The sequence below is a fragment of the Talpa occidentalis genome, unplaced genomic scaffold (assembly GCF_014898055.3).
Source record: "Talpa occidentalis isolate TD23 unplaced genomic scaffold, MPIMG_talOcc4v2.1 talOcc4.3, whole genome shotgun sequence".
In the NCBI taxonomy this organism is placed as follows: Eukaryota; Metazoa; Chordata; class Mammalia; order Eulipotyphla; family Talpidae; genus Talpa; species Talpa occidentalis.
The window spans coordinates 135,870,419-135,942,507 of NW_023603184.1; positions in this window are offsets into that span (position 1 = coordinate 135,870,419).

The following is a 72,089-nucleotide window of genomic DNA, read 5'->3' on the forward strand; positions in this document are numbered from 1 at the left end:
TAGTTTCCATTAAAGCAAGCAAGGGAGAAAGCAAAGAGTGCCAGATAGAAGCCACAGTCTTTTTGTCATCTAATCTCAGAAATGATGTCTTGTTCTATTTTCACATTCAAGTGGAGAGAATCCACTGGGCCCTAGAACTGTCTTGGCAATAGAACTATGGAGGCTGATGTCTTGGGCCTTGCCTCCTGAATATTTCTTATCCTTCTTTTCTGACTTCAACGGAGAACTATGAGGCCCTGGGAGTTCTCATCTATCTCTTCCCAAGAAATTTCAGAAATTGTCAGCATTCCTTCCCTTTTTATTCAATTCACTTCAAAATATATTTTTTAAAAATCAGAGAAGCAAATGAATTTTAGAATTGAAATTGTGGTAGGTTGGTAGAGAGAAATAGGAAGGATCATGTTGAGGAAGTATGCTGGATTCTGAGTCAATTAATCTGGAAAGCTTTGCTGTCTGGTGTCACAATCAGATGCAGTAGGTCCTGCAGTGACTGAGCACCTGAGAAATGGAAGACATGATGCTGTTAGAGTGGGTTTTCTGCCATTAGAGTGGGTTTTTTATTATCTCTCAGGAATTAGTCACTCAAATGGGCAACATGAAGTAAAGCTGGGATCAGACCCCCAAACAGATTCTTCACTGGTGTAATTTAATTTAATAGATGTAAATAGGAAATAAAGTCAAGAATCAGCACTGGAAAATGTAAATTTATGAATCCGAGGTTATTCTAAAAGATAAGGGGGTAGCAACACACTTTGCTTGGTAGACACCAATACTGAGATCCAGAGAATCTTTTCAAGCAGGAACGATACTTTGATTACTGGAGGTCAAGGAACAGTCATAAGTGAGAGCAGGCAGAAAGCCGACTCCAGGGGTGACCAGGAAGGGACTGAACGAGGTCAGCAGCTGGGCATCCCAGCTGCAAAGGAGACTGGGCTCCAAGGAAGATTCCCTGGGGAGATTGGGAAACAAGCCTGGATCCCAATCTCTGACAATGGATACCCAAAACAGAGAAGCAACTAAGTAGAAAACAAGGGCTGAAGACAGAGGTTTGGTCAGGAAAAAGCCAAGAACCTGGTTATTGGGGAGCGAGAGATCTGCTGTCAAGCTGGACCAGTAGCAAGACAGAAAGAGCAGACAAAATGTTGACCACTGCCAGAAACCAAGATTGGTCTCAGAGTTTGGCATGGGACCGAGACTACCGGTTGAGATCAGGCAGTCCCTCTTGCCAGGGGAGGAGTAATGCAGGCACCCAAAGCCAGGACAGACATTAAACCCTGGCGACCCTGTGACCAATTGCACTCAATACCCTCTGATACCTCATGGGAAAATCAGGCAAGTGCTGTTCGGAGAGGCAATTAGGTTTCATGATTTCCTTCCCAACAGGACATCAGCATGAAATTGGAGGTTTGGCTTCCAAGCTTTCCGCTGCCTCTGTTCCCTTCCCTCTTGTGAGGGCTCGGGTGAGAAAAAGGACACTACAGGAATGTTCTGCTTCCAGACCACCAAGGGAACATGAAGGCGCAGGGGGTTAGTGAGAGTTGTGGGTGTGATGCTTGTACTTTCCTTACCTTTGCACTAGCTGCCCTCCCAGCCCAGGGATATTCTCTCCCCTTTCCGCCAAGACACATTCTCCACAGGACCCTCTACTCTCAGCTTTCCCAGGAATCTTCCCAAATCTCTTCCCTCATCTCCCCCTCACCACCTCCATACCACCCACAGTAACCCGACCCCCCCAAATTTCTGCTTTTATCCACAATATTTCTAATTATGTAAGCTAATTTGTTTCCTTTCAAGTTTTCCCAACTTGCCAGTGTTTTCCTACCCTGTCCCCCACTACCATGGAATGAAATACACCCCCTGGATAGAGTCAAGGATTTTCCTTCATAAGTCAACCCTCCAGTGTCTAAACCATGCTCAGCCTTCAGCGACTTCTCCAATAATAAAACTTAGTGTATTCCCTGGTTGAAGGCAGATGGGGGGGGGGAATCAAAGTGCCTTTCTAGGTCTCTTTGATCTACTTGATTTGCATTAAATTTCTGGGCACAAGAGTTTCTGCAAATTTGCAGCCTTTACTGTTCCTTCCCATCCCTACACTAGTTGTTTATCGCAGCAACCACTTTAGAAATGGCTTTAGAGTTGGGGTCAGAACACCACCTTTTTTCTGGACTGCTCATAGAAAATAACCCAGTAGGGATACCCCATAATTGCAAAAAAAGTCCTTGCTGAATGTAATGGAATTTTCCTGATGTGAATGCCTGTGCCTATCTTTAGAACTGGACTTTCATGATAAAACAATCAGGAGATTTGGCCGAATTTTCCATTATTTAACTCACTATGTTGGGTCATGTAGAAACAACTTTTAAAAACAATAATGACCTTTAAAAAATCCATCCCTGAAGTCAGGGGTAGTCACTAGTCCACGGGCAAACCACAGCTTGCACTGTGCACTCTCTACTGTTCTTCCCCGGGCCAGGGGACAGTCTGACTTTGGTTATCTACAAAGTTGAGTTATGAAATCAGCCCTTTTGTACTCTACCTCTTGAAAATTGACTGATTTTTCCTATAATGAGTTGAAATGACTGAGGAATTTCAAAGCAACTAGGAAAATTTTCCCACATAGTCCTGGGGATGCCTGAAGAACACCATAGTGCCAGTTCTCAAAATATTTCCTGAGATCCACCAAGGGTCTGTGGCCTGATCTGACCATGGGGAGAGTGGCATGGGGTGGTCTTGCTATCGCTGAATGTACTTGGCTCCCGCAAAAAGCTCATATGCCAACTTCATAGATTGAATGGATTAAGTGCGTTGGGGCAGAGGGACTGCTGAGAGTCACCAGAAATACCACCTCTGGCTTCCGTCCCACCCAAGGGCCTTACACTTTCATCTGAACAAGACATTAAGTCCTGCTGTTTGAGTTGGCTTTGCCCTGCTCCATGATTTCAGTTCCTTGTCTCCATTCTCCAATGTGTGGTCTTATTTCAGTTCTCTAAGCACTATTGTTTTTTCTGACTTTAAAGAGTCATCCAAAAAACCTCAGTAATAGGGCCTTTGTATCATTATTTACTTTTCTAATTATATATGTCTTTCCCTTCCCCAATGCTTGAAGACTTCAAATTGCAGTTGAAGTAACTGCACAGGGAAAAGCAAGAGCAACAACAACAAACCACTTCACTCCTCTGGGTGGAAACATGCACTGGATCAAGAGGGATAAGGAAAAAAGGGCTCATATTTGGAGAATGAAGTTGGAATAAGAGAGTGAGAGCAGATGGACTACTCTGGCATCTGATGCCGGGGTTATGAGAGAGTGGCCCAGTGTGTTAGTTGGAAAAGTAAGGCCATGAAAGGTCTTTAATCTGAAGTCCCAAATGCCTGGACTGACTGGGGTCCTCTTTTTGAACTTTGGCCTCCTTGAGGTGTTGTTCCCTGAACTTGCCCTACCCTGACATTCTAGAGTGTCTTTAGGTAACTGACTTGGTTGATGAATGTAGGTTCCATCCCTTCTTAATGTGACTGCAACTTAAGGATTGGTATATATTTTCCAGTTACAATGGCATTAGGTGAGATGATGCAGAGATAGTCCAAATGGGTGATTCAGTGGATGCTTTACCCATAATAATGGGGGAGACCCCAAGAGATATGGGGCAAATGGCCCTATTCAGAACTCCAGGACTTGCCATCACAAAAATGTTCTGTGACATTCCATAATGGAAATCCATTGCTCTTATCTCCCAGCAATAATATCCCTACTTTCATTGGAAGATCACCTTACTTTCCTTTGAGAAATAATACCACTTTTATTCCCAAGGTATGGAAAGTCCAGGCCAGGTCACGTGTTTCATATCCAGTCAATCAGGACATGCCATGCTGTGGACAACATTAATTGGCTCGGGTAGGTAAAGTACACACATTTGTCTATTGTAAATTTAGCCTTAAAACTTTAATGTCAAGGAAAAGATTCCCAGTGATAACATTTGAGCACTTAGGTGAAGCTTTTCAGTGGATGTCCTTATTTATTTAAGTCTGTTTGAGTTTCTGCCTCTTGTAACTAAAAGTGACATGTTGTCATAGTAATTGCTAGCCATTAATATAGTGTATTCCCTCTTCCAGGCTACTTTTGCTTCTCTCCCTATATATAAAGCTGAGCAGAAAATAAGTGTGCTATACCTGTAAGATGCATAAAAGAGCAAATGAACAAGAAGAAGAAGACCTGGAGGTTAATGGCTGAACTATAATTTTCTTGGTTCCACTGGCTTTATTCTGGCAGTGGCCTAGGAAGTAGAATCCAGGTCTTTCTAAACCCCAATTTAATTGTGGCTCCTGAGGGAGGGTTCCAGATCTTAAATAATCTCTAGTGGGTTTAAGGGAGGGTGGGTGGTCCCTGTAAGCTCTCTGTGGGAAATTTTTTGAGTATCATTTTCAGAATGTACTGCCAAACAGGCAATTGGATTAGGGAGGCCAAAGGTTTTCTCTGAATGCTACTGAAGACACTGGATGGAAGCAACTCATGCCAAAACATTTTTTACTATCATCTTTCAAAGGCTAAGTTGGCACCACAACCGATGATGCCCACGCTGAGGAAAGGGTGGCCTTGGCTATGACTTTTGTATATACAGCACATTTCAATATGACAGAGATGTCCAAATTAACCTGTGGAATGCACCTTTTCTAGGGGACATTACCTTGAATTCCAGGTAAAAACAGTACAGGAGGTACCCAACTTAAGGACTGGTTATTTCAGAGGACACACCTCTGTCTGGATGGTTCCACAAGATAATGAGGTCAAATATATTCTACTGTTGAATACTGAAAACGGTTATTGGTGCTCTGAGATAATGCATCATTTCACAATGAAGTCATTGTGAATAGCTTAATCAAGAACATTTTTCCCTTTATATGTCACACAAATATTACAGTTATTTTCATTTATTACTTCATTAAAAAAAACTTATATTCAAGTAATTGCATTATCTGAGAAGCTTATTTCTCTCATCAGATGTCAACAAATTGAAACAGAGTTCACAAATTGAATATTGCTCTACTGCTCAACATTATTTACAGTATGTCCCACCTAATAACTGGTATTCAGCCAGTGTCTATTCAATGAACACCCAGTTAATCAGTGTCTATTCATTGAACCCCACCATTTATATCCAACCTCTTCCCCACCCCCATGAAAACATGGTTCCTGGGTTCCAATTTGTGGTTTGAAAATGACTAGCTTCTCTTTAACCAGTTGATAGAAAACATTTATTCAATAAATAATCACTGGATATTTTCCCAAGAGCCATGTACTGTTTTAGGATCTGGGGATGCAAAAGCAAGCAAAAGAGATGTGGTCCTTGGCTTCACAGAGGTTATGGTTTTAAATCACAGAATAGTGGACAACAGGTCAGGTCAGTTCAGTTATTTCTCCTCCAATCAAACTGGACCTCATAGTAAAAGAATGAATTTAAGGCCCCATAGTGAGTGAAGGGAAGTCTCCTGATACCCTCAGCGAGTCTTGTCTTATAATGTCATTGTCTACTCTCAATGAAGCTTCTCCCTTCCTTCAAAGTTTTTCCAACATTCCTCAGTAGCCCCTTTAGACCCTAACCAAGCTACTCCTTTTCCTTATTTACTTATTTTCTCATTCATTTTGGGAATACTTGTTGCTAAATTTTCTCAATAGAAAACGTACCTAAATAGAATTCTATATCCTGGGTGAACATGGGATGTTTCCCTAAAGGAACCTCTCTGAGCCAAGCCAAAGCTGACCTTCTAGGCAGCTTCAGCATCCTCTAGAATCATGAACACCATCATAGCTAAATGACCTCATTCACATTTTCTTGAGTCTCTCTCCTTATTTTTACTGCAAATGTTGAACTCATCTCACCAGGTATATTTCCTAAGCCTACTTAGCAACCCTATTGCATTGGAGTGTGTTCCTCCAAATTCACATTTATCCAGAATCTGTGAATGTGACTTTATTTGGAAGTAGGGCCAAATAAATAGAGAGAAAGAGAGAGAGATTATAAGGAACTGGCTCATGGAGGCTCGGAAGCTCCAAGATCTGCAGTAGGCAGGGAATCTGGAGACCCAGAAGAGTCTTACAAATTCTATTCCAAGTCTGAAGATTTGAGAAAGAACTAGGAGAACTGATTATATAAACTCCAGTCTGAAAACTAGCAGTCTCAAGTCTCCAAAAAAGCCAATGTTTCAGTTGAAGCCCAAAGTCTGGAAAAGACCAATGTCCCAGCTCAAGCTGGCACACAGGAGCACTTCCTCTTACTCAGCCTGTCTGTGCTATTCTTTCTCAATTTGTGGGATGAGGCCCAACTACATTAGCAAGGATTATCTGATTTATTCGGTTTACCATTCCAAATATTAATATCATCTAGAACCATCCTCATAGACACACCCAGAATAATGTTTGGCCAGATATTTTGGCACCCACCAAGTTAACACATATATTTAGCAACACTAACACACAGGGTCAGATTCATGTTGATTCTGGGTGACCATCTTTAAGAACAAATTATTATCCCAATCAGGTACATGTTGGCTGCAAGAATAAAAAACATAACTTTGTCATTGGAACGACGGCAAAGACTTGAGTACAGGTAGTTTATTTGTGTGTGTGATTAATGGAGCAAGAAAACAGAATAAGAAGAACGAAACCTGAAAGGATGGAAAGCAATTCAAGGGTGCCTTAAAGAGTTGGCTCCCATGACAAGAGACTAGAACTTGGTGCTGCTGGGACACTTGGGAGAATCTTGTGCAACATGTTTCAAAAGGAAAAAAATGGAAAAGAATTTATCCATCACATCGTAGTCCCCTTTGGTCAAAGGTGACCCCTCATGCGTTAATTTTCCCCACACTTACAGTATGCATATGCTCCAGGATGATGAAGTTTTTGCCATTGTCCCATTCCACAGAGTCAGGATAGGATGTAAGTGGTCTGAAGCAAAAGCAATTGTGCTTCTACAAAGGCATGCAAAACTTTTATGTTGTCTGTTGGTATAACAAGGGCTGGAGAAAGAGGTAAATCCTTCTCATGAACTTGGAATAGTTCATGAGAAGTATCCAATATATTGAAGCACTGTTACTGACATGTGCCATTTGGTGAGACCTCCTTTCTATTTTTGGTAAGAATACCATCTTATAAAGCAAAGCCCATTTTTGTTATAAAAATTGAAAAACTAACACCCTAGAAGCTACGTAGACTAGGAAAGCAAGTAAGAACATATGGGCTACTCCCCATCTCTTATCTATCAAATTTGGGCCTAGATGGGAAGCCAGACGTGGTGATGAAGAAATGCCAAGATACCATTCAGGTATCAGAAATACAGCCAGGTCTCAGGTAGAACAGGGATAAAGTCACTTCTCTCCCCTGGGGGTCTCATTTACCTCATCTACTATTGTCTCCTAACAGGCTTTTTCTGCTAATTCATCTCTTAGAAGATCCTCTGCCCACATCTGCCCACCTTGCCTAGGTCTAGAGTGCAGTCCTGCTGTCCTCCTATAGCTCTTAGTACTAATTCTTGATACAAAGATTCTGACTGGTTGATCTGTTACTTTGAGTCAGGTCACATGCCTCTCTCCATGGCTGAGTTGCCCTTGGATGACCAGTCCTTTCTGGTCTGATCAGTTATATTTGGCAATGGGCGTCAGAAGACATAGGCATAGGCACTTAGAGAATAAAGGCTAAGAGGAGAGATTATCCAGAAGAGAGGGTGGAGAGACAAAATGGAACATTTGAGAAAAGTGTTTGCGATTGGATGCTGTAGTCTGGATAGGGAATGGAGAGACCTGAGTTCGAGGTCTATTTTTGTCACATAGCCTCGGTGATCCTGGTAAATCAGATAACTTTACAAATCCTCAAATCCTTCACATAATAAAACTAAGGGACATGGGTCAGCAGATCTATAAAACCCCTTCCAACTCTAGCACTTGTAGGACTCATTCAAACTGAACTCATTTCCACAGTGGAGGCAGAACCACATTGTCACAATTTTGGCCTCTTTTAGGGAAGAGGTGTTATCAGAAATCTGGACTGGTGCCCGACGCATCATCTTTCCTGAGAAAGTTCTCAAGTAAAAATCCATCAGTAGTTCTTTATCCACTTCCCTGCAACTCAGGAGGAGTCACATTTGTTTCCTTTCTTCCTCTTTCTTCCCTTTACCCCCCTTTCTGTTTATCTGCATCAACAGACAATTCTGTTATCTGTAGGAAGTCTTCAGAATATTCCAGCCTAAATGTAGATGTCCTCAGTTTTTAAAATCAATCTGAAAACTTCCGAGAGTTTCTCTCATTTTGGTCACCAAAATAAGTAAGTTCCTGGAAGGGAGGCCTCTCAGAAGTAGGGGCCATGCCATTGGTGGAAAAAATGCCATTGGTTTGGGCCTCCCAGGTGGTGCAGCGGCTGAGCGCTGGGTTGCGAAGCTGCCCGCGGCCTCTGCGGTGCCGGTTCAATTCCCGGCTGCTCCCCGGCCACTGGAGGAGGGTCCCACATGGCGCGCAGACCTCTCCTGCCGCCCGCTGCTCCCCTCAGCAGTGTACTTCGGTCCTTCTGCCTGCTCTGCTCCCCGCTCTGGCTCTGGTGAATTCTCTCACCCTCCCGCGCTTCTGACTATACCCAGTGCTTGTATAAACAAACAAACAAACAAAACAATAAATAAATAAAACATGCCTCTATAAAAAAAAAAAAAAGCCATTGGTTCTTTCCATGTGAGTGGCTTTGATGTCTGTAGTTTAAGATGGCTCTTAAAAAAAAAAAAAGGTTTATTTATTTATGCATACAAGAACTGGGGTATGGGCCAGAGGTGTGGGGGTTGAGAGGATTCACTAGAGAAAGTGGGGAGCAGAACAGGCAGATCTACTGAAATAAACTGCTAAGGGGAGCAGCAGGTGAGTTGGGAGAGGTCTGCTGCACCACGTGGGTTAGCTCCCTGGCTGGCCAGGGATAGAACTCTGCTGTGGTGGCCGCCAGTAGCTTGCTAGCACTGTTTTTAACCCCTGTGCCACCAGGAAGGCCCAAGATGGTGCTTTTTCACTTGCTTCTTCTCTCTGAAAATGCTATTGGTTGTATTGAAGAGATTATCATTATCTTTGAATTGTCAATATATTACCCCTCAATTATTTCAACTTGGAATGGGTCCTTCTCCCATTCTTTTCTTGCTGAGGAAAGTCTTGATGCCTTTCAAGACTCAACAAAACATTTTTCATGAGAAAGTCTCTCTGTAGGTAACAGAAGTATAGAAGTCAACTTGCCCCACTGTCTGACCCCAGTGAGAACTGCACACCACCCGACTCCTAAAAGTGGGAGTTGACTCTTCTCCTGGGAAAAGATATTCCCTTAGTCACTTGAATCTAGCGTCTAAGTCATACAATCCCCTCAGCAGGACAGCATAACCTTGCTTTCTGTTGGTTCAGCTCAGCTCTTCTTTTGATTGTTTCTAAGGTGGAGGAGCCATTTATTATGTTCTTTACAAGAATGGTCAAGCTGGAATCACGGTAATCACAATGTACTCTGGTTTCTATGTCTGAGTGTACACTCATATATATGGAAATGGATCAACTTATTCCTCAATTTACCCATCATAATACTGTTCTACAAGTTTCTTAGACATTTCATGACAAGGAAATGAGTGATCAAAAAATTTCTCTTCTAGAAAACTCAAACCTTTAGGGAGAGAATTTAGTTTCGTGTAGCTGCTGTGTAATACAGGTAGGCCCACCCCTTCACCAAAACTCCCTCAAGATCAGCTGGACACACAATCGTCTATGTGGACAAAGGCCACTTTCTTTAAGATTTGCCTGCTTGCTGAATTTCTGACTCTAGGGACTTTCTGGGAAAGGCGGTCATAAGTCACAGAGGTTTCTATGAACAGTACTGCTCACAGAAGGGCTCAGGTTGTCCCTGAATTTTCCACCCTCAGTTCTAAAATGAGAGGAAAACCTGCCAGGAACTAGGTGTAAGGGGCTGTCTGAGTGAGCAGAGGGGCAGGGGCAGGTGGCAAGGTGATAGAGAAATGACAGTATTGTTTCTGTCCCATCCGCAGCTCTGGCTGAAGACACAATATTGTCTCCGGCAAAGCAAAATATTAGGCTAGTTCATTTTATCATTTTACCATAGGCCTCTGAGACTCAGAGAAGGAAAAGGACTTTCCCTCAACTTGAATTTGTGGCTGATTCTGTCTTAGTTTATGATCAAATCAAATATGAAGTTCTTTTAAACAGCACTGCTCTCAGTATCTTGATGTTTGCTTCCAAAGGAGGGGGTGGGGATCACAGAGACACAAAGCAACACCAGGAAGACTCTTTCCAGCTGTTGCATTTTAGTTGACAATCACTAATCTGAAACTTCCCCCCCAAAAGCACTGTTTAGAAGCTTTCATCTAAACACAATGTTAAGACCCAGTCTGGAAGTTATTACTTTGGCTCTGTCTACCATCCTGCTTGCCTCCATCTTGGTCATTCTTTCCCAGGTGTTGGTCTTTTCCAGTGTGGAAAAAAATGAATCTCTGTGGTAAAAGTTAGGAGTTGTGTGGATGGGGCTCTAGGCCAGTTTCGCCTATTTCCCAATTCTGCTAAGCACAAAACACAATTTTCTTTCTAATTTCTATCCCTCACTTCCTCCAGTCCTCATCGTTGTTAGAGTCTATGGAACTGACAAGATGACACCTCATTTCTTTTTGTTTTGTCCCTTGTAACATGGACTCGACCCCCAAGGAAGTTCTAACATGGCTTTTCTTTTTCCAAAACATGGTAAAGAGCAGTAAAGGAGAGAAGAAAAAGTGTAAGAGGGAACTTTTAATGAAAACAGGCTAAAACTGGAGGTAACCTTAGATAATGTCTAGTCCGACTCCACATTCTGTAGGTGAGGAAACTAAGACCCTGATGCCATCCAAATTCCCATATAATTGGATTTTAATAGATCACTTCGACCATGAAATGACACAGTCTACAGATAAAAGAAGCTATTTGTTTCTATCACAAACTGAGGAGAGTTACTATTCTGATAAATTTTAGATTTAGAACATCTCTCATTCTCTCTGACATTACATTTTACAAACATTCTTTATGGTCATATGGTCATGTTACCATGGAAACCACAGGTCAACAGATGATACCAAAAAATGAGAAGTCATAATAATTAATGTTCTTTAGTCTGAAAGCATTAGGCATTGTGTGTGTATGCCCAATGTAGGCTAACCAGAGTTGCATGTGACCCTGCTGCTCCCAGCAAATGAGTTACTGAGATAAGGCCATCCTTTTTTTCTTCTTTTTTTTTTTTGCGTGTCCAAGTCATTCTGAGAGAAGGGTACATGACCATGGGCTGGCACTGCTTTCACAAAGAAAGTCCTGGCTACACCAGCTTGGCTTGGTTAGGATTTCCCCAGCATGTGGGCATCTTAGCTCTGGGTCATGCAATCATCTGTATTTAACACTGAATTTAGCCTCATGTCTGAGATGAATAATGCCTGATTTGAAGCTGAAAGTCAATTTATTCTTTTACCTGATGAAATGTAACTTCAAACAAGCCAATATTTCTGTCCTGGCATAAGCAGGAACTATTAAGTAATAGTTTATGATGTGGCCTGCTAGTTTTCTAGGCATTATGAGGCATGAAAAGAATTACGGGGCATGGTGGCAAAGGACTAGACACCCAGCATAGAAGATGAAGAGATTAAAAGCATAGGAGTGAAATAGTGATTAGAGTGGCATAATCATTTGAAGGAAATAGAAAATAAGGGGGAGACATTGCAGGGAGCTTTAGGGTGCTAGATGACTCACTGGAGAAGGGAGGTTTTGCTTGGGTTTTGAGAATAATAGACCATTGATGACCATAGTTGTAGGGGTAAGAAGGGCAAAATGTGGAGGGAAGGTAATTGCTGTGTCATGTAAAACTGGACTGGATGAAAACAATGGTATGATTCTTGTTAAGGATCTTAACATCTTCCATTCCTATAGAGCTGGGTCTTATCTGAGCTGAGAAGAGACCATATCCCTTACAGGGCCAATCACCGGCCACCGGGAAGTTAAAATAAAAAGCCTTGTTCTAAGCAGCCAAAGCTCTGATAGAAAGCAGAATCAACATTCTGGTCTCCTATCTTTCTAAACCATTCCACTTCTTCCCAGCAATTTGGGAACCTTACCCAAAGCTTGGAGGCCTGTGCCTGGCACCTTGTCTGCATAGATAGGTATGGAAGGGCCCTACCTGGGGAGCAGGGTGGAGTGGGCTGGTCCATCAGAGGCACTGGGTGCTTCTCAATAGACAATCACCTGCAAAGGCCCCGGAGTCCTTTGTAGGGATGGATGGGGGAAGAAACGTTGACACTGAGTGTCACTAATCCTTTATCCTTTCCTCCAAGGCCAGGGTCAGCAGCCCAAATAAACATGGTATCCCACTGAGATGGTCCCGCAGCCAACTGACTCCTGGTGTCTTGACTCAAAGTCACCTGGACAGGCCTGATGGAAATGAAGGATGGCCCAGCCCTTCCCTAATGGGTTTTCCAGAGTCAATACATCATTCCACCCAGAGCAGAGGAGAATGAAAAATAGATCGAGTGCCACAGGGCCGTGATCCATGCTTCCTTGGATATGGAAGCAGGTGAAAGGAAGAATGACACAGCTGGGGGCAGTAGGGGGTGCTGGCAGGCAACATGTTTTCAGGTTCAAATGAGAAGGGTGAGAGGCTGGCCTGGAGGAAAGCCGGAGCTATCTCTGGACAGGGTGCTTTCTGGGCACTGGGCAAACCCTATGGCTTCGGGAGCTGCCCCAAGCTAGTGTTGGTGCCAGCGCTCCATTCACCCTGTGAAATGTATTAATTAGTGAGGGGTTTTGGCCCAGAGAGGGTTGCCGTGGCTTCAGATGAATATAGCAGAAAAGAGACAAGTTCATTTACAAGCACCTCTGAGAAATCTCAGCTCTTGTGCATTAAGAAGAGCTGCCACTAAGAAGAAAGAGAGATCTGGCAAAATCCGATGGAAAATACAAATTAGTCCAAGTCTACAGAGTTCCAGCAGTGAAAACATGGATTCCAGCCAAACAGATTATGTCCTGCAGGTAAGATAATTGGGGACAAAACAAAAATGAAAGCAATCAAAACCCTGCAAACAGTGCTTCTCTAGGTTTCTACAGCTCCCTGCTCTTACTCTGCAGAAATATGTCTACAGAAAGGATCTTGGTCTGGTTTAGTCACGGCATGTCCAAACTAGAAGCCACCTTCAAGACTTACTAGCCTGACCTTCATGGTCAGAGGGCAAGCTGAGGTCCAGAGAGGTGAATGCCCTTTTCCTAGGCCCTGTGGCAGAGCTGGGAGGAGTGGGAGCAAGTCCCTTCATTCCTGATCCAGACCCAGAATTATTTCTTCTACTTAACAACTGGTGCTATAAACATTTCAATTTACCTACCCAGTAGGTGCCGGTGCCCAACTACCTCCCTAACACAGTGGTCTCTAGAATCAACAGGGTGGGGTCTGAGGGAGAGCTGGTCTGAACACACACCTGAGCATCACAGCAGGGCAGACCCTGCCCCTCCAGGCCCTCTCTCTGGATTCCTCTAGGGTCTTGCTGCTCACAGTCCCCGGCCTGTTCTCCCTTAAACCGTTAGGCCCCTCAGAAGAGGCAACTGCCCTGGTATTCATGTTTACCTAACTCAGTCTAATGTAAGTACATAAATCCTGATCAGTCTGGCAGACTCTTGTATGAGTAAAGAGTACAGGTTGAGAAAAGGACAGGGATTGGAGGAAAAAGAGGAGAGAAGAGAAACAAATAGAACACAAGGCAAAAAATCTTAACCTCATGCTTAATAGATGTAGGTACAGTCATAGAGTTATTTCACGTAATCCTCAAAATCATCCTATTGTCATCACCACTGCAGTTACGTAATTTACAGAAAATCTCAAAGTCAGAAAGTGACAGAGAGGCCAAGATGTGGAAACAACTCAAGTGCTTGACAACAGATGAACTGGTAAAGAAGATGTGGGGGGTGGGCCTCCCCAGTGGTGCAGCGGTTGAGCGCTGGGTTGCGAAGCTTCCCGCAGCCTCTGCAGCGCCGGTTTGATCCTTGGCTGCTCCCCGGCCACCAGAGGAGGGTCCCACATGGCGCGCAGACCTCTCCTGCCGCCCGCTGCTCCCCTCAGCAGTGTCCTTCGGTCCTTCTGCCTGCTCTGCTCCCCGCTCTGGCTCTGGTGAATTCTCTCACCCTCCCGCGCTTCTGACTGTACCCAGTGCTTGCATAAACAAAACAAACAAATACATAAATAAATAAAACATGCCTCTATAAAAAAAAAGAAAAAAAATAATTTATTAAAAAAAAAAAGAAAATGTGGGGGGTGTGTGTGGAGGATACCACAATGAAATAGTACTCAGAAATAAAAAAGATAAAACCTTGCCATTTGCAACAATAGGACTGGACCTGGAGGGGATCACACTAAGTGAAATAAGTCAAAAGGAGAGAGACAACCATATGGTTTCACTCATTTGTGGGCTATAAAAAAAAACCCCACAAAGGAACAAACAAAACTAAAATACAAACAAACCCATAGACTCTGACAGTAGAATTGTGGTCACCAAAGCTGGAGGAAGGGAAGGGACAGCTCCAGATAGAGGAGTTAACTGGTGGGTGGTGAAGAATGGCTGGACATTGGTGGGGAGCGTGCTGTGAAACGTGCAGTTGTTAATGAACGTTAGTTCAATTAAAAAAAAAGAAGAATGTCCATCTCTTCACAAGAAGAAATGTTCTTTTTCTTTTTTCCCTTTTTTTCATTTCTTTATATCTACTTGAGAAGATGGATATTAGCTGAAAGCCTGGTGGTTGTCATTTCACGATTTACAAACCACTTCGCAGGATGCTTAAACTTATGCATGACATTTACCAGTTAGTTCTCAATAAGAGAAAAAAGAAAGTGGCAGAGCAGAAATTATCTCCAGGAGTGATGACTTTAAGGGCCCAGTGTTTTCTATTCTAACAAAGAGGAGGTAAAGAAAAGAAAAAAGACCCCTTTGGGGCTTGGGCTAAAGCAAGGAGAGGGCCGGGAAGAGGCTGGGGCTTTGGGGAGTCTGGGGTTCAGAGGCCGACCTCGGTGTCTGCTTCCATGGAGTCTGTGAACATTACTGCGAGACTGTTCTGAACCGATTCTGCGGTAGGCATGGGTTAGGGTGGAGGTGGACAGAGCTGGTGGTGGAAGGAGTTGAATGAGATGGCCTGGGTTCAAGAAATAAGAGCTTCAAGGCGAGCATCATGAAGAACAGAAATCTGGGCAGGGGGCCACGGAGAGAGCCTGGGAAAGGGAATGGGGTCACCGCAGGGAAAGTTGCGGGGAGGGGCCCTCTGGGGAGGTGACATTTAACCTGAGACCTGAGTCATCGGCACAACTGAACGTGGGATATTGCACACGGAGACTTTGCTGGGAAATGGAACATCCGAGTAGTCTGACCCTATTGTTGGGCTGCTTGACCCGTCCCAGCTGATGGAGCTGGACAGGCACACAGAACAATGGGAGCGGAGTTAGGGCTTCCAGGGGGGTGGGCACTAGGGGCGATGGGCTGCAGAGAATTGAAAATCAATAATTAATTTTAACAATGTCAATGAAAAATCCTCCTCCCCAGGGTGGGGTAGAAGCTGCTGGCCTCCAGGGGCAATCCAGAGACAGGAGCTGGTAGCTGGGGCTGTTCTGAAACCCTTGACGGGGCAAATCATCTAGCACTCTCTATTCCTTTTTATTCTGGAAGGGAACATTCACACAAGGTTGGTGAGCTCTAAGGACCTTTGGGAATTCTCCTCAAACTCTGACCAGTCCCTAGAGCAAGACCACCCACAGAACAGGTCCCATTCCCCGGTCCCTTGTCCCGGTCCCTTGGGCCTGTGGCCTAGGCCACCTGCCTCTCCTTCCTCCCTGGAGTGATTTCTGTGAGAAGAATTTCCCATTCCTGAAAGGAAGTCTATTTTCTCTTTTCGGAAGTCAGGGAAACCAACGTGTGTTAAAGGTCAGCTGCATCAGTTCTCCTAAATGGCAATTAAGCAATTGTCTGTGCGAGCCAGAGGCATCCGGAGCACAGGCTCTGCTCAAACCTTGGGACCTGGGAGAGGCTGGGAAAAGAACAAGGAGGGGATGCCCGGGAGGGGCTGTGGCTTCAGGAAATCAAGCAGAACACCCTGAACCGTAAAGGCACAACTGCGTCAGCAGGCACAGGCCGTCATTCCACCAAAGCCTCAGTGAAGATGGGGAAATAGCAGACTTCACCATCACCTAAGGTCAGGCTCGCCTCCCTCCGTTGGCATCTCCTCCACATTCTCTCTCTGTCTCTGTCTCTCTCTCTCACACTCTATCAGTCTTGCTTCCTCTCATTCTCCCTTTCTCTTTCTAGTTCTTTCTTCCTCTATTGTATCTTTGTCATGTCCTCAAACTCCCCTCCCCTGCCATTCTACAACATTCTCTCTCTCTGTCTCTCCCTCTTGCTCGCTCTCTCTCTCTCTCTCTGTCTCTCTCTCTCTCTCTCTCTCTGTCTCTCAACATGTGTCACCGATTAGAATGGGCCCTGACTGTCCCCCTGCCATGGCCACTGCCTTGCATGTCTGCTGAGTATCCAGCTGGGAAAGCGGCTCCGCAGACTCTTCCCTCTAGGAGAGACTTTGGTGCAACAAACAGATGCCAATAGGCAGAAACTATGGACTTTTTTTTCTGTTCCACATCATGCCCACAGAGCTCAGCATAGTACCTGCCAGCGCCCTACTCATTACATGTTTAACAGGACAGAATTTGAAAAACCTACGTAAATATTTCTTAATACTTAAATACCAATAAATGTGCTTAAAACCCAAGCTCTCAAATTGAAGACATTGTTCTTTCCTTACAGCCTTCTCGTTGTCTATTCTTCTACCTGCCTCACCAGCACTCCGTGTGTCCCTCTTCCCTCCTGTCCATCCTTCCTTCCTTCTCTCACATTATCATTTGAAGGGGCTCTGGCCTGGGGGGTTCTGACCCACTGGATTTAAATTTCAGCTCCACCACTTTCCTAGTTCTGGATCTCAGGACTTTAGCTTTTCTCATCTGAAAATGAAAACCACACCTAGCTCAAGGCATCGAGCTTCTTGAGAGGAATCAAACAGATAACACTCATAGATCTTGGGCCTCCCCGGTGGTGCAGCGGGTTGAGCGCAGCACTATGAAGCTGTCCGCAGCCTTTGTGGTGCGAGTTCGATCCCTGGCTGGCCAGGGAGATACCTACATGGCACAGCAGACCTCTCCTGCCGCCCGCTGCTCCCCTCAGCAGTGTGTTTTGGTCCATCTGCCTGTTCGGCTCCTTGCTCTCTCTGGTGAATCTTCTCACCCCCTGCACCTCTGACCTGTACCCCAGTTCTTAAAAAGAAAAAAAATATCAAAACAGGTAACACTTATAGATCTTGAACTTGCTGGTAATTGATACTTGATTGATGAATTTCCTTTCCTAGCAAAGCAGAGGGAAGTGTTAGCACTGTGCTTGGCTCCCCACATTTCAATCTATTCAACACAACTTCACAAAAATCCCATGAGGGTGCTTTGTCTCCATTTTATGGATGAGGAAACCTAGACTAGAAAAAGTTAAGTACCTTGGACAGGTACTTTTTCAAAGTATTTTTTTTTTTTTTTAAAGATTTACTTATACAAGAACTGGGGCACAGTCAGAGGCGTAGTAGGAAGGTGAGAGAATTCACCAGAGACAGAGTGGGGAACAGGACAGGCAGAGGGCCGGAAGACACTGCTGAGGGGAGCAGCGGGCGAGGCAGGAGAGGTCTGCTGTGCCATGTGAGTTTCTCCCTGGCTGGCCGGGAATCAAAACTGCGCTGCAGAGGCTGCAGACAGCTTCACAGTGCGGCGCTCAACCTGCTGCGCCACCGGGGAGGCCCCGAAGTATTTTTTAAATAAATGAAGACCACCTATGGTATCACCATAGGTGATAGGCTTTGCTGAGGTTTCTGAGGTTTCTGAACAATAGTCCCTATTCTGTACCCCCTGGATATCTTCTCCTAAGTCCCATTTGCCAAATCTCCAACATGAAATGGTTTACATCACGACTCCAAGACATGATAACCTAAAACTGCTCACTAGCAACTGCTTGGAGAAGATGACCCTTCAGTTTCTCATTCATTGTGGGGAAAACCCAGAACTCGTGCCAGCTTCCTATACCCTCCACCTCCCTGCTTCCTCTTCTCCAGGCAGGATTAACTCATTTCCTTCATTCTCAGAGATTCCCTCAGACAATCCTTTCATCCTCCTCCTGGTTTTCTCCCCACCCACTCTGTTTTCTCGGCTGGTGAGGATCAACATACCCTTCCTTGTCTTTGCGGGTGAGACCTTCACTAGCGTCATGTGTCAACACACAGAAAGAGCAAGGAGCTTGCACTGGGTATTTTTACTTCTAAAAATCTAAAAGTCTTGATTAAATTTTGCAATGTTTATATGATTGCACAAGAAATGGAAGGCTTCGCTACAATTTATGTGGCTGATTTTATGTAACCGAATTCTATGGTGTTTATAACAGTTTAGTACCTTCTCCCAGAAACTGGAGAGCGGCGCGGCTCACTGTGACACACTCACCCTCCGCCCTGCGCTCTTCCTGAGAAGCCCAAACCACAGTTTGTAATTGAGTGTTTATTTTGTGTTTAATGTTTATCTCTTCTCCCAGGCTCGAAGGCGCTGTGAGGGCAGGGATCACATCTGTTTCCTTCAACCAGCTTCAGAGACCCAACCTCTTCTACTCAATAACTCAATAGTCTCAACTGTGGCTGCTCATTAAGTCATCAGAGGAGTTAAGAGATAAACAAGCACAGACTGACTGATGCTCGGCCAGGCCTGCCTCCATGGGCCTGAGCCACCTGGACAACTGTCACTTCACAGGCCCTGAAAACGATTCTCTGCTGAGTAGCACCAATGACTCCAGGCTCAGAGACCTGCTGCTCTGCTTATTTTCTGTACCTGTTTCTTCTCTCCCTTGCACCAGTTTCTGCGCTGCTGGCTTGCCCTCACCTTCACGTGCCTCCTTGGCCTGACCTGGCCGTCAGGCCACCCCAGAACATTCCTCCTTTGCTTTAACCTCCATTTATGACTCACCGCCTTCAGGACAAGGCTCCAGAGAGAACTGTCCAGACGCTTCGCCTCCTGTGTGATTCCAAGCCCAGCCTCCTCCTTAAAATTCTTTCATGCAATTTTCTACGAGCATGTGCTTCTGCTGGCAGGATCCTAAGTGTGACTGATCTTGACTGTGAGTTCTCTGGCCTTTCTGAGGCCCAGATGTGAAGGTGACAGGAGTTGCCTCTGTTCTCAGTTTGAAATGTGTAAACAGAACGTGGGACAAGAGGGGCTTCTGGTCAACAGAGGCATGAGGCAGAGAAACAAGAGGACATTTCATTTAGACTCCTATGCAATTATATGCAATTATGTAGACTACCTACGCAATTATAGCTTAGATGTATAAGTGATTGATATATCAACATACATATATATTTTAAATTTATATTGATTAAAAATGTACATATTTATATTTTTCTAAATGCATAGAAGATGATACACAAGTGTAAATAATGGTGGGAATTTATTGGAAAATATGATGGCTGTGTGGTGGTGTATGTTGTATTGTGTGTCTCTGTGTGGTATACACATGTGCCATGTGTTGTATGTAGGACATGTGCCATCTGTGGTATGTAACATACATGTACACACAAGTATGAGTCACATGCGTGGTATACAAGTTATTGTGGTATGTGAAGTGTCATGTGTTGTGTATCTGTTTTTGGTGTGCTGTGTGTGGCACATGCATGTATTATGTATGTGTGGTATACATGTCGTGTGTGTATGGCATGTTTTGGGGATGGAGACACTAATCATGAATCTGGAGATGATAGGAAAAGCTACAGGGAAGATGTTTGAGAGTTGAAAGATGAACCCAACAGACTCCATCTTTCCAAAGCTGTGGGATTAGGGCCTTGAATATAAAACTACATCAGAGGCACATTTCTGGATAAAGTATATTTCTTCTGACTCTTGGGTCAGTGTCTTCTTCTGACCATTTTGTCCTGTGTTTTCCACCCTTGGGAATGCCCAAACCTCTCCCTTAACCTCATGACTGCTTGATCTAACCGTGACTCCTGAGCCTAAGGTAACCTGGGCCTCTTGCGTCACAACCGGGAGGTGCTGGGACTCTGGGAGCAGAATCCAATGAGGACACGGTTTTGGCTACTTCTTAGCTGTCTGTGGCTTTACTGTGTTAGGTGCACCCCAGGCCTCCAGCTCCCCAAGGAGTTCTTGTCTTTCTGCTTCCAGCCCAGTCCTACCTTGGCTTTCCCCAGCCCTGGCAGGGTGTCTCCTAGAGCCCGGCTCCCTCAGATGTTTGTCTTCCCCTCTTTCTGAAGGCCCTAGGTCTCTGGGCAGGGTGTGAGAATTTCACTTTGATCCATTGTTCCTTGGAACCAGAGTCGCTTAATCTCCGCAAGAGGAGAGTCCCAAGTGTGCTGTGTGCCGGTCACAGAGAGGTCCTGGCTCGCTGCCGGGCTGTGTGTGTACACACTTGTGTAGCCCAAACGCAAGGAAATTTTGCTAAAGGCTCCCATAGAGAGAAGACATGTTTTGGGGAGAGAGGTGGGCACTAGGCCCTAGTAGGGAGAGAGGTGGGCGCTAGGGCTCTCTGTTGGGGTCAAGGGATGCCCCACCACCAAGACCAGGGAGACAGGTCCACCTCAGGATTCCCTCCAGCTTTCTCCAATTTGGGCCCCCAATTGTCATTTTCCTGGCTTGGAACTCAATGACTTTGTGTTGATTCTGTGTTTTCCTGAAAACCTTCACTTATTCGTGAACTGTATGTATTCCTCCCCGAGAAATGCCAGCAGATTAGTGAGGCCAGAAGGAGGAGCGCCTCCTGTTTGCAGCCTGAGTTGAGGGTGAGGAGTCCTCAGAGGTCAAGGCTTAAGGGTGACTGGGGTGTGTGAGTTTACTATGTGCATCTTAGCTAGAAAGATCTGTTAATGCCATTCCTGAACTTACTACTAGCTTGGGAAAGTCTCAAGTCAAACGATGTCCCACATGCAAATGCCCAGGACCTCGGTGCTGTGACACAGACCACACAGACTCACATTACTACTTTCATGAGCATTGCCTTTGGGGACTCTGGAAGGTGACCCTAAGACCCTCAGGAATGCCCCCAGGAGAAAGTCAGCTGCAAGAACAGGAGCTCAAAGGACCAGTCCTCTGTGTCAGGCTCATTTGCTCACGAATTCACTTGAAAGCACTTTGGGGAGAAACACAGAGTTAGGTGGACACATCTTCATGGAGCTTGCTGTCTGGAGCAGTGTGGAAAGTGGATGGCTTCCCAGCTGCCTCTAGCCCATGAGCTTACATGTGGACATTGCACACAAACATCTGGATTTCTGGCTTCCTATTTAAAATCTAGCTCCCCTGGGCCTACATTTCCACCCAACCCTGAGTAAGTGCCCCTCTGGCTGGGCTGCCTGTGGTGTGTGAGCCCTGTGGATGCCCTCTGTCCACCGTGCTCCTGACCAGGCCTGGCCTCTTCCAAGGGCGAGTCTGAGGCCTCAGTTCTACCAACTGAAGCTGATGGGAACCTCGACCAAGGAGGAGTGGGGGACAGCAGAGTATATGAGAGGCAGGTCAGAGGCCTAGCAGCTGTGTTGGTGGATGAGAAATGCAAGTCAGAAATTAGGAAACCGCTTCCTGTGGTCAGAATTGTGAAAGTCTAAGACGTAAGGCCAAAGGAAAACTACAGAGGCTTCCTTTCTTAAGGAATCTTCAGGAAGGGAGCAGCTGTCTGACGTGATCACAGTACAGTCTTGCTGTGAGCCAGCAATAACCCCTCCCAGTTCCTTTCAGTCACGGGATTTTTATTTTTTTATGGCAGTAACCTTGGTTTACAACACTGTATATGATTCAGAGGCACAGCTTCATTTCTGTTCAGATGCATGTTACCACACCGCCCCCAGGCACCCGAGTCCTCCCCTGTGGTCCATTGGGACCCTTACCCTGTCCAGTCCTGGGATACCCACTCTCCTGCCTCTGGCACCTCTGGCTATGTCAGATTTCTAGTTTGCTTCTGTTTGGTTTTGTCTGTTCCTTTGCTTGCTTGCTTTCTGTTCCTCACTAGTGAAATCGTCCTGTATTTCTCTTTCTCCTTCTGACTTATTTCGCTTAGGTGGATCACCTCCAGTTCCATGCATGTTGTCACAAAGTCATAAGATTCTTTTTCTATAAGAAATGTTGAGCCATGGAAATAAGAATTTGCCCCAGTTTCTTTAAAAAGTACATTCCTGGCCCCCTAGATTTCTACACTTTTTCCTTTTTGTGCCCAGCTAAGCAAACAACTTGAAGTATATTCTTTTTTCCTTTTACAGTCAGTGTGTGTGTGGTGGTCGGGGGTGAGGAGTCAGATGACAGAGGTTGAAGAGGGGCTGAGGAGGCGACCATGACCAGGATGCGCTCAGGGACATCGCAGGTATCTTTGTGGAAAAGACTCTATCTCTCTCCCCCTCCCTCTTCTCTCTCTCTCTCTCTCTCTCTCTCTCTCTCTCTCTCTCTGTCTCTCTCTCTCTCTCTCTCTCGCCCGCCCCCAACAAAGTAGGCTATATGCCAATGCCAGTGCATGCTGCATATTCACAAACAAAAATAAGACAATTAATCTGGGGAAGTAATGTGGGCTGACCTGGCAGCCAACTCATTCAAGATCCACCTGTCACTGGGTGCAGTCAGTACAGGGGAAGAAGGGTCCTCAGGAAGGCAGGGGAGGCACGGTGTGGAGGGGTGACCTTCATGACTGATGGAATACACTCCAAGGGGCCGGGGGAAGCACCCAGCAGCTGGAATAGAGGGCCATGCCAGGGTGAGGACTAGTTATTTTAGAATAGGAGTAGGGTTGGAAAACACACACACACACACACACACACACACACGAAGTGACCAGAACACAAGAATGCCCAAGTCAGGCGGTGAAAGCAGCCCAGTTCTGAGGCAACACTGAGATAGGGCGCCTTTGTCCTGGGCCTGTCCCCTTACCAAGGCATTTATAACCCACTCTAATAGCTACAGCCAGACATTTGGCCCATATCTGCTTTTCTGGTGATTTTTATTTTTTCTTTCTTAGTTTGAATGAGTGCATTCAGAGTGACAAGGATGAACTCATAAGCAGAGGAAGCACCTGCCAAGAGTCACAAAAAGAAATAGAGAGACTTGAACCACAGGATGCGCTTATGTGCTTTCTCGGGACATGGCCTTCTCAAGGCCTTTCTCAGGGCTGGCACCTCTGGGGCTGCCAAAGGCAGAAAGAGATTCATCACGAGAAGGGGTGCATCAACATGGGACCCTGTAGTCAGGGCCCTGGGCACCCTCCAGGAGTTGGGGGTATTTCCATTTTTAAGTCCATTTATTGTACAGTTGCTAAAAGCAGGGCCCAGAGATTTGAACTGCCACGTCTAAGGCAGGCAGCTGCTTGGGGCTAGGGCAGTTGTAACTTCTCTACTGTGATGAAGGCAGCCTCAGGGTCCATGCCAAGGCAGGGGATGATCCCTCTGGGCCTTCTGGTGTTTGGGGTCACTGATAGGCCAAGGGCTGAGAAAGTCCTAGGGCCTGCGTGCTGCTGCCCTTCTTTCCAGGGATGAAGACCAGAGCTTGACAACTGCCCTGGACTCAGGACAGGCCCACAGGGAGGTCAAGTGCACAAGGCCAGGAGCTTTTGACTTTTAAGGTGAAGGATCAGGGGCTCCAGGAGGCCCCTCTCAGCTCACAGAACAGGTGGGTGTAGACTTCACTCCAGGGCCAACCCAGCAGCTCCATGTGTCCTGAGAAGACAAGAGTCTCCCCTCTAGACCTGGAAAGAAGATGCTTGCTTCTTCTAGCATGATTTTTAATAGCTGGACTCAGAAATGTGGGTCCCACAGTGAGCGGGGGCCAGGTGACCTCAGGCAGGACACCTGCCTCTGGAGGTGATCTCAGCAGGCAGGTCAGGAGAGGGAGGATCACTAACTGACCTCTGACCACAGTATTTTATAGTTCTGTGTTCTGTGACCCCTGTCTTCCTTGGAACCCGCTTCAATCATTATTTTCACTATTATTGCCTTTGTTCACATTAATGATCATTTTTTATTATTACTCCTCAGATGAGGCCGGCTGACTGATGAGAGCACACGGTGACAAGGACAGCAGCCAGGCCCAGCCTCAGCAGCTACCACTGCACTGCACAGACATCCTGGAGCAGCTGAAGTGAACGTCATGCATGCTCCCCTACCTTGCTCCCCCAACCCCAACCCACATCCCCAAGGCACGCAGCTTCGGGGTTCAGGCAGGAGTCTGGAGTGAGCCCAGGCTGCATGAGGAAGGAGGCATGACTTCTGGCGGAGATTAAGTTCAATGCTAATTTGGGATGCAGGATGAAAAGAACACGTGTTTTAGAGAGAGTGTGGGGTTGCATGTGCCGGTTTCTCTACCTTATAGCTGCACATCCTCAGAGAATCAATGATTGCTCCATGCCTGGTTCACTGAGAATTTAATCATATTAGCTACTGTGAAGGTTTACTCAATCTTGTGGTTATAGAAATCATGAGGGAGGGTGGACGGGGAGAGACAGAGACAGAGACAGAGACAGAGAGGGACTGTGACTGAGTGACCACGACCTTACAGAATGTCATGCCCATTCAGCAGAGGTGGCAGGGCTGGATGAACACTGCATCTCCTGGTTCATTGCTGGCCTTGGGGCATGCTGCCTCCTGGACTCGTCACACTCCAAATGCTCTTCTCAGCATGTCCCCTACGCCCAGCACTGACTCCTAGCAGCATCCCTGCCTTCCCTCCTGGGGTTTCCTTCCTGCTTCTCTCCACCACCTTCAAGGGACATGTCCAGGGCCCTCCTGCAAAGTGTGGACACACCCAGGCCCCTTCAATGCCCAGCCCCTCTGAACGCCTTTGTTCCTTCTTGTCTGTGCCTCTCGCAATTGCGATGACCCATGACCTTGGGCTGTGAGTTCTCTTTATATGGTCAGTGCCACCTAGTCCCTGACGGCAAGAGCTTTGTGGGGCAGTCTTAATTCCTGCTGGCTTTTGCCCTCTCTTGCTCGCAACCCATCCTGGGCCCCAAAGACTCAGTGCTGCCCTCATTCCCTGTCCTCTGCAGCAGAGAGGCTGGGAGGTGCTAGAACCCCCTCTCCATGCCCCTCACACTCCACACCACAGCTCATTTTCTATGAAAATCCATCCAGCGACCCTCCTCCCCAGAAATAGAAGCTCCACTCTAATTAAGAACAAGCTGGGGTCAGGGCCTCCCCGGTGGCGCAGCTGTTGAGCGCTGGGTTGCGAAGCTGCCTGCGGCCTCTGCGGCACCTGTTCAATCCCCGGCTGCTCCCCAGCCACCGGAGGAGGGTCCCACATGGCGCGCAGACCTCTCCTGCCGCCCGCTGCTCCCCTCAGCAGTGTACTTCGGTCCTTCTGCCTGTTCTGCTCCCCGCTCTGGCTCTGGTGAATTCTCTCACCCTCCCGCACTTCTGACTGTACCCAGTGCTTGTATAAACAAAATAAATAAATAAATAAATAAAACATGCCTCTATAAAAAAAAAATTAATTAAAAAAAAAAAGAACAAACTGGGGTCCCAGCCTGTTCTCTTGAGTCCTTCCAAGAGAAAACATTTAAGGGAACACTGGAATTGGAGTAATTCCCCAGCACACAACTACTGGTTGACTCTTTTCAAAGAAGCAGGAGCAAAGAGCTAAGATTTGGTTTTAACTACTGTTCTCAATTGCACAAGACATTTTCTGAACTCTTCTTATAGTTAGAATAAGAGTGTGGCCTCTTTCACAATGATTTGCAGCAATTGGTTGGTTTGTCATTTAAATGTTACACAGGTTTTCATTATGTGAGTGATTATAGTAGTGAGGAGAGGCGAGTTGTATGAATATCTTCACTTCAGTGTGGGAAAAATGTGGTGAGGTTTTAAAAGCAATGAATTAGGGGCCAGACCTGGGAGTGGCCAGTGCACAGTCTATTCCCCAGTGTCCCCGGCTGCTCGGTGACCTTGGTGAGTCCCTCCATCATGTCAGGACCTCACTTCCTCATCAGTAAGGGCTTGATGCCACCTGCCCTTCTGATTTCCCAAGGCACCGATAAAGAGAAAATGAAATCTGAAATAGGCTGCAGGATGTGCAGGCCCGAGTATAAATCTCCACGGTGATTATAAATGACGTCTTAGTGTCATGCTCATTTCTCAGGACCTCCCTGCAGGGTTGTCTGAGACACCTGCTCATCACCCTGCTCCCCATGGGCCCTTGACCTGCCCACCTGCCTGGCTTCCTTCTGATCCCTCGCTGCCACTGCTGACACAGGTTGCAGGCCTCCCCCATGGGGAACATTATTCTTTTCTTCCCACATTCTCTGTTGCGTGCTTGTAAGTGCCTTCATTGGTTTCAGGGCCCTTCACCTCACTCTCATACTTGTCCTCCCTCCCCCGCCCCCCGGCCCCCTTTTCCAAGGGCTTTGCTATGCGCCTGGATTCCCTCCCTCCCCACCTTTCTTGTTTGTGGACTAGCTGAGCCCTTTTCCTCTGACACCTGCTTCTCCTCAACAGGTTCTTGTTATCTCAGCCGATGGCGCTGCTTGTGTGACTTCCCTGGTGCAGTGCAGGCTCCACCTGCCTCCTGTCCCCTCCCACACAGAAGTGAGCCCCCATTTTATCCTGCTAGTGATAAAACTTGGCGGAGGCGGCAGGCGGAGGCTGCATGCCCCGGTTCTGAGTGGTCCTGTCTCTTCCTCCAGGGCCTTGATCCTGGGAAAACTACCAGGCAGGCAGAAGCTTCTCTCCTGTCTAACTCTTTAGTGTGCTGGAGAGAATCCAGGCCTTGCCAGCAGAACAAATGCAATAACTTACCAGCCTGCCCCTTTTTCTGTAGAGGAATAAATGAGTTGGCATCAGAAGGGACATTGGGGAGCAGCTTTTTCAGCCCCCACAGCCCACAGCTGAGAAAGCAGAGACAAGGTGAAATGAGGCCTGTCCAAGGCCACCGGGTGGGCCCATGTGAGGGATGGACGGGGAATCCTAGATGAATATGACATGGCTCCCGTCTTGAGGGGTTCGCACTCAGGGGATGAGGAGACGTGCTGTATCGACAGGGCAGGTGTCACTACCTGTTGATTAATCAGGCTCCTCCCTGAGGGCCAGGCCCAACCAGCCCACAAGGGATCTCAAGGTACTGTTAAGACATCTCAAGACCAGGCCCCACTTGCCCATACTGCTCCTTTTCCCTCTTCCAAGAGGAAGAGGTGGGGGCGGCAGGTGGGATGTAACTGGAGAAGTCTCCTTGTTCCCTGCTCTTTGCAAAAACTAATGACCCTCTCACCACCCAGGACAGCCACAAGCAGTTCTCAACACTTGGTCAGCTCAGAGCCCCCGGAGGAGAAAAGAGATTTAGCTCTTTGGTCTCTAATGTGTCCGCTATTACTATGAATTGTTTGCAGGAGTCAGAGGAGGGGCCGTGAGTGCTGTGTGTTCTGCTGTGTGTTCTGCTCTCCATGTCATGTGCTTCTTTCCCAGGAGAAAGCCCCTGAGGAATGGGGAGAAGTGGTTGGGCACATCCTTGCAAAGTTTGAGAGGCTGATGAAAAATACCCAACTCTCAATCCCTCAGTATATATCTCGAGGGTCATGTGCTAGTCAGCTGTTGCTATAAAACAAGCCACCCCACACCTAGTGAACTGAAGCAAGTACTTTGCTGCGCATTGTCCTGTGGGCCGGGCTTTTGACAGGGCTCAGTGGTGTGGTTTTTTCCACTCCACGTGGTGAGACAGCCCATTGGGGCTGGAGGATCCAAGATGGCTGCTTTTTTACATCTGGTGCCTTGGTGCCAGCTGTTGGTCAGGGCTCGTCAGTTCTCCACATGACCCCTGATAACCTGAGATACTTGACCTGTTAGCTGAGTTCAGAGGGGGAAGTGTCAACGTGCAGGGTTTACCCTGCCTCTGGTTGTGTCACACTTGACAAGTGACATGGCCAAGCTCAGTCAGTGTGAGAGGGATTCCCTGGGAACCATTGGGAATCCCTAGGTTACCTAGATTGACAAACAACTCTTCCATGGGCAGAGAACTGTAGCTAGGTATCGCGGGCTCCCACTCTAGCTAGCAAGATGCTTTGAACCTCATCCCATTGAGCAAAACTCCCTCTTACCCCGTCTGCTCTTAGATGAGATGATTTTTCCCTATTCTGCGTTAGTTCCTAACACGTCAGCAAGCGCGAGAAAGCTGAACTCTGGCTTTCCAGGGTGGATTAAATAAACATTCTCCCTCTCAAAAATAGGATAATCTCTAGATTTTCCACCAGTGGGTGTGACTTTTCAAAAAGCTCAAGTTGAGGTACAAAGATACGGGCACCTCGCCAGACCCTGGCTGCAGGTGTCCAGGATATCAGTCAAAAGGAAGTGCGTGATCGGCCTTGGGTTGCCACACCAGAGTGATCTGGAGTGTGATACTGGAGTTGGTCCTCCTGGGACATATGATGAAAGCACTTGCTAACTTTGGGGAATTTACTTATCCTCTGGACGCTGCATTTTCTGCATATGGAAAATGGGCACGCTAGCAATCATGACTGTCTTACAGATCAAATGGCAACGCAGGCCAAGGGCTCACGACTGCCTTGTGAGGAGTGAAGGCTCACAAGGCATCTTTTGTTATTGGTGCTAATACACCCCCTTTTTCCCCACAACTCCCCTTAAAACATGAAGTATAGGGCCTCCCCCAGTGGCGCAGCAGTTGAGCCCTGGGCTGCGAAGCTGCCCACAGCCTCTGCAGCGCCGGTTCGATCCCCGGCTGCCGGCGAGGATCCCACATGGCATGCAGACCTCTCCTGCCACCCGCTGCTCCCCTCAACAGTGTGTTTCATCAGTCTGTCTGTTCTGTTCCCTGCTCTGGCTCTGGTGAATTCTCTCACCCTCCCGCACTTCTGACTATACCCAGTGCTTGTATAAATAAATAAATCTTTAAAAAAAAAATCCAAAGACTGGTCCCTTATTTAAAAAAAAAAAAAATGAAGTGTATTTACATACATGCGGCTATCTAGTGCAGAAGAATGGAAAAAAGAAAAGAAGAAAAAAGTGAAGACGGAGATGTAAGAGAAACGAAAACAGAAGATAAAAAGGAGGCAAAGGAGAGAAGCAGAAAGAGAGAAAAAGTGGCTGCACCGCTGAGAGCACACACACTTTAAGACCAGAGATCACTGTCCGAGGAGTCACATCGCTGGGGTCACCCAAAGCTCACTTGGCTCCTGCAAAACTAAAGCATTTGCCAGTGGGAGAGGCCGAGAGGTGTGTGTCAGAGAGCAAATGGATTTTGCCACCCAAGGTGTCTGTACCAACTTGGACAGCATCGCATGGAAAAAAGGGAAGGGAGTGGAGGTGGGGGAGGGGAAGCATGGCTCAGAGGGAGGCTGAGGCTGTCTGGGAATTCAACCGTGAGACCCGGCCTATTAGCAAGTCTGCAAATAACACATACAGCTTTCCCTACATCCCCAGCTCCTGAAGGGGAGCCAGAGCAGTTCTGCCTTCTACATACTTTTCCAGATAAGTTTCCTTTAGTCCAACTCTCCTTCTCTGCACCTCTTTGGCCTCCTTCTTCTATCCAGGACCTCAGGACTGCGTGTTGATACTGGTGGAAAGGAAACATTGTGCCACCAATGAGCACCAGCAGAGTGACCTGAGGTCTTATGCCTCCCACTCTTCTTTCTCTGCCAGGGCCGGGAGCCTAGACTTCCATCCTATTGTACATAGAAGAATTGGGAAATAAGGTAGCTCCAAACCGGGACCTGGAAAGTGAGAAAATCCCCATCTTTAATTTATAGAACCCAAGAATGGGAAGATAAAAGGGGCGAGGGCGTCCCTGGTGGTGCAAGGGGTCAAGCATCGCACTATGAAGCAATCCTCAGCCTCTGCAGCACGAGTTCGAACCCCAGCTGGCCAGGGAGCAACCCACATGGTGAAGCAGACCTCTCCTGTCACGCCCACTGCTCCCCTCAGCAGTGTATTTTGGTCCTTCTGCCTGTTCTGTTCCCTGCTCTGTCTCTAGTGAATCCTCTCACCCTCCCGTGCATCTGGCCTGAACCCCAGCTCTTGTATGCATAAGTAAATACATCTTTAAAAAAAAAAAAAAGATAAAGGGGCTACCCTTGGCAGAAGCATCTGGAGAAATCTCTCTGGACATCAGCATCTCCAGAATTCCCATTCTGGTCAATGTCACTGGCCACAAAGCTGGCCAGGCCATTTGGAAAGGGCCCCTCTCCAACATTGGTTGTAAATGCCTGACTTTTCTCGCATGTGCAAACACCATTTTAAGTCCAAAAGATTTAAAATTAAGAGTAGAGAATTTAGACAATAAATTCATATTACTAATATTTTGTATTTAGATGTGTGCACACTTTTGGTATTATGTGCATTATATTGAAGAGAATTTGGCTTATTAGAATTATAGTTCAATCTTGTAAGTTCAATTTATAGTAATTAAATGATTAATTTAGACATGAATTTAGGTTGAAATCTTAGTTTGTCATTAAGAAAACTGAAGAACCACTATTTTTAAAAGGTTCATTTATTTGATTTATAAAAATCATCTAAGTGATTGAGAAAATGTATCAAACAACCAAATTCTTTTATGTAAAGTGAATATATTCAATTTATTAATACTTTGCACGCTGTTCTCTTTATTAAGTTTGTAAGTAACACCAACATTAATCAAAGCTCCCTAAAAAGTGATAGACTCCCTAGCTCCATAATCATAAAATTTATAAACTGAAAGCAGTACATTAAGGGGAAACTAGATTTTTGAATGTGGAACCTAAGTTAATAGAATATTTATTTAAAATTAATTTTAAAGTGACCTTTGGATAATGTGTCCTGTTCATAAAATTCACTTGAGAAACATGAAAGACATCACATTAAAATTATTTTGATTACGGTCATTATTAGTTTATTGACTTTCTAGGTGCTCTGTAAAAAATTGCCTCAAATTGGGCATCTTAAATGAATACCTTTTATTTATTATTTTATAATTTGCATGGATCAGTAGTTCAGGAACAGCTGAGCTAGTGTCTTATGAAGCAGCAACCAAGATTTCAGGCAGGGCCTGGGTCTCATCTGAGGTTACACGTCCTCTTTCAAGTTCGTATGGGTATTGGCTGATCCTTGCCGTGGTAGATCTCACAGTGACTTGCTTTTTCAAGGCTGAGAAAACATCTCTAACGTCTAGAACCTCTCCTAAAGCATTCATCTGATTAGATCAGGCCCACCTAGAATAATTTTCCTTTTGATTTCACTCAAAGCAAACTGAGTCAGGGTCTTAATGACACTGGTGACCAATCCATTCACCTTTGCCATCAAATGTAACCTAATTACAGGAGAAACACTCACATAAATTCCTGTTACTGTTCCCAGAGCCCAGACACAGCAGTGGTGTTCTCCCACCCTGCTGCTCCACAAGTCAGTTGTGACAGTTACTCCTCAGAGCCTAGCAAATGCCCTTTTGTCAGTTGGAGCAGTTGCTCCTCAGAGCTTGTTGGGGCCATTTCAGAAATCTGTCTGACACAGTTAATAACTGTGTTAACATGGTTCCTTAGGCATCCCTCCTACCACTCTCATTGTTTCCTCACCCTCTCCTCGCTTCCTCATATCCCATCACTCATTGCTGCATGCTGTGTCCTGACCACACCCTGTCCTCCCTATATCACTGCTTCCACTTGATTCATTTTCAGCCTTCCCTCTCCATGGCCTGTCTCAGCTGTCACCAACCTGGTTTCCCTGTCTCCAGTGGTACACTCTCAAGTCCATCTCAAGTTTCCAAGAAGAATCATTCTTAAGGGAAAATCTGAGAATCTCATTTCTTGAGTTAGGATGAAGTATCAATGGATCCATTTCAGATTTCTACTCACATGTTCTTCCCATTCTGGTCCCTGCCTTGTCTCTAATTTCACCCCTCCTCAACCACCCTATATTTCCTACCTTCCATTCAGTTGTCATGTTCCTGTCATTCCAAACCATTACAACTCCCTAAACAGGCCAATGACTTCTGCCCTCAGGACTTGTTTTCATGACTTTCTTTACTTGGCATTTCTGTGAACAATGTAGACCCTCAAAGAGTTGGCATACAGCTCTCTATGCCTCTGAGGACATGAAAAGTCATGAAAACTTCTCCACCTGCTGCTGGTAGACTTGACTTTTTTTTTTTTAACTCAATCTCTCATAGCCTACATGAACTTTACAATCTGGTAACACTGATCATAGTGTAGATTGGTAACACTCTACTGCACATATGAAAATCTGTCTTTCCGTCTTCCATCCTAGCCAGCAAAACCATAGGAGACAGAAACAATTCTTATTTATTGTGCTAGTCATAGTAAGTGGAACAGTGTTGAGAATATAATAGACAATTTGTGCTTTTTAATAAAGGGAAGCAGCAAGAGGTCAATGAATGCTTCAGTTCTTAGAACTTCGATTTTCTTAATGGAGGTGATATTATCCATGTCCAGGGTTAACGTAAGGACTGGGGTTGTCATTAGCCTGTCTTATTTGCCAGTTTAGCTCCGGGGAAATCAGGATGGCAGGAAAGCTGAGTCTGACATATGTACTGCATCTTTTAGAATTGCATGGCATGGTTTGAACATGATGAACTGGCAGACCCGTGGCTATGACAGTAAGCCTTCTTCATGATAACAAAATGTGCTCTGGTGTCAGTGATATCTCCTGAAGGGATTAATTGCCTGAGGCCTCTGATGTTGCACTCTAAAATCCATCTCAGTGTTTGCTTCAAGGCCACACCTCCCACAGGCTGCTCCCCACTAATGGTTGAATGCCCTGGGGATACTAAAGAAGATCCATTTCTAGGCATCATGGGATTGCTTTGTCAGCACATTTGGGCCCAGGGATTCCCAGGGGGCTTTGCCAACCCTGATTTAGACTTCGGGACTGTCTAGGATGCTTCCACCAGATGCTCCCTCCTTCTCTCCCTCCTTCACTCCCTCCTCCACTCAGAATTAAATTTGTTCCACAGTCCAAAGTCTCTTTCAGCCATCTCCAGGTCCTTCCTGATTTCCTTTCACAGAGGCATCTCCCCTCATAAAATCCTTGCATGTTTAATCCCATCTTGGCATCATCTCCTTGGAAAAGCCAGACCAGAAAGGCAGTATAGTATCAGGACATTTTTGTTTTCTGCAAGTTAAAGTATAAAACTGACAAATAGTGTCATTCTGGCTTAACTCTGGCAAAGAAAAATGAGGGAAAGGAGCTTTTGTTCTTTCTCAGGACATTACAGAGCTTTTTTTTTTTAAGATTTATTTATTTTATACAAGCACTGGGTACAGTCAGAAGCGCTGGAGGGTGAGAGAATTCACCGGAGCCAGAGCAGGGAGCAAAACAGGCAAACTGATGAAATACACTGCTGAGGGGAGCCGCGGGAGTGGCAGGAGAGGTCTGTGAGCCATGTGGGATGCTCGCTGGCTAGCCAGGGATCAAACCGGTGCTGCAGAAGCTGCGGACAGCTTTGCAGCCCAGAGCTCAACCGCTGTACCACCGGCGAGGCCCATCAGGACAGAGCTTTCTAAAGAGGGAGAACTGGAGAGTAGTGTGAAAGTGGAGGTTCACATCACTGGGGGGAGTGAAACAATGTCACCATGGTTGTTTTCCCTGGATCATGTAGTTTCCTGGAGAGCTCATTTCTGTTCTGACCTAGGCAAGCTTGTATTCCCCAACTATCATCCTTAGCATGGCACACACACACACACAAACCTTTTGTATGGTCCAACTAAGTGAGTATAATAATAAAATGAGAGTTTAAGGAAGGGGCCATTGACAGAATCCTGGGTATAACTTAGGGCAGGCAACGAGGCATTGACCAACATCCTTCAAGTGAGTCACATCTAAGTGCCCTGGGGGAACAGGGTAGGGAGCAATGATTATTGGAAACCAGGGGAAAGATAACCTCATGGGAGTTTCAATCCTTTGTGGAGGGACACATCAATTTACAACATTAAATACCCCTGCATCATGCTGCCCTCCTCTTCCCGTCTCCTGCTGGTGCTCCCCATCAGCAAAATGTAAAAAGCAGAGTGGAAGAGAATGGGCAGTAAAAATGGAAGGTAAATGGCAGGTCTAGCTCACACTCCCTAAATGAATGTGCAAAATTGCAGCGAGCATGCCTGGAAAGCACAGAGAGGAGCAAAGAACAGGAGTTTGTCCTAGGTTGCTCTTATCGTCCCTTTATTCATTCAAATGTTTAACTATAACTACTTGGTAACCTTTCTCCAAAGATGTTAACATGAAACCTTGGCAGCAAAGTGAAAAATACATGAGGTTGGCACCATTCCCTGGGCTGGTCCCTGCCCTCTGAGCTGCCCCATTCTCTGATTAACAATACTCTTGGGTCGGCCCCACCCCCTGACAGTCACAGCTGGCTGGCACCACACTCACTTCATTTCCAAAGCAGAGCTGGCAGTTTTTACCTTTGACTGGGAAAGGGCACAGCTCAGTGTGTCTGGGAGGAGACACAGCTCTCTTCAACAGACCAGTCACCTGGCTTCCCCAGCATCGCTCAACAGTTCACTGAGGACAGTGTAGGAGGAAAACATCACCGAATCTGATCGCTATCTGGGCCTTCTCATGGCATGCCTAAAAATAAATACGCTTTCAGTTGAGTTGCAAAGACACAACCTGCTGAGACCAGAGCCCTCAGCAGGGTTGATGATATCAACCTTCACACCTCAGGGGAACCTACAGCTCCACTGGGTCTGGACAGAGAAGGGCTGGAAGGAACAGGCTTCCATGAACTAGCAGGAGTGGTCGACTGAGTGTTCTCACCTGGCAGTTTCTCTGAGCAAACCTGAGGCAGTTAGTCTTAGGAGGTGAGGAAAACAAGTTTGACTATTTTCTACCATTCAGCAGGATGGCTTTTTAATCTTCCTATATTTTCTTTCACTGTGTAAAAGATTTTTAACTTGAGGTTATTTCCATAGTTAATTTTTGGTGGTTGTGTTTCCCTTATCATAGGGCTTGACTGTCCAAAAACATCTTATCGCTAATATCATGCAACATATCACTGATGTTTTCTTCTATATATTTTATTGTTGCAGGTTTTATATCTACATCTTCAATCCATTTGAAATTTATTTTTGTGTGGAGTTACACAAAAATAATTGTGATTTTCCAGTTTCCTCAGCACTATTTATTAAAGAAACTGTCCTTTCCTCATTATAGATATTTTATCAGAGATCAGGCAGTGAATTATACTTTTTGACTCTGTTCCATTGACCCATGTATTTATTTTTTGCTTACATCATTGTTTTTAGTTCTGTTAATAGTAAAGTTTGAAGTCACCACTAAAGATTTTAGAGCAGCAAAGTGCCTTTCCTGGAGGTGAATGTTAGGATAACTTCTCCAACTGTGATGGTTCAGATGGAGGAGAGAAGAAAGACTGTTGGCAATAAAATAAGTGACAGAAAGCCTAGGCAAAGTGGAGACAAGTTATTTTGAAGGAGGTGAGAGGTGGAGAAAAGATGTGAGGAATATTATGGAGATAACCAGCACTATGCCTTTGACCAACTTGCAAACTGACTCATGACCAAGAGCGACATTTTCAAGGCTTGGCATCTGAAAGTGTGGACCTGAACTCTATTGGCCTTGACAGAAGTCTGGAGCACAGGATAAAGAAATGACAAGGAGAGAACAGATGATGGCTTGAATGCAAGTGTGTGGTGTCTTTGACCCACACTGGAGTCTCACTGAAGGGAGGGCCCAGCTTTTCATTCTGGTGAAGGTCAGTATGTGGTGAATTTGCAGGGAGTTGGTCCTGCACTGACAGATTGGAGCAGGAACCCCTGGACTGTGTGGCTTTGAATTTTTCCAGGAAAATCCAGCTGAGTCCTGAAGCCCTGCCCATAATTCTGGGTGAATCTAGATGACACCAGGAGGAACTGACCAAACTTTTCATGCTATTCTCTTGGGGCTTCCTCCCTCAGCTTGACTTGGCAACCTGACTTCTACTCTGGTGGGAAGAAGAAGAAAAAGAAAAGGGAAAGAGGAAGATAAAAGGAAGGGAAAGAAAAACAGGGCAGGACAAAATGTTTTTAAACCTTTCAAATTCATGATTTTCAATGAGATCAATGTATTTTCTAAACTAGCCCATTGCCTGTTTTATCAGGATGTAAGCTTACTTCATCAGGAGATAAAAACCAGGGAATGTTAAGAGTGAGCTCATGGGCCCAAATCTGATCATAGCAGGACATTTTTGTACTCTGTCATTGGAGCCCAGGACTTCTGGCTCAGGAACACCCACAGTGCAGCAGTCCATTGCTCTTGTTCAGATTTCCTGGGTTTGAAATCTGACTTGGCATCTTTCTAGCTATGTCCCCTCAGACAAAGTGCTTAACTTCTCTGTGCCTAAGTTTCCTCACCTATAACATGGAAATAAAAATGATACTTTTCATAAAGTGGTGAAAGATGAAGGCAAAGCATTCAGAAGCACATGACACAAAATATCTATTACTATTGTCTTTCAGTTCAGGGAGTCCCAAGATAGTATGTCAATGTGAACCATCACTGGACTAGGTGTCTGGACACCTTGGTTTGAGATTTTGTTATTCCAATGACCAGTTCTCTGAACTTGGTCAAGGCATGGTTAACTTCTGTGAAACTTGGTGTCTTCTATTTATTCAATGAGGATATTTGAAAACTCCTTTGCCACATGGGTCTGAAGAGCAACTGTGAAAATGGATGGCAAGTATCTTAGTAACTGTGGAACTCTACACTGATCTCGGGCTCCCACTCCTATTGCTCTGCCATCTGGGCCTTGGCTGACCTCTCTTGTCCCCACCACCCAGCCCTCAGCTATATCCAGAGCTGGCAGACCTGAGAAAGACCACCTGAGGTTCTATTCTACCCCAGTGGAACCCTGAACACACACTGAGGTTTAGCTTTCAAAGTTTCCATTTCCTCTTTACTCCAACCGCTGGCTATCATCATGGATACTTTTTTGATTTTTTTGATCTTCTTTGGAAACTAACAAATATCCAGATTAATAATTAGGAACTAATTTAAATTGATTTATTCCAAACATGGGAACTTTACAAAAGGCTAGTGTATCAAGGTAGAGTGTGGTCCTCAGAGAGAGACTACTAGAGTGGCAATATATCCCTGCTACCCTTGTTGGAAGGCTGGGACTTGTGTCCTATCCACATCATGGGCTTTTCCTGTGATGTCAGCAAATCACTACATTGAAGGGCTCCCTGGACACTGGCAGGGCTTAGTTAGATTCCTTCAGTGTAGGTCTCCTATGTATTCATGACTCTAAAAACTGGCCCCCCCAAATTAATCATCATAAAGTACAATTGTCTGGCCTCAATTAAAAAGAGGTATATTCTAACAGAGATGACCAAAGGTAGAATGAAAAACTGAGTTGCTTATATCAAGTTTTTTTTTTTTTTAAAAGATTCACTTATTTATGCATGCAAGAGCTGAGGTACAGACCAGAGATGCGGGGTGGGGGGCGGTGAGAAGATTCACCAGAGACAGAGGGGAGCAGAACAGACAGATCTATTGAAATACACTGCTGAGGGGAGCAGGGGGCAAGGCAGGAGAGGTCTGCTGCACCATGTGGGTCACCTCCCTGGCTGGGGATCGAACTCGTGCTGCAGTGGCTATGGACAGCTTCATAGTGCCGCATCTCAGGGAGGCCCCTTATATCAAAAGTTTTAAGCAGAGTTTGTGAGTTTGTGTAGATGGAATGCTGCAGCAAGAATGGGTGGCTGCATTTTAAGGTCACTGACAACTTGGAGGGCAAGAGATTCTGTGAATTTTTTAAAAACAGGAGGTATCATCAAAAAGCATAATGGGAAATGTTGAGGAATGGAGTGTTCAGGCCTCCTCACATCTTGCCCGGAGGGTGAGGTGGGGCCCTTGGTGCTGAATGGACTTCATTGAGGGAGAGGGTGGAGCCCAGGCTGGCCCAGCAGCAAGGTTGTGTCAGAACCGGGGCCTGAGTGCCAAGACGAGGCCTTTTCCCTGCACTTCCTGTGCCACCTAACGTGGGATGTAGATCTCAGGCAAAGTGGCATGGACTGATCAAGAGGGAAAAAAAGAATCAGTCTTTGAAGTTATTTTCCTGGTTCAGGGACCTCCACGAAGAACACTATTTACTCATTAGCCTGTCTAGACAGAGGAACTCACCCTCTGGGCTGGCCTCTTCCTCTTCTCATTTTCCTTGCTCTGTCACTCTTGCTGAGGATGGGGAAGAAAGCTGAAAGCTGATAGTGGAATTATGCAAGGACAGCGTGGAGGTTGTTCCATAGATCTGGATTTGAGGCCGAGGAATTCAATATCGCAGGTTTGAAGATGTATGACTCCAGGCAGAGGGAGTGGCTCAGCTGAATAAAGTGGAGAATGTAGGAAGGCCTGTGAAGGGAGCTCTCTCGGTCAGCTGGGCTGCTGTGACAGAAGGGTAGGTGAAGGGGCTCAGACAACAGATACGTATTTCTCAGGGTTCTGGAGACTATGAAGTCCAAGGTCAAGGTGTCACCACTGGATTTGGTGTCTGGTTGGTAGAAGACCACTCTCTTCCTGTATGCTCCTACCTCTGTGACCCAATCTAAACCTCTAAACCTAAGTGCCTCCCAAATTCCTCACTTCCAAATACCATCACACTGGGAGTTAGGGCTACAACTTATGGTATATATTGGGAGCATGGGGGGGTAGGCAGGGCATAAACATTCATTTTGTAAAAGGGAATCACATCCCCAGGGTCTGTCTAGCCAGTGGTCCCCATGACATGAATTCATGCAGTGCTGGCAGACTCAGCCTGCCCACCATGGTCTCAGAGAACAAGCTCAGATGCAGAAGTTAGGAAGCAGAAGCTCTGGCCACTTGCTGGTTGTCCAGTGACATGCACAGGACAGCTGGTCTCTCCTTCCCACAGGTGTTAATGAGAGAGAGATTTGAGCTTCTTATAATGTGTTGTAAAGTAAGTCAGAATGACAAAAATGAGTATGGGACATTCACATAGCAAAACAATTCCATTATGTAAGACACTTTGAAAAACCCATGGACGTTGATAAACATGCCAAGACCTCTGAGGTTAAGAGGAAGGGAGAAGGGAAAGCGACAAGGGGCTGAAAGGGATGGTGGCAGGTAAATAGAGAAGACTGGAGCTCTTGAACAGCACAGCCGTGTGATGGGCACGAGTTGCAGGGCAGCTGAGAGCCCCTATCGAGATGTCCAGGTTGTTTCCGTATCTTGACTGTTGTGAATAACGCTGCTGTGAACATGGCAGTGCAGACGTCTTTTCTCAGCCTGACTTCAATTCCTTTGCATAGATATCCAGAGGTTAGATAGCTGGACCTCCGGTACTGGTATTTGCAACGTTTTGATGAACCTCTATGCTAATTTCCACAGTGGTTTTGTCATTACAGTCCTAAAACTAGTGTAAAAAGTTCCACTGCTCCACATTTGGGGCACACTTTTTATCATTGTTTTTTGTTTGTTTTTATAATAGCTATCCTAACAGGTGGGACATGGTAGCTCATTGTGGCTATGATTTGCATTCTCTTATAATTAGTGCTGCTGAGTGACTTTTCATATACTTGTTGGTTGTTAACTTATCTTCTTAGTGAAATCTCTATTCTACTCTTTCGCCCATTTAAAAATCAGGTTATTTGTGTTTTGTTTTGTTTGCTCATTTATTTTTGTTACTGAGTTGTAGGCGGGTTTCTTATCTATTATGAATACTAACTCCTTATCAGATAGAGTTCGCAAATATTTTCTCCCATTCAAAAGGTTGACTTTTCATTTTGTTGGTTGTTCTCAGTGCAGAAGTTTTTCATTTATTCCTTTTGCTTTTCTTTACTTACAAAGGGAAGAAAAATTTCCCCAAGTTCCTCAGCATCTCACTGGCTAGAACTGAATTCCAAACTGCAAGGGGAACTGGTCTTTTCTTTTTCTTTTCTTTTAGTTTTAAAATTAATTTTTTATTTTATTTATTTAATTATTATTTTGTATATATTTTTATAACATTCTTCATTGATGGTACACAGGTGAATTGGTGGTAGGAATTTCACGGGGACTATAACTGAGCTAAGAAAGCATTCTTTGTAAAAAAAAAAAAATGACACTGGTCTTTTCAATGTCTTCTGTTGCATGAGGGTAAGAGAGGAGGGGACATTCATTTGCCAAGTGTGGCCAAACAACTTTGCCTGCCACAGCTGCTGGGTTCTCTCTGGGTCAGCTTGCAGGAGCATGGGGTCTGGATTAGGCATCAGAAGAACAACCGCTTCATCAGCAGGTCAGCCTCTCAACACCAAATCCTTCCTTGGACTTTGCTCATCAAGAATCAGTGACTTAAAATGTCTGCTGACATTCTCACCTCACTCACTAGATGACGAGCTCCTTGAGAGAAAGGCTATGATTTATTTAATATGCAGAACCCGACTCTTCAAAGATGGTAAAAAAATGTAGGAGGGAATCACTAATTCATTGATAAATACTTATTAATTGAATGAATTAGTTCATTAGAGGAGGACCCTATTTGTAGAAACACAACATGACAAACACAACATGACAAACTTACATGACAAACACAACCTGACAAAGCACAGCTTAATTCTCAGGAATGCGAAAAGTGGAAAAGTTAGATAAAGCTGTGTTAAACAATACAGGATAAGTCTAGTGGTTCCACAGGCATAATCATTTACATGATTACTTTAAGGATAATATTTTTACTTTTCCTATATTACTTGTTGGCATCAAGGAAAGGAAAATTGTACAATCTTTTTTTAACCACAGATTCACATAAAAATACCATATGTGATAGTAATGACTTATGGTTTTCCAAAGGAATGTGCAACATCTTATTTGATCTACACAGCAAATTTATGAGATAAGCAAGGAGAGATTAGTGATCTAAAAATGTTAATATGATGGGACAAAGTTTAATAATATAGAGACAAAAATCAATAATGCTGGATTTCATACAGACATATGCCTTCCTGCGGCTCACCAAAAAGAATCCTCTAAATTCTAGTCCAATTTCTACCTTCTATGTTCTTATAAAAGGAAAGATTTTTTGCTGGAACAAGTGATAAGTTGATCTAGATTTTATAGTACTAGAAGGCTGGATGAAAATGACAGAATACCACATGAATAGGGAGTGAAAAAGGACATTTTTTAAACTTCTGCCTGGAGACCAGAGACAGTAACAGGATAACAAGGCAGGTTGGAGAGGAAAGGGAACTTGAGTGTTTCTTAGAACCATGTACTTTCATTCCCTTTAATGTCTTTACAGATACATGAATAATAAATGGGATTTCATTTTATTATTTTATTTTGGGTTGTTGCTTCTTAATTCTGTTACTTCTCTGAGACAGAATCACGTGGGTCTCTCAGTATTTTAGGGTTACATATCTCACATAACTAAAACTTAGAGAGCTTAAGTGACTTATCTCAAATCAATTACCTACTTGGCAGAATCTAACTACTGCTGAAATCTCTATTCCATAATTTACTTTTCCACTTCATCCCACAAAACAGAAGCTTATACATTTTTTTTTTTTTTTTTTGCTTGTTGCTTGTTTTATTGTTGGGGGAGGGTGGTTTATACTTTTCTGGCTTGTCTAATTCATGGAGAGTTGTCAGGTTTTCAGTTTGCTTCTATCAAGCAAATGATTTGCAGGGTCAGGAGTTTTGACTTTCTTTTGTTTCCTTATTTTTTCTTTCTTATTCCTGCCACCTTACCTGAGACCCATGAGTTCCTCTGAGCTTTGTATCTCAGAGTGATAACTGAATTTGTCCAAATGGAAGTTGCTGGAAGCTGACTTAAGCTACTTGGAGGCACCATGTTGGTGTGAGAGCTGCTTGGTCTCGTTCTCTGTTCAGACACCCCCACCTCTCCCAGCTGAGTCACAGATGAAGGCTTCACATCAAAGTGTAAGAGACAAGGATCCACGGGGACGATCCACTAATCAAAGGTTTAGGATTAAGACTCACATTATTTAATCTCCTGCCTCTCTACCCTGAGGTTCTGGGTGAGGTTAGCTTGCTTGCTTACACCTGGTTAATTCAGATTGATCTAAGGGAGAGGTGTAGAAATGTCTTCAGTGTGTTTGTGCTTCAGATAATTAAAAGATGTTTGCTCCTGTATGTTAAAGAGAGCAAACAACTGGATATAATTGTAACCAGACACAGACTGTGGTAGATTTGAAAGTTTGAGCTCCCGTGGCTCAAGGAAAGACAAAGGTCTAGATCTGGGGCCCAAACAGGTAATTATTTGTGGGGTAAAGGGTCATTACAGTAGCTAGTTGAGACCTTGGGAGACTAACAATGGTAAGTATATGGGATAGATATGTTACCTACTTGCTCCTATCAAGTTGCTCCTTTTTTTTTTTTTTTTTTTTTTTTTTTTTTAAATTTAGGTGGTAGCAGTACTGGTGGGAAAGCACATTGGATGGTTTCACTTATAGCAGGAATATAGGGGAACCAAATAAAACATCAGTGCAAAAAATAATAACAATATAAAACAAAACAAAACAGACAATTATAAATCAGAGACATCGTACAGGGGAGGAGGCAGGAGAGGGATCAGAGGGAGGGAGGGAGGAGCACAGGGGACTGTGGTGATGGTGCACGGGTGCATTGGGGAAGGAAATTATAAAGGGACTACAACTGAGGGGGGAAGCAAATATTGTTTAAAAAATGAATAATGTTGTAAAAAAATTAAAAATTAAAGGGAAATAAAAAAAAAATAAAGTCATTCAGTAAAAAAGAATCAGCAATGGCCAAAGAATCTGAGAACTTAGAAAGATGGAGAAAAAGAGAAAGAAGAAGTAGTGCCCCCAAAGGAGAAGTCATTTCAGAGCATTCTGGCAAGACCTGGAGTTGACTCTTGCATTGGTTCATCGATGATGAGGTGAAGGCCTGAAATGAGGCAGTAGGAGGGGGGAGTGGTGGGAGAGAAGGAGGAATAAAGAGAGAGGATGGAAGATGGGAAATCAGAGGGCTGAAGACTGCTCCACTGGCATGGAAAATTCAGATTGGAGTTGCTGATGTCACTTGTTATGGTTTATTGTAGTTGTGTGGGTGTTTGCATGCGGGGTCCCCATTCTCCCAGTTCTACATAATCTGAAGCCCCATCTGCAGAATATCTGACAACAACAATAGTCACAGAAGGTAGAAGCATGGCTGGGAGTCCTCAGTTTTGCACCTCCTTACCATGGGGTGAAACATGGAGAAGGGATTGAAAATGACCAGAAATAAAAAAAAAACTATGAACTAGAGACACTTTTTGGGGGTGGGGGCGGGGGGGAGGGATTGGGGTCAGAATGGGGCGTTTGCAATTGTATGGGGGAATATAAAAATAAAATTTATTATTTAAAAAAAAAAAAAAGAAAGAAAATGACCAGAAATCAAAAATTAACCTTCAGATTCACAATTCTCCAGGCTAAATGGGACCATAGTCATTCCTGGTGGTGAAATATCAAGCATTATTATGTCTCATTTTCTTCCTTGCTGAGAGACAGGAATATAAAATGGAGAGGGGTGTTGAGAGAACTTGGCATGTCTGGAAACCGTAAATAGAACTTCATGGATAAGCTGAAGGTCTTTGGGGAGTGACGTGGTTCAGGGGCAGAGAGAGTCTGGGCTGTGAAGGTCTAGGAGCCACAACAGGGATTGTGTATTTTACCTAGTAAGTCATAGGGATCTATCAATGACTTCTCAGTAGGGATTACGTGATCAGATTTGCATTCTGAGAAATCATTCCACTTGCAGTGTGGCCAGTGCAATAGGGACTGGCAGGTGAGGATGGACAAGGGGGACTTGCCTCTATCCCACAGCAGTGAGCTGTAAACTGCCCTCAGGGGCTAAGATTGGAGTCTGAGTCTTTCTTGAGGCTGAACTATAATCTCTTTCTCACTCAGATGGACCTCTTAGAGCTGGATCTAAAAGTCCCCCTCAGTTCTATGTCCATACCTCTAAGACATGATGGACATTAGGAAAACAATGGCTTTAGGAAAAGCATGTCTGTGGTATTTGGAGGAGCTCTGAATTTTGGATGAGCTGGATTCTTCCTGGGAAAACCCCAACACTCCTGACCCTTCCTCCTTGAATGAGTCCTTATCTTGAAGGCTAGAGGACCTGGATAGTGAGCGTCCCCTCACATTTGCAGTTTCCCAGGTTTGACAGTTTACCTCCCATGTGTGTTACATTCCATCCTCACAGCTTCCTTGGGTATTTGGTCAGTTAGATAAGTTCTTAAAGCTGCAATTTCCTTATTTGTTCAAAAGTGAAACGAATACATATCCTGCTCAAGGTCATCTGGATTACTAGCCCAGGGTCAGAAGCCATTTTGTCTCCTGGTCAAGCCTGTGTTTTTGGCATCACTGCTGCAGCTGGTAAGGCCTAGCCACACATGACTGAGCACAGAGGCGGAGTAACCATATGGGTTGACTTGTGTCCCTTCTAGGAAATACAGTCAAGTCCTAAACCCTAGCACCTGTTAGAATTATTTGAAAATAGGGCATTTTCAGATAAAATCATGTTAAGATAAAGTCATTAGGGTGGTCCCTAGTAAAATATAACTTGGGTCCTTTTGAGCAGACCAAGACATAGGTTGAAGAGCATGTGCTCAGAAATTCAGATCAGAGCTCTGCAGCTGCTGACCAAGGAACTTCAAGAATCAGTGGCCTCTTGCAGAAGCAAGGAAGAACACAGAAAAGACTTTACCCAGAGACTTAGAGGGAGCATGACCCTGCTGACACCTTGATTTCAGACCTCTGACCTTCAGAAGTATGAGAAAATAAACTTTTGTTGTTTTAACCCGTGCAGTCGATGGATTGGTCATTAGTCACAGCAGCCCTGGGACACTCATTTAGTGCCCTTGGTGCCAAGTACGTCACTGTTATGCACTTCAACAATCAGACCATTGTGTAGACTGGACTTAGGAAGAAACTCCTCTGCCCACCGAAGAATGTGGTTAAAGGGTGAGTGAATCTTGGGGAGAAGAGTGTCAGCACACCAGAACCTGTCTGCTTAGCCAGCAAAGTAAGAAAAGATGATTTTATTCCCTTCACTGCCCTTCAGGCTAGGTGTTGAGTCTTTCAACACCCATAGGCCAAGAGGTTCTGATGTGGGGGATGTAAAATGACTACAATCCATCAAGAATATGCTTATTGTTCTGGGCCCAGAGGGAGGTGGGGTGAGGAACTTCCTTTATGAAGCCTTGATCTTTGGGAGACTCGAGCTCAGTCAGGGAGAATACTAACTTTTTGATTGATTGGTTGATTGATTCTTGCCCTATTCTATCAAAATAACCTAAGATCGTGTCAAATGGCCCAACACCAGCTGCTAGTGATTGTCTGATGAGCTAATTGAAAAGGGTGTTTTTTTGTCTAAGGTGATAGAGATGCTGTGGGCAAGTGAATGACATGGTTAGACAATTAGGACAAGATCTTGACACAAAGGGGGATCCTGTTCTCTCATCTATAAAATGGGGAGTTTGGACTGCTCTGAAAATAGTCACTCTGGAAATCTAGAGATTTGACTCTCTCCTTCAAGATTCCTTAGAAGAGAACTTTCTGAGAGGTCCTACATGGTGACCTGGGGATTATGTAGAAGGCTTTGCTGAGTCTTGTAAGGCCTAATAAGGACATCAAAATTCAGGGTAGATTCTTTTGGGATCATTCAACGAACCCAAATCTGACATTTCAGTCCATTGGGAAAAGCATCGTGCCTCCTCCAGATAGCTATTTAACTCGATTATGGTGTGATTGACTTCCATTTGATGGGTTTATTGGGAAAAAGGAAAATAGAAATGTTATCTGCCCCAATTCCTCTCAGACAAGTCATGCAATCTATCTGACTTGGTGGGGGGAAAGAAGGGAAAGGGAAGAAGAAGGTCAAGATGAGAAAAAGAGGATGGCTGTTGAAAAACAGAGAAGAAAAAAAGGGAGTGAAGATAAAACATAGTCACATTTAAATTCTACCCAGAGAGTGCATTTATGTCTCCTACACACGTTCTTGTTCTAAGGCACACCCAACAGGAAGAAGACTCCCAATGTTAATGTTAGTACAGAATTCTCATCTCTGCTTAACCTCCTAGTTCCCTGTGTTATACAAGACCCCAGGGATAGCGGTGGGGGTGGGGACTTTGCTCCCTCAGGAACAAAACCATTATCTCAGTCTGTGTCAGGACCCTGGAGACTCTTTGACGTCAGTGCAGCTTGCCCCTCCTTCCAGTGGCCTTTGGCAGATGTCTGCTCTCAGACCCCCTTGGAGGGTCCATCTTTCACACAGACATTTTTACTGCTGTGCATCTTCCATGATATACCTCTCATGCCAGAAAAAACTCAAGCGTGGGGCATGACATGGTGCCCTTGTGAAGAGACAAAGTCAGCTTTGTTCTCCTAGGTACAGGACCCTCAGGTGATTAAGCAAGTGTGACTGGGACATAGAGGTGGGCAAGAGCAGGGTCACAGTTGACCAGAAGACTCTTTCACTCTGCACATCTAGGAAAAGGTAATGGACATTGTCTTGGAATTCTCTTGGAATTTCTTGTTTCGTCACGTATGGCTTGTTGATTCGGGATTGCGAGAATCTCATTTTTGCTATCAGTTAGCTCAACCATGTCTGTTTCCCAAGCTATAGAAATGTCGAAAGGGGAGAAACGCCTGGATGCTGGGAACTTAGAATAAAGGTGTTTGAAAAGCTGAAGAAAGTGGGAAGTTGCTATAAGACCACCAGACTCCCTGCTTTATCCCCTAACAGAACTGACTCCCACTGCAGAGCTCCCCTCTCCCCATTGCTGACACAGATGGATAGCCTCCCATTTATCTGCATCCACACTTACCATTCACTGCCTGCTCACCAAGTATTTTGGATTCACTTCTGAAATGTGTTTCCTTCTTATGCATGTTCTTACTTAGTAGCTACCAGCCTCAGATTCCAGATTTGAAAATCAGGATACTAATATCACCCACTCCATAGGCTTGTTGTAAGGATGCATGTGATCATGCAAGTAAACTTGACACAACATTAGCAAAGTAGAGGGTAAGTGTAGACTTATTATTACTCTTAGTATTATCCCTATCACCTGTCTCCTTCTCAGGCTCTCACCACCTCAGGTCACAGACTCCTACTGGAGTTTCTGCCTGCCATCTCTCTCCCATCTTGCAATGGAAGCCTGCATATAACTGACACTTTAATATCCCTCAAATGCATTTTTTGTTATAATTTATTTTCTCAAATGCTCCAGTGATTCCAAATCACCTTGATACTAAGTGACGGCTCCTCAGACTAGTAGCCCTTCTCTGATACTATAATCCAACACAGAACTCCAACTGCAGCATGGCAAGTATGCCGCTGGCCTCATCTTAGCCTGGACAATTCATGCTTCTTCTCTTTCTACCCCCTTTTTAATAGTACTGAGACACACGTTGTCTCTTCCTTTTCTCCACCCAAAGTCCTTCTTACCTATCCCAAATGCAATCCTAGAATAGCAAACTCTAGTCAGAAGAATAGGATCCAGAAAGTGAGCATGAGTGTCCCATACTTTATTATAGAGACTGATTAGTTCATCCTAATTTGATTTCACCTTTGTCTCCCTTCTCCTATCTGCAATAGTGAAATTCTAGACCTTAAGTGGAGTATGAGAAGAATCCACTGAACTTCAATTGGTAGTGGAAGGGGGTGTGAAATGGGGAAATTTATTTATTTTCTTATGAAAACTTTTTGTTTTGATCAGGGGATCAAAAGAGTAAACGTAGGAGAGACCCAAAAAATCCATGACCAATTTCCTAACTTAGTGAGGAAATATCTCAGTGGACTCTAAAATTTGGGCTCAGCTATGTGGTAGGGAAATATTGAAAAGTCAGAAGACTTGTTCCAATTTTCTTGTTTTGTCATGTATGGCTTTGGTGGTCATACCTTTGTAAAAGATCAGGGAATAAAGAAAGTTGGGTTCTGATTCTTAACTCCAGTATCAAGACTTGCTATTGACAATACGTACAATATAATTCACTCCATTATAGACTGAATTTTTCCCTTTCACCCCTTCTCTCGGTTTCTTTACCTGAAAATGGTGAGAGAAATAATCTCTAGGTTGGTGCCTTAATAATACATATATTAAGTGAATGGGCATTTGCTGCCTGTAGGACAGTGAGTGAGGATGGACTTGTACATACATAGAATAGAATGATGGATCTCAAGAAAAATAATAAGCAAGTATCATAAACTATGTCCCGGGGAAACTTTCATTATACACATCACTCATTTCTATCACTGTCTCTGTAGGACTTGAAACACAGAATGGCTTTGCCACTACATAAGGGTATATGGGCTCCAGTGATGGTGGCAGGAGAAAGGATGGCTTCATCCCTCTAAGTCCCTTTCAGCATCAATATTCAGTGACCTATGGTCCCAAAGGAATGCTCTGTCTACTGCAGAACATATTTACAGCCTGCGTCCTCTCTCCTCCCCCTTTCTCCACCCCCACCCAGTTTTATTCCTAAGGGACAGAGGCTTTGATAGAGGATAATAACCCCAGATGATGCAATGCATTTGTTTTGGCCTCCACTTGGGTCTGTGTCTGTTATTAGAGGGTGTGCTAAGTCTGACCTTCCCACTGGCTTAGTCCCAGGTTCAGGACCCACTCCACCATGGCCATGACTCACTTCTGAGTTAAGAGGACTTCTTGAAATCATGGGCGGTGGATGGGCGCCCAAGTCCTTGTAGTCCTGGTGGCTATCCAGGCACCCACCCAGGGCCAAAAGAGATGAGGGCTCTCTGCTTCTGTTCTTCTTCAGGCCCACACATGACATATCTAGGGCCCTTTTCTCCCTATCTTCCTAATGCTATGCAAGTTTGTGTACATTTCTGGCCATGGAAAAAAACTGAATTACACAATAGTGTTTCCATTAAATGCAATAAATACTTTCTGCAAACACTGTGTCTGGGGACAGAGGTAGAGATTGTAGCCAGATATAAAAATTAACATTGAAAAATATTTATAGCAAATTATTTATGTTAGGAAAAATGTTAAAAATACAGAAAAGCCGGGGTCTCCCCGGTGGCTCAGCAGTTGAGCGCTGGGTTGTGAAGCTGCCCACAACCTCTGCAGCACTGGTTCGATTCCCAGCTGCTCCCCGGCCACCAGAGGAGGGTCCCACATGGTGCACAGACCTCTCCTGCCGCCCGCTGCTCCCCTCAACAGTGTACTTCGGTCCTTCTGCCTGCTCTGCTCCCTGCTCTGGCTCTGGTGAATTCTCTCACCCTCCCGCACTTCTGACTGTACCCAGTGCTTATATAAATAAATAAATAAATCCTTAAAAAAATTTTAAAAAAAATACAGAAAAGCCAAAACATCTTCAACAATTGTAATTCCATCCCCAAAGATTTTATATATATATAATTGAATATATATTGAATATGTTTCTATAGAAGCATTTTATCTAGACACACATATTAAAATATTAATAAAAATGGAATCAAATACTTTTTGATAGCTGATGTTTTGCATTGTTTTCCTACTTTACAATATAGCATAAACAAATGTTGAAACTCCTGTAGTTCTAAGCTAAGATTTACTAGTATATTGTATTTGTCCAATATTACAGCTAATAGCTATGTATCTATCTAGATACAAATTAATTAAAATTATGTTAAATTGCAGAATTGAATTCTTCAGTCACATTTCAAGTGTTCACTAGCCATATGTGCTCAGTACAGATATATAGAATATTTTCATCATCTCAGAAAGTGCTACTCGACCAGGCTATTCTAAAGAGATACATTTTCACAAAAACCATCTTGAAGACAGGCAATCCTCAGAGCATGTGCATGCCACATGTCTACCTAATTCACAGTCACTGATGGACAAGAAACTACCCATAGATGTTTTTAAATTGACACTGCATTATTTATTGTCCTTTTTCTTGATTACTTCCATCCACCCATTTTTGATGCTACATTGGCCCTCTGTTCCTAACTTTGAAGCGTGAGAAAGAGGTTGAGAAATCACATAAGGAATTACTGAAAGATGTTGAGAAATCACATAGGGATTACTGCACCCCAAGTTACAGAAAGCTGCTATGAGGTCCCTATGATAACAGAAAAGGAATTGAGCCAGTCAGTGTTCTTTACATTTTCAAAAGAGGGAGGAAGCTCTTGGTGATGGATTGGAATGGGGTGAGGAGAAGGTAGACATGTGCCATCTCTTTCCTTCAGTGTCACCATAACTTGGAAAGTAGTTTTGGTATCCTAATGATGAATACACAGAAGTGTCTAGATTCTACTGTAACCACTATAGTCACTATTTATTGCCTACTATTAGAAGCCAGGCACTGTGCCAGAGGCTGTACTTATATATTCTCTCACCAAAAGCTCACAGCACACCAGTAATAGGAGTACAAAATATTCACATTGCAGATGAAGAAAATGAAGTATGATGGTTAAGTAGGAGGTTAAGTAAGGTAACTCAGAGTTTCCCTGGCAGAACTGGATGCTACACGAGGCAGTCAGACTCTTACATTATAAGAGGTAATTTCAGTTCCAAATAGTTTACACCAAAATTTAGAAATCTGTTCATTTTAGGACACTTCAATTGAGGATCCATTATGTATTAGGTGTTGCGATTTCTACCCTCAGGGAACTAATGTAGAAAATAATTTCAGTGGCATTATCTTATTTAATCACTCATTTTTATATATTATGTGTTTTAGAGAATTTTTTCTTATCTTCACAACTGGAGTGCAAATGCCCCCCTTTTTTTCTGGTTACCCTTATAAGTTTGGACTTATTCATTCATTTTTAATCAACTTTATTTTTAGGACAGTTTTAGCTCACAGCAAAATTAAGTGGAAAGGACAGAGAATTCCTACATGTTCCTACCCCCACAGACTCACCACCTCTGCTGCCATCAACATCTCTCACCACAGTGGTGTATTTGTGACAATCAATGACCCATCATTATTATAGTCCATAGTTTATATTGGGTTTGAAACCGGGGCAGACAGGGTAAAAGGGCAACAAGGCTGGATGGAAGGATGGAACGGCCACCTGCCTGCCTGGGCTCTGAGACCAGAGAGCCTCCAAAAAACCCCAAAAGCCAAAAACCAAAACCAAGAGCTACAGCCTAACAAAGGACAGTGCCGGATAAGAGGACAGGTCACTGTCTGTGGGTTCTCACCCACGCACACAACTGCAAGAGACCTCAGGCTCCAGGGTTTTTTTTTTTTTTACAAATGGGAAACAAGGAGTTTACAACAACCACAAGGTTTATTTTACAAACAGGGGAACAAAGAGTTTACTGCATCCACACGTGGTGCCTGTCTCACCCAGATAGCATCAGTGATGGTCGCCACCGGTCACCAGGAGTGCTGGACAGCACTGGCCAGTGGTGATGGTCACTACTGGTCCCTCAGAGGCGGTGTCAGAGACACCCTTTGTTAACAGCTCCTTGTGTGTTGTTGGGCGATACCAACAACAAACACTCTGAGACACCAGGCCCAGGGCCTTCTGTATTCCTATCAGGCAATGTCAGAGACAGGACCAGAGGCCCAGTCTCTGACAGAGATCTTTGGCTTCTTTTCCCTCCTTGGAGGTTGGCTGCTGGATGCTTCTTTTCCTCTTTCTTTGGAGGCCAGGAACAGAGCCTTCACTGTCTTTCCTCTTCCTTTGGAGGCTGGAGCTGTCTTCTTTTCTTCAGGCGCTGTTGTCATCTCTCTTGTTCGTCTTTTCAGGGGCTGGCGTAGGCAGCTCTTCTTTGGGGGCTGGCATCCTCTATCTCAGGGCTGGCGTTGTCTCTCCCTGTAACTCCCTCCGTCCCTGCCTTATATCCTCTTTCAGGGTGTCCCACCCACATATCTGATTGGACCATTTTTCAATCCTGTGGCTGATGGATCATTTACCAATCAGTTCATAGCACCTGATTGGTCCACTCCACAATCCAGGAAGTACAATGTTACATAAAAGGGCTCTGAGGAGCAACTGCCACACCTGACTTGTGCTGGTGCAGCAGGGTGAAAGAACACCACTGCTCCTGCAGGCTCCCACAGGTGAAGCAGCTGGGTTCTGGTAACAGGTTCACTCTTGCTTTTGTACACACTATAGATTTGGACAAATGTATAATGGCAGGTACATCCACCATGATAGCATCATTCAGAACAGTTTCACTGCCTCAAAAATCTTCTGTGCTCCACCCATTCATCCTCTCTGCTCTCTTATTTCCTGGCAACCACTGATCTTTTTAAAGGCTCCCTAGTTTTGCCTTTTTCAGGATGTCAAATGATTGAAATTATAAAGTATGTACCGTTTTCAGGTTGATTTCTTTCAGTTAGTAAAATGCATTTAGATTTCATCCAAGTCTGTTTAAGCCTTGATAGCTAATTTCTTTTTTAGCTCTGGGTAATATTCCATTGTCTGGATGTAGCACAGCTTATTTGCCTGTTCACCTACTGAAGGACATCTTGACTGCTTCCAAGTTTTGGCAATTATGAATAAAAGTGCTATAAATATCTGTGTGCAAACGTTTGTGTGGATGTAGGTTTTCAAACTTCATTGGGTAAACACCAAGGAGCCCAATTGTTGGATTATGGTAAGGATATTTTTAGTTTTGTAAGAAACTGCCAAACTATCTTTCAAAGCAGCTGTAGCATTTTGCATTCCTATCAGAAGGAATGAGAGTTCCTGTTGCTCTGGCAACAGCCTTTGGTATCGTAAGAGATGCAGATTTTAGCCATTCTGATACAATTCATTCTAATAGAATGGTAGTATCTCATTGCTTTAATGTGCAATTCTCCAATAATATAGGATTTTGAACATTTCATATGCTTATTTACTATTTGTATATCTTCTTTGGTAAGGTATCTGTTAAGGTTACGTTTTATCATTTTAAAAATCTGGTACATTTTATTATTGTTGAGTTTTAAGAGTTCTTGTGTATTTTTGTAATAGTTTTTTTTTTTTTTAATCAGATGTATCTTTTATAAATCGTTTTTTTCCTATCTGCTTAACAGGAAAAATTCTCATTCTCACTCTATTCATTAACATTCTTTTTTTAAATAAAGATTTATTTATTTATGCATACAAGAACTGGGGTAAGGCCAGAGGTGAAGGGGGTGAGAGGATTCACCAGGACAGAGTGGGGAATAGAACAGGCAGACTGACTGAATACACTGCTGAGGGGAGCAGTGGGCGAGACAGAAGAGGTATTCCTCGCCATGTGGGTTGCTCCCTGGCTGGCTGGGGGATCAAACTCCTGCTGCAGAGGCTGCAGATAGCTTTGTAGTGTTGTGCTTAACCCCTTGTGCCACCAGGGAGGCCCTATTCATTAACATTCTACTGACTGTTTTGCACATAAGTTTTTCATTTTAATGAAGTCTAGCTTCTCAATTCTGTTTACTGATAATAGGTCTCTTTAATTTTGGCCTGTTATTATAGAGAAAATAAGGGCATTTGGCTCTATTAGTGAATAATTCTCTTTAAAATTTTATTATTTTGGTGCCATGGTGGTGGGTGTAATGTGATACATACATTTTAAGAGGTATGAACCAACATCCCTAAAACACATACACTGTTGTATGATAATTATTTCTTTCAAAGGCTGTGCTTTTAGTGTTGTATCTAAAATGTCATCAAATACCAAGATCATTTACTTTTTCTCCTATATTATTTATAGGGATTTTATATCACTAGTTTCGTATTTTGCATTTTCATTTATAGTTTTACATTTTTATTTTATATTTAGGTATGTGAGTCATTCAAAGTTAATTTTGTGATGAGGGTAAGTTGTTTTTTTGTGTGCATGTTCTAGTACCATTTGTTGAAAAGACTATTTTTGTTCATTGTATTACCTTTGCTCTTTTGTCAAAGATCAGATGACTAAATTAATACAGGTCTATTTCTGGAAACCATATTCTGTTCCATTGGTCTTTGCCTATCCTTCCACCAATGCCATACAATTTGATTACTGAAGGTTTATAAAAAAGTCTTGAAGTAGTGTCAATCCTCCAACTTTGCTCTTCTTCAATACTGTGTTATTTACTCTGAACCTTTTGCTTCTCCATGTAAACTTTAGAATCTGCTTGTCGGGCCTCCCCGGTGGCGCAGCGGTTGAGCGCTGGGTTGCGAAGCTAACCGGCCTCTGCAGCGCCAGTTCGATCCCCGGCTGCTCCCCGGCCACCGGAGGAGGGTCCCACATGGCGCGCAGACCTCTCCTGCCGCCCGCTGCTCCCCTCAGCAGTGTACTTCGGTCCTTCTGCCTGCTCTGCTCCCCGCTCTGGCTCTGGTGAATTCTCTCACCCTCCTGCGCTTCTGACTGTACCCAGTGCATGTATAAACAAAACAAAACAAACAAACAAATAAATAAATAACATGCCTCTATAAAAAAAAAAAAAAAAAAAAAAAGAATCTGCTTGTCAATGTCCAGAATATTTTCTAATAAGTGTCCACAGACCCTAATGAGTTATAAAGTCTGGAAACACAAAAATAAAGATGCATATTGCCTGCTCTCAAGGCCCTTTAGTCTAGGTACTCTTAAAATACTGTTGACTAACTCATTACTTAGAAGTCAAATTTCTTTCCTATGCTTCAACTTACAACCCTGATGTCTTGTCCTAGGCTCTCAGTGCCTTTGAAGTGAGGGATGCAAACTCCAGTGCCTAAAATACACAGGAAGAACCTTGGATAGAAGAACATTGTGTGTAATTTAAGAAGAATAGGGACCATGGTGTATACTGGGGAGCACTTATCAAAAAAAAAAAAAAAGGAAACATAATGCTTTTGGAGAAGACAGACCCTGCTCTGACTCATCTTCTGATTGTAAAAGAAGACAGAAATGCAGAATTTGTTGTGAATTATTTCAATAATTAATTGTTAAATACAAACTCAAGTTCAAATTTTAAAAACGGGGACTAACCATAACAGGTGGTCCAACCCAGCCTACCGGCCACACATTTGTCACTTCCATTTCAACTACCCAAATACCTCCAACCTACTTAACAAGCTCAGACTAGTATGTTTTTTACCTTTCCAGTGTCTTCCCACCTAATCCTTTATACAAATGTTTTTGTATCTAAAACTTCAATTCCTCTCCTTTCTCACATCTCTCTACCCCTGCCTCCAGCCGGTTTTTAAAAACAATGATGACTTGTTTTTCTGTCTTGACAGATGAGGATTTCAAGATCGGTTTCCCCCTGGCCCCCTTCTATGAATTCTCTGGTTTTCTCTTTAGTTTTGTGTTCTTACAGTGAGTAACCAAAATCATGTCTTGAGCTGGGAAAAATGCCTAATGAATCAACTCACTCTGAGGACATGTGAGTTATCAGTGTTTAAAGACAATAATAAAATCAGCTCTATTTTTATAGCCCGGTGATGACTAACAGCGCTCTCGGAAAATTTGGGACCTTCAGTTAAAGTTCGGGAAAATGGGATCAAAGATGGGAAAGGTTGTCAAGAGCTCATTTTAGATACATTCTTATCTCTTAACGGTGCTGTGCACAAAATATTTCATACACTAGGAGTAGAACAGTGTCATTTCACCATCACTGTATGATTACTAAAGGTTAATATTTATGAATGTACCTATGATTCAGATATTATACTAAGCATTTTACATACATTTTTATCCTTCATTCTTCAGAATAAATGATGCCATATTTTTATCATTGGCCCCATTTATAACAACTACACCCTGGCTTTCAAGCTTTGATACTCACAAAAACATGGACAATTACATGAAAGCTTAAAAATCTCTGAGAATTGATGTCATCTACCCCCCAGTCTCTAGGCAGGATGGAATCTTACTCATTGCAGAATGTGAGGAAAAAAGAAAACAAACCCTATTTTAAAATTATTATAAAGATTCTTAATCAAGAATCCTCAGCCTCTCTCAGTTACTCCTTTCAGTATATAATTATCATCACAATCAGGAATTCTTGTATTTGATAGGCATCCTGTATATCATGGGACTTAATTTGGAATTTTATCTGGAATTTCATCTGGAATTTTGTTTTTTCCGATTGGGATTTTAAAATAGGTTATTTATTTATCCTGGGACCCTCCTTTCACAGCCACATACCACTCTCTGAACTTCCAGAAGTAGAGTTTCACGTGGGAAATAGTATGTGTATGTGCTTGCCTGTGGTTCAGAGATAAATCAGGGAAAAATTGTCCCTTTAAATCAGGATTGTCAGTCAGGGCTGGCATCAGAGTTCTGCCATTTAGTTGCCATTATCATTTATTGTAAATCAACCATGAACTGCGCAGTCAGGGTAAACAATGTCGAGGCTCCTCTCTGTGGACTACATAGGAAACTTAGCATGGCAAGTCCTGAACCTTCTGTCTTCAGGCAGCCCTTCACAAGATCTCTTGTCTGAAATCATGTTTGTGACAGCGGCAAAATTAATTGTCGCTGGCCAGGAACAGCAGTCATAAATCATAAAATGTTGTGCAAGCATTAATTAATAATTATCATTGTATTTACTAAAAAAATTTTGTTCATAGATAAGCAAACCACTTTATAGATAAGTAAACCAAAACTAATAAATGTGACATGCACAAGAAATGTGGCATGTACTTTGACATGGTCTAAGACTACATGCCCAGAATTGAGGGGAAAGTGTGTATAGATTTATGGTCTCTGATTTTTTTCTCTCTTCTATTCTATCTCTGGATAACCAGCTCTATTAATCATGCAACCTGTTTTTGAATAGTGATATCAAGGACCACTGAAAGAGTCTATTCATTAATGTAGACAGATGTCAATGAATGCAAACTTACTGTTTCTCTAGTTTCTCCAGAAAAGAACAAAAGTCTGTGGGAACCAAGGAACAATGGTGCAAAGATCTAAGAAACTTGAGCAAAATGGAAGATACTCAAAGAAAAAAGAGACATTCTAAACAAGATATTTCTTTGGTAATCAGCAAACCTGAACCAAGAATCAGTGTTTCCTGCTGGTCCAGACCTAGAACTAGATCTTCTAGAACTCAGCCAGGAAATTCAGTCCTACATAGAAAGAGCAATAGGATAGCACAAGGAGGGCAATGTAGACTTATCTCTCTCCCTAAAACCGGCATGGTAGATCCAGTCTGAGCCAGATAGATCCAGTTTGAGCTTAATATTCAAGCTTAAGAGAGACATCTCTGCTTCAAGGATAAGGCAGGGGCAGCCTTATCCTGTCTGGATAAAGTTGCTTGCATGGAGTTACCTAGGGGTACAGATTTGTTTTTATTCTACTTTTTCACATCTTAACTATCTAACCTGGCTCTCTGAATTTTTTTTCCTTCAAGCTTACTTTTAGAAATTTCATTCCCTAGCTGCTAAACTAAAGAGATTTAATTTCAGCCCAATATCTAAGGGATTAAAAGAAAAGTTTCTTTCCTTCTTCTTTTGATTCTTTTTTCAGATTTTTTATTACAAAGACACAATAGAGATAGACATCATCAAACCCCTTCTGCTGGATCACCTTTTATATGTACCTCTGGGTACAAGTTGTTCTCTGTTTCAGATCTCCTTCACCCAGGTCTGAAAAGATGTCATTGAGCCCTGACCCGTCCCTCTGAGAATCCCTGCACAACTTTTGTTGAGGGAAGTGTGATTTTCTTCATTTTTCAATTTAATAGATGCTTGCACAAAAGCTGTTATGTGCCAAGAGCTGTTTTGAAGTACTTTATAAGTATCAACGCATTTAATTCTCACAGCAACACAATGATGTTGGTACTGTTATTATGTCCATTTTATAGACAAGGAAACTGAGGCATGTCAAGGCATCATGATGCTCCAGTTGTGCGGCTTGTTGGTGTTGGAGTGGGAATTCCAGTCCAGGCAGCCTGGCTCTGGTGTCCTCCACTTTTACCCACCACTTCATGCTGAAGCTCAGACCTGTTGTTACTCACCTCCTGTATTTGCCTTAGTTATGTAGCTACTAATTTTCTTACTAATATGGGGGCGTTATAGAAATGGAATCCCCATATTTACTCAAGTAAAGTCTCTGGTGTTGATCTTCCCTTTCAGTCTACTTGCCTTATATTGAAACTACATCAGCTGTGCATTTAGCTCAGGTCTTCTATGGCTCAAGTTAGAGGGCTGCTGGGGCCTCAAAGCACACTATGGAAGTGTTTTACAAGGTTGAGGGTAGATATGACCAAACTTACTACCTTCTTTTGAACCAACACTGCAAAAGAAAGGAGAGAAACAGTTCAGCAATCAAGGGTCTTCAGTCAAGCCACACAATTTAAGATTCTTAGAATCTGGTATCATTTGTGCCACCCATGATGGGTCAGTTCCAGGCAGTCCCTGCCTTCTTAAAGACTGGAGTCTCATCTTGCCAGCAAGGAATTCAGGCAGGAATGGATGTCACCAGCTCCTTATACAGCCACAAACCATTTCTCATTGGGTTCAGAGTCATAGAATACCCACACAACCTGCCTTTCTGCCTGCGAGGGGAGGCAGGAAAGGTAATCCTTTCCATTAAGCCTGAAGGTAGCTAACAACATCTGAACTGTTCTATCTTGCTACCCTCCACCCTCAGACTTCTGTTGCTTAAGACCCTCACCAGCTTCTAGTTTCCCCAAGATCGAATCCAACTCCTTAGCATAAGGAAAATAAATGTTCTTTATAATCTGGTCCCTACTTTTCCCTTCTGTTTTGCCTCTGAACCCTTCCTACAGTCCTGTATTCTCTCTCTCCTGTCCTGTCCTCTGCTCTCATCTCTTCTCCTTCCATCCTTTCACCCCCGACCACCTCCCTCCTCCCTCCCCTTCCTCTACCCCTCCCTCCTTACTCTTCATTCACACTAGACTGCTCATAATCCCACACAACCACTGCTGTCCCTCTGAGCTCCTGGCCTTTGCTCATGATCTTCCCTTTGCCTGGAATTCCTATTCCTATAATCTGTTGACGAACTCTTCCTTGATCTCTAAGGCCCAACTGAGCTTTCCCCCAGGAAGGCAGTTCCCTAAGCCCCTTAAAACTCATTTTATTCCTGTTATTCAGCCTTATACCCCATGGTATTTTACTCTCCTGTCACAATGTCCTTACCTCCTTCTCAAAGGAAGCACTTTGTCCTGTGATCTCTGCAAAACACAGAACTAGCAAATACTAAACAGATGACAAAACAGTATCCAGCCATTGAGTTGGTGCCCATCCCAGGCAAGGGGTCTCAGTCCTCTCTCTTTGGTCAGACCCAGAACAAGGTCAAATCACTCTACAAGTATGATGTACTTAATATCACAGCTGGGATTAGAACCCAGATCATTAGGCTGTGAGTTTTTCAAGGACAAGGAGCACATCTTACTCGCACTATGACTTCAGTGACCAGTATCATGTCTGGAAAGTACTAGTGTTGAATGAATGAATGAGTACACTGGCATCAAGTTCTTTCCACTGTCTAGGAGCACATGGGACAGCAGCTCAGCAGGATTACATCATGGTTGATTTCCCCGGACAACTAAACCACACGATTGGAGACCTATGATTCAGATGAGGGTGCAAGTGACTTGCTGTCAACATTGACCAGTCAAGCTATCAATTGTCCGATGGCTTTGACTTTGTGCAGGAGGGACATCAACTACATTTGCTTCCTGAACTGATGCATTACAATGGCCAAGTTGGCATCACATACAGATGTGGCCCAGATATATTGTTACCACCATTCCACCAGAAAGAGGCTGCTGCTATTTTTAAAGTTCCCCTGGAAAGTAGAGGATATGATTTCCTGCTTATCCATTCTGATGTCACTCAAACCTCCAGGGAGGAAAGTTCCTCTTTACATCCTGCTAAAATTGCATCTACCTTATATTTGGAATGTTTCTCCCTTCAGGTCAGATGACAGCCGATAGGCCAGGCTTAGGCCCAAGTGTAGACAGTACAGCACACCCTGTGAGACTAACTGCCTGCAGCACATACACAGATACTGGTCAGCACTGCCCCTTCAGGAGCCCTCAGTGGGGCTACAGCTGAGGTGATGACAAGGCAAGCCTATTCATTTTTTCAGTACATCAAAAAGTGACTCTAGATTAGTCAGGATTTCAAATCTTAGCTTTCCACATGAGTAATTTGCTCCAAAGTCACATAACTATTCCCTTCTCTAGAACTTTTTTCTCATCTGTAAATTAGGCCTGGCAGTAATACAGGTCTCTGTATACCTAACATTAGCTATCAGTTCAATATAACTCTTATACTAGCACATGATACATAGTAAATATTACAACACACACACACACACACACACACACACACCCTTCCAGGGCTATCTAAATTTGTTCTAAAGGGTAAGTCAGAATCTGTGCTAGTACTTTTTACTTGGGGACTTACATTTTAAAATTTTGTTTTCTCTGCTCATATACTCTTAATCTCTTTGCTGATTTGTAGCCCTTGGAACCTGCCCCAGGGTCACTGCCCAAAATTTTCCAGTTTCCCCAGGGCCTCCCAAAACAAATGTCAAGTTAATTGTCTGAGCTTCACTTTTAGAAGATTATTGCAAATATGCATCTTGACTTTGGTGAAAATCAGTTGAGTTGTTTTCTTTTGACAAGATATTAGAAAGAGAGGGAGAGAGGTAATTTCAGTTTTACAAATGTAGGCAGTAAAGAGCAGTGGCTAACCATGAGTTCTTTCCACTTCTCACTACAGAGCACTGATTTAGGACAGAGACCTGAGCTTGGGAGCATGGGAGGCCCAAGCACCATAGAAAACCATTCCAAAATCAAGGAAGCATTTTGTCAAGTACCTCAAATGATGAAAACCTAATGGAAATTAATTGAAAAAAATCTTGGTACTCTAGTGATTTTTGAGCAATGAGACTGAGGAATTAAGGGCCTTAGGGAAGAAAATCAAGTCCTAGAGCACAGAGCAGGGGATGGGGGACAGCGATTTAACAGAGAAAGTTCCATCATTGCAGGATCTGGAAGTAGAGCAATCTTTCTGGGGCATGGCAGCAACACGCCCCCTACCTCCAGCAAGTGTATTCTCTGCTCCCGGGAAAGGAGGTGCTGAAGATGGCCACCACCAGATCTCCAATGACAGGAGGGCACATCCTTGCATTTTTCATGCTGAAATAATTGCCAAGGTTTTCATTCCATGTTCCGGTGCATGCTCGATGGATACTTTGTCAACTATAATAGCTTTGGGTAGAGTGACATGCCAGCTTTTCTCAATCTGAGAATCCAGTTAAGTGAAGATTTTCTACCCAGAAAATGAAAAACCAAGGTCAGTGGCATCCTTTACTCTTTAAAACAACATTAAGAAAATGTTTATTCTGTATTAACCATAACCTTTCTAAGTTAGGCAATGATTGACTTGCCACATGCTCCTAACACATAAAAACAATAAAGCAACCCAGCCTGGGCTCTGACTCTCCAACTAGCCCGTGATATCTTTGCTAGCAGAACACTGCTACCTTCTAGCTTCGGAATGGCAGTTGTAGGACTCCATTACTCTATGGTGGAGGTAAAAGAGGTGCAAAAGGAGATAATGTGGGATGTTTGCATCTCTTCCTTGCTAAACAAAGGTTGACTATGCAGTCTCTGAAGTACTTGGTCACCACTCCAGGTACAATGACTTTGAAGGGGTATTTCAGACTAGAGCTACTTACTCAAGAGTGTAGCAGCCTCTGTGGAGTGTGTAGTTCAGAGGGTGCTAAGCAGATACTCAGAGAAGATCACTGACTTAGTCATTCTGTTTGGCTTGTTTTCTGTAATTCTCCCCATCAGAAAACTTGTGTCAACACAAAGGAGGAGTGTGTTTGTCTCTGTTGGCCCAACTGTTAGCATGGTTGTTGCTGCAGGTTTTGAATCCCTCCTACCTCTTCCGAGGGACAGATTCAGACTGGGGGAGTAACTTTGACAAGTTGGGAAAGAGATGGGGGAGTAAGCTGGCTCCTTAGAGCAAGGCAATCTGGCAAAAATGTTGGCTCCATTAGGACACATGTAGGGGACTTGGCCCACAAATCTGCCCTAATTTCAATGTTGCCAAAGATGCTTAGTGGAGTAATTAAAATATAGGTTTGTCTAACAACTCAGACTTTTCCAAAATTTCTTCTCATTCAGCGCTCCATTTATATACAAATCAGCCTAGGACTGCAATTATTCCCATGTTCCAGATAAAGACATGGATTTCAGAGAAGTTAAGTGACTTCTTCAAAATCACACAGTAATTTGTTAGGAACTGAAGTCTCTTGCCAATAAATTTGTGTCTCTTTTTTAATGCTTTTATCCACAACACTTAACACAGGGTGAGGCTCACAGAAATCTGTTGAATAATTGACTACGAACTAAAAGTCAGACATCTCTCTGCTGCTAGAGCTGCCAGATTAAGCAAATAAAAGCATAGGAGTTTCTCATAAACGTGAATTTCAGATAAACAAAGAATCTAATTTAGTATAATTATGTCCCAAATATATCATGGAAAATCTTTCCTTTCTTCTCTTCCTTTCTCTCCCCCACCACCTATAATTTGTTTACTTTCCCCTTTACCTCAATGGGACATTATCAATGTCTTCTTATGTGTAACGCTTATTGTTAAGAACCAAAATTCAGTAAAAACTAAAAAACACGATTTTTTAGCTTTTAACTCATTAAATATCTTAATGAAATATCTCCAAATTATTCTGAGTCATATGCAAACAAAATATACCCAACTTGTTTCAAAAAGGTTCCCTTAACCTAATGAATCTTAGGTTGATTTACAAAGCAATTCTTTGACAGATCATATGTTCCTAAAAGTTGACTCATGACCAGCAAAGAGTAGGTGTGTCTTCTGCCATGCTAAATTATTATTCTGTATTAAATATTAGCTTTTTCACAAAATTTTATAGTGGAATTTTTCTGTGTGTATTAAAATATTTCTAACCTTTCACACTACAGCTAATATGTTTAATAACCTTTGTACTTTAATTTTAGATTTGTTAAAAAGTTGCAAGGATAGGACAGACTTCCCCCAAAGACCCTCCACTCAGTTTGACTCACTGTTAATATCTTACATGACCATAGTATATCTGTCAAATAAGAAACCAGTGTTACTACTAATTGATTTTCACACTATTCAAATTTTGTTAGTTTTTCAAGTAATGTTCTTTTTCTGTTCTAGGATCCCATCCAAGATACATCTAGTTGTCATGACTCCTTAGTTTCCTCTGGCCTATGAAAATTTCTCAGACTTTTCTTATTTTTCATGACCTTGAGAGTTCAGAGAGTGCTAGCCAAGAGTCTTGTAGAATGTCCCTCAATCTGAGTTTCTCATGGTTAGACTGAGGTTATGGGTTTGGGAGAAACAGTACAGAGGAGGAGACCTTCTCATCACTGCATACCTGGGGCATAATCTATCAACACGACTTATCACTGCTGATGTTGAACTTAATCACCTGATTAATTTAGGTTTTACAGGTTCTCTGTACTAAAGCTAACTTTCCTTCCTTTCCAAGCTCTATTCTTTGGACGTCAGTCAGTAAGAGCAGTTCACAATCAAGGGCAGGAATAGGGGACACTAAATTCTTCCTGAAGGAGGGAGTGTCTAAAGAGATTACTTAGAATAAGTAAAGAACTTGTGTCTTCTATCACCCACTTATTTATTTATCCAATAATTTATTTATATCAGTATGGACTCATGGATATTTACTGGATATTTTGGGTTTATAACCCAATATCATTATTTTGTTGCTCATATTGGTCCGTCTTTGGATATAAGACATTCTTTCTGTTGATTCCTACATAGGATCATTTCAAATACTCCCATCACTGTGGTTTATTAACACTTCCTTACTTTCTAGAACTACATGATATTTCAGGCTACAGCTATCCTTTTAAATGTTGGAACACTGAAGTTTGTTTGAAAAAGTTATAACATTATAATTAATTTCAAATATATTTCTACTCTATTAACTTAGTAATTTAGCAATGGCATTCTCCATGTATAATTTGTATTCATGTAATAATTAAAAGTTTATTATACATATAACCATACTTTTTAAATGAATTTACAGCAATGTTTGCAACCATGTCAGATGTTTCACTTTCAAGAGAATGAACTTTAAAAAGCTGTAGCTAACTTTCATGAATTGATGAAAAAAAACATATTGGAATTAAGTGATTTTGTTTGAAGTACTATTCACATTTATACAGAATTGAATCATTTAACTGTCAAGTTCTCATTCTGCTAATGAAGTGAGTTCATAATAGCTTACCCTCTTTTCTCATGTATACACAAGAAAAGTAAAATCAAAAGTGAGCATATCCAGGACCTCCCTGGTGGTGCAAGGAGTTAGGCGTCAGTACTGTGAGGCTGCCCACAGCTACTGTAGCATGAGTTCAATCCTTAGGCAGGGAGCTACCCACATGGTGCAGCAGACCTCTCCTGCCTGACCCGTTGCTCCCCTTCAGCAGTGTATTTCAGTAGATCTGCCTGTTCTGCTCCCCACTCTGTCTCTGGTGAATCCTCTCACTCCCCGCACCTCTGGCCTATACCCCAGCTCTTGTAGCATAGATAAATGGATATTTTTTAAAAAGTGAGCATATCCATAGCATAATGGAATACAGAGGTTTTGCTAAACCTTTCCCCTAATACAACTAGGAAAAATGAAATCCTGCTCACAGGAAATTTCATCAGTTCATCACTGGCAATAGTGGACTGGCACACAAATAATTTGAATTGAAGTCAGTGGTTTGCTGTTAGTTGGGGGCAGGGATGTCATGGAACTGGAAGAAACAAAAGGAGTTGCAGCCACGGTGGCAACCATTCCAATCAACTTAACAAGCTGGGAACTGTACACATCAGTGCATTGCACGAACTGTTGCAGTGAATATTTTCAGTGACTCTTTTCATAGAGGGTGGAGTGCAGACTTACAACCACATGCTTTCTGGGACCATTGAATACATTGTGGAGAATCTGGCTACCAGCAGTGTGAGCATGGCAAGGAAAGAGGGCCCTGGAATGTGGGCTCCAATAGGAGGTGAACAGAGCTTGCTCTGGAGAAAGGACAGAAGAGGCAGTACCTGGAATAGCCTTCCCACCACATCAAGACTGAGACTAAATCTATAGACTCCAAATTTCCCATCCATTCCTCACCTGCCACCAAGTTAAATAAGGAAGATAAACAAAACTCCAGCCACAGTACCCCAAGTGGGAAAAATCAAATAAGGCAGCACACATGCCTAGGAAACAAGGAACATCTGAACACAAGATGAAAAACTGAAAGAGAAGTTCAGAGACCTATATGAAGGAAACAGAATTCAAGGACCAAACAAAAATATTTTAGAATAACTACCATCCACAAACTCAATAAAATCTTCAAAGGACAATCAAACACAGAAAGGCAGGGTAAGATGTAGGAAAAGAAACACAGGACCAAAGAGAATTTTTCACTATAGAGATAAAAGATATTCAAAATAACATAAAAAGAGATACTGAATATAATGAGAACAAATATGGAAAGCATATTAAGTAGTTTTAAACTGAATTTTCTTTCCAGAAGAATCTTAGAAAATTGAAGACACAATGTTACTAATGAACCAAGTGGAAGGAGAGAAACAAGATTTAGGAAAACGAAGAAACTCTATGAGAAATTTCAGACTCTAGTAGAAAAGAAAACAGGGATGATGGGTGTTCCAAAAGGTGGAGAAAGAGGGTAGAGCAGAGATTCTATTCAAAGAAATAATAGCTGAGAACTTCTGAAAGTTAAGAAAAGGATTCATTATGGATATTAAAGAAGGTAAAAGAATATCCAAATTTCTAAAGGGAGAATGACTTTCACCAGGACACATCATTGTCAAATTATCAAAAGTCAAAGATAAAAAAAAAAATGTTAAAGGCTGTTAGAGTAAAAAAAGAGTGTAACATACAAAGGTTCCTAGTTGAGAATTTCATCAAATATCTTAGCAGACACACTCACAGCTAGAAGAAAATGCAGTCATATTTACAATTCTAAAAGATAAAAATTGGCAGCCAAGAATATGCTCTCCTGAAAAATTATCTTTCAAATATGATGGAGAAATAAAGGCTTTCCAAAACAACAATAGTTAATGGAGTTTACTACCACCAGACCTGCTCTAAAGAAACGTTGAAGGGAAATCTTCTCTATGAAAAGAAAACAAAACATTGAGCACATTCCACTTCTAGATAATTAACCAACGAATATGAAAACAGCTATGCCAACAACGTATGCACCACTATGTTCCCAGCAGCAATCTTCATCATAGCCAAATCATGGAACCAACCCCAATGTCCATTAACATGACTGGAAAGAAAACTTATGGCATAATACTCAATGGAATACTATTCATCTATTTAAAAAGATGAAATAGTGCCTTTGAGGACAAAACTGATGGATCTTGAAGTGATTATGCTAAGCGAAATAAGTCAGAAAGTGAAAAACAGTAGGTAGATGGTTTTACTCATTTGAAGAATATAAATAACCAAAGAAAACAAACAGCAAAAAACAGCAACCAAAGAAAACACAGCAAAAATAAATCTTAGACACTGTGAAAGATACTGGTTACCAGAGGGATGAGGGTGATAGTGGAAGCAGGGAATAGGGGAGGAAAATGATAGAGTACTGGCACTGGAAATTTGCTGCAAGATGAGGGAAGCATTTATCAAAAATGATATAATTATGTAAACAATTGAATGATCAATAAAATTTGAAACAAAAGTGAGCAAAATGAATTGGGAACAGTACATTTGATCTAAATGAAAAGTTATTCTACATCAATGATATCTAAATACCATAACTGTGCATGCTAAATTGTCACTTTAGACACATTCTTCCTAAAAATACCCAGTTACTTTCAAGAGATACTGATCATTCTTCTGCAAAGCTGTATTGTCTAGTTTTCGCATGAGTGATGACAGCAGTACAGCCCTAGTGCGTGTGGCTAATGTTGCCCCATAATGGTGGAAACTGTGCAAGTTTCATGTTTGCTGTCAAATTTCATGAAAAATGGAAATTCAATACCTGATTTTTCTTTAAACTTATTTTTTTGCTTTATTGATTCTGAAAGTTTCCTTGCAAAATAAATAGCTATGAAACAATAAAACAAAAAATAGGTGTGTTTATCATATAATAAATGAAATAGACTATTGTAGTAAGAACACTGAGTACTCTGTATGCTTTCCAGCAACTGGTCAGAATCTATTTCTTCCAAATGTCTTATGTACACATAACCTGCAAATTTCCACCATTTCTACTGACCTCCAGCAACCTGTGGCCTCTCAGCTTCCTATTGCTCATGATACAGTCCACAAAACTAATTGGTTACAGCAAGTGTCTGGCATGGGTATCACTGCTGAATCCTTCTCCCTCTGCTACCTGAGAACTGAGGAAGGGCCTGCTCCAAGTTGTAACATCCAAGCATTTTATTAGAGAACACCCAACAGGTTCTCACTTAAAGAAAGATGTCTAGGGCCTCCCTGGTGGCGCAGGGGTTAAGACGCAATCTATGAAGCAATCTGCAGCCACTGCAGCACAAGTTCAATTCCCAGCCTGCCAGGGAGAACTCTCCTGTCTTTTTTTTTTTTTTAATGTAATTTTTTTTTATAATAAATTTTATTTTTATATTCCCCATACAATTGCAACCCCCCCATTCTGATCCCAATCCCTCCCTTCCCGCCCCCACCCCCTCAAAAGTGTCTCTGTTTCATAGTTTTTTGTTGATTTTGATTTTCACTTTCTTATAGTTATTCACTTTCCTGGTCCCTTATTTAAGTTTTCTAGATTCCTGCTATGAGTGAGACCATCCGGTATTTTTCTTTTTCTTTTTGGCTTATTTCGCTGAGCATGATCCCTTCCTGTCTTGACCGCTGCTCCCCTCAGCAGTGTACTTCGGTCCGTCTGCCTGTTTTGTTCCCTGCTCTGTCTCTGGTGAATCCTCTCAACACCTGCCCCCACCCCGCATCTCTGGCCTGTACCCCAATCCTTATATAAAAATAAATAAATCTTTTTAAAAAAAAAGATGTCCATTATGTTACATGTGGAAAATCAGGAAAATAGAGATTGATTAGCTGTTCACTTTGAAAGGTGCTCGTGTATTACATCATGTTTCACACACTGTGAACATGGACAGGAAGGAAGCTAGAAGTTCAAAATAGAGCTCAACCAAACCCCTTCTGACTTATTTTAATGCAACACCTAATGATATTTTGTCATAAGATGAAATGATTCATAACAAATGCCAAACAGGATAACACAGTAGGACAGTTAATATAATCTGAAACTGTTCTAGCCAAACTAGGACATTTGGTCAACTTAATTAAAAAAATCATTGTGTAGCTCTCTTTGATTCCAAGGTTTTGGGTAAGGTTCACTAGCAATTATCTCCTTCAGAATTCTGGGAATCCTGCTTAACAAACATACACTCTGGTGGAGTTTCTCTATCAATTATCTGGCACCTGGTACCTTGCTCAGTACCTTGCTCATTTCCAGCCATGCTAGGCTCCTAGAAGGAGACATCCAGGGGGCTTTCTGGCAAAAGGCTTCCAATATGACAAGTATTCTGTCACAAACCATATGAGCTGGGCTGGACAGCACAGAGATCTTGAAGATTTCTTACTGTGAGCATTCTCCTTTATGACAGGATTTAGCTGGTCTTAGCAAGACTTAGTCTCTTTTCTCCAGAGTCTCACTTAACATTTTAGGGTTAAGGATGCTTCCCCTTGAAGATTTCCTAAGTCTACATTTAACAAGGAGAAAGATAAAGAGGAAAGTGAAATGAGTTTTACAAATCCTTTTTACCATACGCGAATGATAAGGCTCTATTCCTACGTCAGCCTCACTGAGTGCACATACGTAAGATTGCCATTCCATCTGCTTTGAATATATTTCAGAACTAGGTCCCAGTTAGATAAAGGCCAATGTGCATGTACTGAGGGCAGAGAACAGTACATAACACAATAATACTCATGAAATCATTTAACAAGTTATTGAGCACTTATATGGCAACTTTTGGGCAACTTCTTGGAGATAATGGATATTAAACACACAATTCTTCACCTCATAGAGGTCATGGTCTAAATTAGAATCTTCTGACTACATCAGAAGACTGAAAACTAGCCTGGCTAAGTGTAATCACAATGCCATGCATATTTTCAGGTGTCTCTGGCACTAAATCTGAATGGGAGCCTAGCAAAACCACCAGCTGCACACTTACCATACTCAGACTCTTGGTTCTGACCCAAATATAGCCTGGGAATGGTTGTCCACCATCAGAAGTGCACTGATGTAGCAGGGTGTCCTGGTTTACAGATGGTGCTTGGTGGTTAAGAGAAATCATGAATTTTGGCTCTATGATATTTGCTTTCTTGATCACATATGATAAATTATGACAACCAGCTGAATCTTTTGACAGACATAAATAATGGTAAGAGATCTATATTTTTGCTTGTGTAATTTCCTTTCATTTTCATCACTATGCTTCTTTTGGTTTTGGCCTTATAGTGGCTTGCTGCTGGCTCACATCAGGTTTCATTAAGGGTTTGCATTGGGAATTATTCCTTCCCCCAACTAAGAAAATTAAACTCTCCTCTCAGGATGCATGGGTATAGAAGAATGTATTCTGCACATGTGATTTGGCCACATCCTATGTAAAAAGTGTTGTTCTGCATGTGTGTATGGATTGTTGCCTAGTTGTGGGTCTCTTTTGTTGGGTTCCACTATTTCTCTTGGCTGGGCAGGACTCTGGGGAGGATGTGGGACTGTGATGTCAGGCTGAGGACATGTTACCTGGTGCTCTTTTGACTCTTCCTCCAAGATACTCTCCCACCTTTGAACACCACAAGGGAGCTACCCCAGACCTTGGCCATGCTCACCCTCCTGCCCTAGAGCATCCCACTACAGAGAGATCAACCTCTTTCTCTCCCTACACTTCATACTATAGTCTTCTCCCTGTGCTTGCAAGTGCTGGCCTCTTCAATGAGTCTAGCTCCCAGAAACAACGGTGTGGAAATCTTGCCAAATAATTCTCACGAAGCCACAAACAGAAAACCTGCTGAATACAAGAATGGAAGGAAATAAATGAGAAATCATGGGGAGGGTGGGGACAATTAAAACCCCAAAACTACCCCAAGCCATAATCCAGAATGATTGAAGACTGGGAAACAGAACGGTCTTTTCCATCCAACTTCCTCCCTCCCTCCTTCCTCTTCCTTTTTTTCAGTCTCCCAGAGGCCATCTCACCATGGCGAGCTGATCTCCATGACACCTGCTTCCCATATGTCTGGGCTGGATCTCAGGGCTTGACCACGGTCCTGTGCTGGGCCCTTCCTTCAGTTGGACCCTATCTTGCCAGAGCCTCCAGGCCAGTTTGGTGGCTGAAATCTTTGCCTCATCCAGTGTTTCTTTGTGTCTTCGCTCATGAACACTTGCTTTCTCTAGGACAGTCATCCTGCCTACCCCCTTACTAACATTCTGGCTCCTGAAGGCATTTGAGTTGAGACCAGTAACTCAACTCTTTCTACTAGGAGAAGGACTGTCGGGTGAGCCAGTGAGCTATTGGACCACCTAATAGACCAGTACCTAATGGAGGCTGTTCCTAATTGGATGTCAATTGGATGGAGGGGCCTCTAAATGCCTCAGTATCTAAATTTTGTCTTTCAGGCACTACCTGCGGTCAAATTCTGGTTCTACCACCAACTGCATGACCTTGAGCAAGTTCACTTAATCCTTTTGAAGAAACTTCATCATGCATGGAATGGGGATACTAATCATTCTTACTTGAGATGGTTGTTGGGGGAATTAGATGAAATATGGCAAGTGAAAGCCACTGCCTGGTATATAATAAGCTCTCAGTAAATGTTATTTATGTCTTCCTTGCTTTCCTTTCCTAATTTGCTGAGCAAAGACTGACTCATTAGCAGTACAGATTTTATGGAGTGATTTCAGGGTTCATAAAACAGAATGACCTGAATACCTTGTTAAGTATGGATATTCTAGTAGAGCTTTCTACCCAGCCTAATGCCTTCTCTCCTCTTAATCTCATTCACCCACAGGCTTCCTGTGGCACTTCTTCACACTGCCATTAAGGCCTTTTCTGAGACAAGATTTCCATCAGCAGCAGGGGAGAAAAGGGTTGTAATGATTTCCTGGGGCTGCTATAACAAATTGCCACAAGCTGGGTGGCTTTAGAGCAACAGAAATATATTCCATCACATTTTGAAGACTTGAAATTCAAAATCAAAGTGTTGGCATGACCAGCTTTCTCAGAAATGCTCTGGGAGAGGATTTCTCCTTGCCTCTTCCTAGCTTCTGAGGGATGCTGGCAATCCTTGGAGTGTCTTGGCTCATTAGTGTTAGTTATTCTTTATTTTTGACTCTCAACTCTTTGTGGACAGTTATGAAAACTGGGATCCTGCAGATTTGTTTGGATTGGGATAATTTTGTCCATTTTCCCAATGCCAACTGTGCATTTACCCATTAGGAAATGGGCAAGAATAAAATTGTAGGGTTTCTATTCTGTAGAATTGATGGCAAAATTGACCTGTTGCTTTGGGGATGACTATCTTAATACCAGACATAGTGGGTTCTCCCAACTTATTTTTCAGTCTGATTCAATCTTTGACTCACTGTATGGTGTTGCCTAACAACTGAAACCGGGCCCTGACTACCTCTCTTTGTATTCCTACATTTTCTCTCCCTTTCCTCTTCCAGTTGAATATTCACCTTATTCTAAACACTCAGAGTTGGAAATCATGGCAAGATCCCTTTTATCTGCCAAGAGTATGGGTAATTGCTGCGACCAGTAAGGCCAGGTGTTCCAAACCTGATAAGAAAACATATGCACTACCTGACATTGCCCAAGGGGGAAAGTAAGAATGACTTTCTGTCTCCCATGCTGTCCACTTAGGGTTCTAGTGGTCAGCTCACTACCAGTGGAATGCAGGAAGACTGGTAAAATGCTGTAAGCCACAAGGGTTGATAGTGGCAGGAGAAATAGTGCTTTAATTCTGGCAACATAGCTGTTCCTTCTACCCAAGGGTTCCATTTTCTATCATTTTATCTGCTGGACATTAAGTGGAGATTGGGATTGCAACCCACAAGATACTTTTCTTCCCCCTGTATCCCCCCCTTAACCATATTCTTCTTTCTCTAATACCTGTTTTTAAG